Raw genomic sequence first — 61,572 nt, 5'->3', positions numbered from 1 at the left:
TCAATAACGGCGATTAATATTAAAACCTGCAGGAGGCGCCAGAGGACGCACAGAGGATAATCTGATGGCGCCTTTATAGTCATTTCACATCGAGAAACCAGGAGTCCATGCATGGGTGTTATGTCTTTACATATCGAGTCTCCGGTAGAATTAATATGATGCATACATGTGGCAGGTTATTCTCCTGTAAACACCCAAAACTACCATGCAGGTAATAAAGGTTTGGACTGGGAGGAAGAATTCAAACAGATAAGAGATTCTGTTAGAAATGTTAAATATAGAAATATGCGTTGTTAAATGTGAGTAATAGGTTTAAATTCAACATCAGAGGCAATCAAAACGAACAAAGAAAATGTGAAGGATTAACTGCAACGAAATGGAGTACAAAATATATAACTATTGTTAATTAAAAGATGAGTCCACCACAATATATATAAAAAAGATATTTCTACATGCATTATTAAATACAACCTATAAGCGTGTGCTGTTGTCGGTAAATGTGCACTAATGCAGGCATTATCACCACATCAAAATGTGCCTTTGACGAACTGTGTAGAACAAAAAGCCCCAAAATGAGGAAAAATATGAAATTCATTTATGAAAACATGGTTTTAAAAACTATAACACAATAGTCTTCATGTCTCATCACAAACTTGCAGTTTAATCCTGTAATGTACTTCACATCCTGATTAAAGTCGCAGAAATGGTTAAAAATAATAAAAAGAAATAAGGAGGATAAATAAAAAGAACAACGATTAGAGAGGGGGAGGGCGCACAGAGAGGAGGGGAAACAATAGAGAATCAAAGCATAATAATATTCCTAAATGAAGAGGGAAATGTTGCACCGCTCATTTTATTAATCAGACTGTCAATTTCACCCAAGAGGCCAAACCCCAGAGCAATCTAAAACAGACTCAGAGATCAACCCAGGGACAAGCACCTCGCTCCTCACTCCTCTCTTCCTCTCCACTTGGATATTATTCGTCTGACCGAAGGCCGCCTCCATCATCAAGTGACAGCCCTCTCCTATTTATTTGCTTATAAACCTGTTACAATAAATGATCATTGGAGCAACGTCAGCCGAGCATTTTAACAACGAACAGCAACCACTTTTGATGAATGACATTTTGCTGCTGCTGGGGAGGATGCACGGCTCATTTTGAGCAGTCGCTCGTCGATTGCATTCAGATTCTTTCTTTTTTTGCGTCTTGCTTATAAAAAGGTTTAGAGACAGTTATTTAGAGACAGTTGCTGAGTTGCATGCGGATTTAAGCTCCGACACAACTCATTGGTGCTCCAGCCCCCCTGGACAAGTGTTGTGTGGTGGTGGTGGTGGGTGTTGTGTTTTTTTTTCCTCCTTCTTCGTCTTGCACGGCTTAATGATGGAGAGGATAAGAAAAGAGATGATATTGATGGAGAGAGGTCTGCACAGTCCCGTCGCAGGGAAGAGGCTCGCAGACACGCCTGGAAATTCAGTGCTGGAGGCCCTGGAAAACTCTCAGCACAGCGGACGGCTAAGCCCGAGAATAACTTCGGCGTCTCTCCATGGAAATCTTGGGGACATCCCGACGAAAGGCAAATTTGAAATTGACAGTCTTTTCGGCACGCACCACAACAGTGAGAATACCTCGTCGGCGGAAATTTCCTCGTCAGAAAGCAGGAAGAAAATGAGCCTTTACTCCGAAGTTTCGCCAGAATCAGATATTAACAGTGATGTGGAGGTGGGATGCCCTGCGCATCGCTCCCCGAGCCAGCACAAGGAAAACAACAAGGGTAAGATTTTACTCCAAATTTATCCTCTTTATTTCTATTATATTTTGATGTGAATGTAGCTGGTATCACTGTTATCATTCTCTCTGTATCCAAGGAAACGAAATGAAGCTAAATTTAATAATTATTTGTATTATTATTTGTAATATTTCCTTATTATTATGATAATAATAATAATTATTATTATTACTACTACACAGTGGTTAAATGTTATAATGATACATTAAAAAGACACACATTTTAAATAAATATCAACATTATTTTTTATCCTTTTTCCCATTATGTTGCAAAAAATCAGGCCCACACACGCGTTTATTATTGCATTATTGTCATTATCAATAACAATTTGTTTCTCTCCCTCTTTTTATTTTATTTATTTCGTTTTGAAATTATTATTATTTTAGGTTTTTCAGACAGTAATTCTGGATCTTCCAACCTAAGCTCAAACTCCCTCCAGAATATGAACGGTAACTCATCGGGAGGATCAAACAATTCAAATAGCGACCAAGTGAGAAGATATCGGACTGCTTTCACCAGGGAACAAATCGGGAGGTTGGAAAAAGAGTTTTACAGGGAAAATTACGTGTCGAGACCGAGAAGATGTGAATTAGCCGCGGCGCTGAATCTGCCCGAGACTACCATTAAGGTAAGATTAATCTCTATTATTCTCGTGTGTGTGCAGAGAAAGCAATGCTGTGGAAATTAAAATAATAATAATACTCGGCAGTAGAAAATATAGCCATAATAATCAGTATTTCTGTGTGATATTTTGATTTTAACCTGTGCGCAAAATAGCTCTTTTATTTACTGCTCACCCCATGGGTGCTCATCAATTTCACCGTTATGTGCACAATTAATAAATAGCACGTGTGTAAAATAATTTAATGCAAAAAATACCATATTTTAAGTTACATTGTATATTTATTTTGGAGATTTTATCTGCTGCATGATGCGTAAATGCATCATTTTAATGTTCAATGACAAGAGCATTTATAGGACATTTTAGCATCAGTGTCTGCCCTGAGCACGCGCTGGAGCACACTGTCCAGGTCTAAATTTAGAGCTTGCAAACAACATGGCAGCTTCAATATGGGCCTTGTTTTGACTCTGTGTACAGGTGTGGTTCCAGAACAGGCGGATGAAGGATAAAAGGCAGCGTTTGGCGATGTCCTGGCCCCATCCAGCAGACCCCAGCTTCTACACTTACATGATGACGCACGCGGCAGCTACAGGAAGCCTACCTTACCCTTTCCACTCGCACATGCCTCTACACTACTACCCGCACGTTGGTGTCACGGCAGCAGCAGCGGCCGCCGCCGCCACCGGCGCCGCCTCGTCACCTTTCGCCACCTCCATCCGGCCCCTCGATACCTTCCGAGCCCTCTCCCACCCGTACTCGCGGCCGGAGCTCCTGTGCAGCTTCAGGCACCCGGGACTCTACCAGTCACCCGCAGGCCTGAACAGCTCGGCGGCGGCGTCAGCGGCAGCGGCGGCTGCGGCAGCGGCGGCGGCGGTGAGCGCGCCGTCAGCCACCGGGCCTTGTTCGTGTCTCAGCTGCCACAGCAGCCAGGCGGCGAGCGCGCTGAGCTCCAGGAGCACCAGCGCTGACTTTACCTGCACAGCTTCGGGGCAAAGATCCGAGAGTGGATTTCTGCCGTATTCTGCTGCTGTCCTCAGCAAAACCTCAGTCCCGTCACCAGACCAACGAGAAGAAACTTCACTTAACAGATAACTCATCATGCAGCCTACACGACCCTTGTTCCTATTTTGCTCTAGTCCTACTTTAGGGGATAGGCCTACTTTAAAAACCACACCTGGGTAAAGGATTCGTCTAACAGGCAGCATTGTAAACACACATATTTAGATTATTTCTAAAAAGTCCAGAAGACTCAAAACATGATTATCTAGCACCGAAAATTTTGCAACTCACACCCTTTTTTAAAAGCTTGTGCTCATGTGTTGCGCCAGTAGACAATTTCTAAACTGGATTAATTTACAGGCAAACATATTTGGAAAAATAAGACATTCAATCAATGTGCCATTTTAATTTTTTTTGCATTTATATCTGCAAACCCCACATCTGTAATTGAGTCACATCCCATATTTCCATATTTCTGCGGCTCCAATGTCCAACACCCAGCCACCCTGGCTACCTTGACTCCTCTGGTTTTTTAAAGATTCAAACGTGAGCTAATTATGCTACCTAAATTTAGATAGCAGAAGGTCCTGCTTCTCTGCCCCAGCAGCATATCTTTCTTCACTAGGCCTAATAGACTGAGATTTTTGGCAGGGACAGCTTCTCCAACACCCAGCCTCTGCTCTGTGGGGACCCCCCTAATCAGCTAGAAAGGGTGCATATAATTTTGCACCGCGTCTTTCGTGTCAATTTTTATGTTAATAATGAGAGGATCATGACAAAAATTGCCAATCATGTACCTAGATGGAGCTCCTTTGAATACATGACTGGAAGAAAGTTCCTCGTTTTGAGACCCGCTGTCAAGTGCTAACAACCCGCGGAGGGAAGTCATTAGACATACAAAAGACCTGGAACAAAAGCGACAGTCCTGGTACACAGATGCACTGCATAAGGATAATATATGACACGTGTAGGCTTTAGAAATATTACATACATAGCAGCCTGCAAAGAGAGCCTCAAATTTAGTTTGCTGATAATGGGAAATACCTCGACACACACACACACACACACACACACACAAACACACACAGTAGCATCTCTTTTATTTACATTGCTGCGCCTCATTATATCAAATCCAGTATTTTCATAGGTGTGTAATCCCTTTAGGACCTCTTCACTCAGCACACACAGTGACGGGACTGAGCAAAGGCGAAAGTTCAGACTAAATAAGCCTGGCTTTACAATCTGTCTGCGCCTGTAAAAATGGCTATGTGCTATTTTATTCGTTCCTGTTGGGACATCACCAATATGTTAATTATAAAACATGTGAACTGTAAATCGTGAAATATTTTGCAAATAGTCCTACTGATAGTTGACAACTGAATTATCGATCGCCCTGAAGAAAAAAAAAATGCTTCCTGAAATGTGGATGGTAGGCTGATTTTTTTTTTAAAACACATTTTTATTTTTATTTATTTTGTGTGACTTGCTGAATGTTTTTTTAATGTTTAAACACTGGATGTACACGCCAATAGGAGCATCACATTAGCCTACAAATTGGCCTCACTCAATAGTCCAAATTCATGATCTGGAATTTCGTGCAAAAATTTACTGACTGAATTATGGAGAATATTTCTTTACGGTCCACTCCAAAAAAAGAGGCTTTTTTTAAAGGAAAAAAAGGGCTGATAAACGAGCACTGAAATTAAAAATGATGAAAAATAGTATTGGCCTTTGTCCCTGGGGTCTGTTATAACTCTATATCTCTGTATTTAAAATATCAATGACTGTATGAATTTAAATATTTTAACTTGAAAAAAAAATTGTGCAATATGAAATGTAAATCATGTTATTTATTGATCGTGTTTGTTCTTGGAAAATAAATAAAAAAAATCTTTACACATTTTCGCCTCTTTTACATTAATGACAAATATTTCTACCAAAAAAATGGATTTCGTTGCAGGACGCTGACAAACTTTACTTAATTGCTTGGCTATATCTATATATATTAAAGACATATATGTTGTAGCACATATTTAAGAAGGTTCAGCTCCGACAATGAAGACATCTTGGGCTTATTCAGGTGCTGTGACACCATTTCTATTGCAAACACTGTAAAGCATTAATTAAAAATACGTGGAAAGCTACAGGGAATATGAGGCCTGCCATCACGGGTCATTCCGGCCCTATAATTTACCATTATTTTTACATTACCTCTAAATGATACAAGCTGATACTGTCGTTAATTGCACTTGGTTAAAATATAGCCTACACCAGAATGCCCCCGAGGGACTTTAAGATAAGTTGCTTTTTTGAACGTCCCCATTAAAGAAATAGGATTAGGGCAGCAAATATGGGCGTGATGTATCACCATGTTTCCTTGCTCTTTACTAAAGCGAGGGTTGCAACCCATACAACAAAAGCATTGAGATAGATGGAGGTGTGAAAAGGAAAAGACAAGAGGCCAGAAAAACACTGCCCACAATAACACGATTAGTTTTGTATCCAATGTGCAAGGCTGAAAAAAAGAATTCATCATAATGCAGAGGACTGTCTGTCACCTCCGCCGAATTGTTTTTGACAAGAAAATAAATCTTTGGGTTGTTTAATATATTTTATATTTTCTTTATTTCGGTGCTAATAGAAAAACCAAATTAAATGTCCACCAGCGAGATAGAAATGCAAAGATCGATGATCCTGCCCCTACTGTCCAATCACCCCTATTTAATTGACTGTATTTTCAGGGTAATTGAACTGCTTGTTGTAAATTGAGGATTTTATAGAAACGACATGAAAACTACATTTACTGACATTCATCGCATCTTTGACATTGATTATCTGATCAGCGCCGTGTCATGCTAACCTCCAATTCTTCATTACACACTGTTTATGAGCTGTTACAGAACAACTTGCTTGTTCCAGAGTGATTGATTGCCTTATTAACGCGTGTTCTTGTAAGTGTGACCGGACTGATTACGATGCATATGTTTAGAATAATGTTTCATTTAGCTGACTGCGAGTAATGCAGGGTGACAGCTGCTGCGGGAGGACAAAAAACCTAAACTACAGGGAGCAAGCGGGGCCAAAACGCATTTAAGGTGGAACTAGAAGACAGCAAAGACCCCTAATGGTCAAATGCAGTCACTCAACGCCAGATGAGGGACTGGCAGGCTCAGTAGGGTTTTCACTGAGCCAACCCAGGACTGAAATATAACATTATTCCAGCTAAAATCACACAGTGCAGTTCCTTTTGTTCCTATTAATGCTTTAAAATCCACAACTGTGAGATTACACTCCAACAAAGCTCAGTTTTTAAAACATATTGTGCCCACATTTGTATCTGATGCTGTGCAGAATTTACAACTGACATACCAGCTGTTACATCAAAACACTGAAATCAATCAGATCTCTAAAAGCAAACCAGCACTGCACACCTTCAAATCCTCCTCAGGTTTTTCTTACCAATGTATATTTCTCCAAAAACATACAACACGAGCTGCAGCCTGATGAGATTTATGCCACCATTATGCTTCTAAAGTAGTCTCTGCTCTGTTTGTCTCAAATCATTGCCTCTGTTCAAATGTTACTTTCATATATTACATGACATTAATTCAACTATAGCTCATTAAGACAGAATGAAATGGTTAAATTAACTTATCAACCCATAATGATGATGAATGAGGTATTAATTCAGATACAAGCTGGGCAATTTGCAATTTTGCGCGTTTTGATGGTTCTCAAATAACATTTAATATAACGGGTCATCCCCTCAATCAATTACATGAGCATGTGAGTCGGTCGTATGGAAAATCCTTTTTTCATGCATATGTATTGAAACATGTTCTCAATTATCTTTGGAAATTGGTTTTATTGGTTTAAAGACCAATTCTTGTAGTGGTCCTTAGCTCTGGATACGGTTAAGGTGGTGCAATAAATTGCTATTCTTATGTCTTGTTCTTGAAACAGCCTGGGACCCCAACATTATAACCAGTGGGGGCTGTTTCACATTATATTTATTATGTTTGAGATATTCAAAAGCTTTTGAAAAATACAGCTTTTAGAAAAATAGTTTTGAAATATATTGTTTAAGTATTTTTTTCTGTAGTAATTTGTGGTTATATCTGTTCACTTTTTTGTCAAGACTGAGGTTTAGGTGGGACAACGTTTAATCTATGGGATAACTGAATGTGCAAAGTGTCATTTACGAGAACCGTTACTTAAATATTTTAAAATAACTATGACCTGGTAACATCACATCATCAACTTATCAAGATTATACAGAGGCAGTTTATCAAATCTTGCGCATACAGGATTTGTGCTTATTATTTTTAAAACGACAATAAAATAGGATTTACCACTGTATTAATTCTTAGTCTCACTGAGATCTACCGTCATTGGAATGAGCGTAGATAAAGAGCTGCTTTATGGGGACTTCTGACAGGTTTTAAGCAAATCACACACAACCCAAACTCACTGAAAATTTCTACAATTTTTCAATGCCATTATTAGTCACTTTTGCAGGTATCAAAATCTCCTCAAGTCAGTTAATTGGACATTGATCTGAAATAAAAGCCAACACTTTAACTTTCAGTATACTTTTATTTTAAGACAGCATTTGCCAGTATGAATAATTTCAATAAATACATTTAATTTATTCTTTAATTAGTCACAGTGCCAAGAGTATCTTTAATACTTAAGAAAGGATCCTGAAGCTTGTGGCTGTAGAATTATGTTGAAGCCAGTGCTCTCAACAACATTTACAGAGGCTGATGGACTCAAACAAGTGTGCAGCTACTTTTTATTTATTTATTTTTTTTTTCCACAAGATGCTGTGAGAATGCTTCTCCCCAGTGACTACTTCACTGCTGGGACTTCACTGTTATCTGAATCTGATGTTAAAGTCAAAATGGAAAAAGAGCTTCCAAATTACTCAGCTCCTTCTGCAAGTATGCAGTGAATATTTCCTGTGTTTTGACCTGATTGTGGTTTTTCAAATTTACCCAATCTGTCTCTGAATATTTTCACAACAAATACAAAGTAGAAAAGCAATACAATTAACTGTAATAATTAAACATTATATTGGTGTTTTGAGATGGACGCATAAGGGCTTAGACCTTCAAGTTTGTATATTAAATGCAGAGTGTGTCTGATTTAAGGGCATCTGTTGGTAAAAATGGTGAATAATATTCAATGCTGTGTTTTTAATTACACAAATTGTGTTTCTGCTACCTTAGAATGAGCTGTTTATATCTACATACTGAACAGGTCCTCCTCCATGGAGTCCACCATGTTGTTCTACAGTAGCCCAGAATGGACAAGCCAAACGCTGGTTCTAGACAGGGCAATTTGCATTTTCACACTGGCCACTGTAGTTCTCCCACACGTTTGGCACATGAGGTTTCAGTTCTGTGACCTCACAGCTAGATGCCACTAAATCCTACACACCGGATCTTTAAATAATGAATACCCTACAAAAAATAAATTTGTATCAGCTTGGCTGTTTCCACATATTCAATCAATCAGATGTTTGCATTGCATTGTAAATATCTAAAAAAAAAAAAAAAACATTATTCAAGTCATTGGTCTGTTTCCTAAAGGCAGTCACACAGTAGTCACTCAGCTCTGTTAACCATAAAAGACTGATATGGGGAAGTAAAAAATATTTGACTAAGGCAGGGGTGGGCAATATGGCTAAAATTTTACATTACAGTATGTATAGTTTTATATTGTGGTAACTAAGAAACAATCTGTAGATGAATTGAATTAAATATCTGAATTAAATACCTGAAAAATGACTGATCACATTGGTGCAAAATATTGCCCAATAGAGGTCCCAGTCATAAGTTTGCAACATTGCTCATAGTGGCTTAATGCAACCACAAACACAATAAGATCATATTTATGAACTTCTCTTCCCCTCATAGGAGAGAATTTGGCCCCAGCTGGACCCAAACCAGGGTGATTGTGGCTAGATGGTATGCATCTTTACCAGACATTTTGCAAGTAGAGTTTGAGTAATACTCTACAATAACTCAGCACATTTCACATATTTACCAATGCTGCCAGCAAATACTGTTGTGAATAAATTCAAAGAACCATCTTTGGCTCTCCATCTTCTTGGTTCTTGATTTCCTTAATATGTTATCTGTCTTCAATAAGGACAAATTGCTCTGTATTTCACACACTTCCTCCAAAACCATTGGCCTACTTACCTTCAATGTCTCAGACCTCAAAAGTGGAGCCATCACATGCATAGCACTAAACATAGCACACAATCGTCAACTACTCCCACAAATAAGTAGAGGGATTTTGACTAGAGTCATGACTTTTCTGCTATAGCAACTTTAAAAACGGTATCACACTGATAAGAGATATCTACACTATATAAATGAAGTTCCGTAGTTCGTATGATCAACTTCAAACTAAACCACTCTTTGGTGTGGTCTACCATGGTCTGCAAACAATACGCCATGTGGGTCCTCCAAGAGAGAGACACCATTGTCTAACCATTATGACCCATCTCAAAATACATAGTTTGAAGGACTTACCTGAACTGGGATGCTGTCATTTCTTTGTGTGTACTTACCTTGTGTTGCCATTTCAGGAGTTTGATTCATTTGGTTCCACATCAGCACATCATCCTGTCCTGATGTCCACTCCTCAGTGAGACCCCAAGTGATGAACTTGATGAAAAAGTAGTGAGTGAACCCTCCTTGTCCTCAGCATGGAAACCAGGTGAAACCATTCTTTTCTAAAGTGAACACATAAAAAGTTCTTTAGAAAAAACTGATGGTGTAGTAAGCAGTAGAGGAACAGCTAACAGTATTTAGCTACAGCCACTTGTTGGGGTTGTTGCACCCTTTGCTGTGGCTAATTACGCCAGGCTGTGGGCCAGGCATAGAAACACCACTTGTTGCAGCTGTAGCTATGACTACTGCTATAGCTGTAGAATATGACTAAGTGGCTGGCTAGCTATTCAATACAACACCCAAGATAGCAGAAATGCAGACTTGAGTTTTTGTGACTTGGACTAAAGTTGATTTGAGTCACTGCTTTGATGACCTGTAACTTGACCTGACAAAATAAATGACTTGAGACTCAGCTTTGGAGTTTAAGACTTATTACTTGACTTGATTTCAGATGTGAATGAAAATGATGAATTGCTGAATGCAATACCTGCTGAAAGGTTTCTGACATCCAGACTACAACATCAAACTTTGTTCATCATTTGAAGACTCCTCAGGACCAGTACGCATCTGTGAAGGGCAGGCTGATGTTAGCGAACATTAGCCAGATACAATCTGTTCTCTCACAACTTTGTAGCTAGTTAGCCTGACAACAATTATTATTACTCATCAACGAAATCACCAGAATAAACTGTTGGGATTGTAATGCTACATTTTGGCAAACCATTGATCTGTGAATCTCAATCATTAGGTTGTTTCAATGTTGATTGCATTTTTAAAAAAATGTTACTCTTATTTCACTGAATATCAGTAATTATGATAAAATTTCAATTAATTGTCAAACCCTTTCTTGTCTTTTGTCTTTATAAAGACCAGACACTGCAGGCAAGACTGCAGTATCCTGTGGGGGAAAAAAGTGATGTGACTTAGGACTTGACTTGTTTCAACAAAGGACTTGACTCGACAGGACATGACCTGACACTTGACTTGCCATGCCCGAGACAAAATGAATAGTGACGTTCTTAAGACTCGGACAAATGACTTGTGTCTTATTTGAGACTTGGACCAAATAACTTCAGTCACAAGTCTGCGAGATAGTAACACTGGTCAAGTCTCACTGGTCAGCCAACACAACCATTACTAAAGTGCACTTGCATGATTTCTGCATGTACTTAAAAGGAGCTATATGTTACATTCAAAGATCATCTATGATTCGGACTCTGGAGCAGGTTTGCCTGCACACAGTTCTCAACATGGAGGTGGTCGAGCCAATGGTGCTAATAGTGTGAATAGTACTTACAGTATGAATAGTACTGACAAAGCTAATGGTGTTAATGTGGGGGAGAGACAGGGTGGGCATAATGCTTCCCTGACATCATTGTTCTACCACCAATTCTTGGGATAGCTTTATTTGCAGTAACCAACATATGAGCACAGTGCTGAGCAGTGATGTTTAGCTAGCCAGTGAAACACACACACAAGGACTGACAAACACTTACATGCACACATGCCCAGACGCCCAGACAAGCTACCACAACAAAAGAACAGAAGCTTGGACTAGGCCTACATCACACACAAAGGGAGAATGACTTCACTCTCTGCTCAGGACACCGTTACTCCATTATATCTTTACATAGCAAACAGCTAATGCTCTGAATGTTGCATGCCGCTCCTTTAATGATACCTCCCTTAAAAACATGTGGTAGCTTCCAGAATCACAACAGCCACAGGCATAGCCAGTCTCAGTATGTCAAAAGTTACAACTGCGGCCATAGTCACAGCCACAGACAAAGCTAGAACAATTGTAGACATAACCACAGAAATGCTTAACTAAAGCCCTAACCATGGTCACAGTGTAGGGAACTCAGCAGTCTACATTAGTTAGCTTAGCATTAGGCACTTCTGTGTTAGCTACCATGATATTAACTTTAGCTAGCTTCAGCTAAACAAACTAATGCTTAAGCATCTACATCATTATCATCAAGATACCAGTTTTATCTTTACACAGAATAAGCACAAAATACATTTAGGTTGACATATCTGCTTACAGCAGTCACAAAATGGTGGACACAGGAAGTGGCTGTAGCTACTGTTGGAACCTGGGCCTACTCAAACAAAGTCAGTAAAATTTAAGCATTAGACAGAAACATGATAAAAATGTATTTGTTTTTTGTTTTCAACACAACATATTCAGTGTGACACTCTCACGCACCCACAAAAAAGAAGTAACTTTACATGTTGTATTTAACCAGAAAATTACATTTGTAGCCAGGGTTGGTTGCCCACCTGAAGAATCGGGCCAGGGTGACATCACAGCACAGTGACAACATGTTGGTCTGCACCTCAGGATAAGTTAGGAGGCACAGGTGAGGTTTAGCTATTTTTTTGTGTGGAACTTTATTGCATTAGCATGTGCTTCGAGACAGCATAAAAAGAGCAGCAAACCCCTGCACCTGCACAACCACCCCTTATATACCCTGCCAGTACCTAGCTAGGACTGGATCGAACCAACAGTGGGGGGATCACTGGATGAATACACATAAACAGACAATTCAGTCAAATAGATTTAAAATTAATAACACTGTGTGCACAAATGGCAAAGTAATTACAGTATCAAACATATATGTAACCACTACCTGCAGAAATTTTTTTTTGTCAAAAATAGACATGTTTTAACCCCTGCTCTTCAAACATGGTAGAATCAGGAAGTATAAATAGACACTAGATCCACTGCAGAGCCTTTTGACTGAGGACTAGAAAGCTAAGAGGTGAGTTAAGAGGTAAGATAATACTTTGATGTTGCAACAATGTTAGCAGTGCTTAGCTTATCATCAGAGTCTTGATAACCTGCCTGTGGTGTTTTGCTTGTGTAGGACTAGCTAAAATGGCTGCCAAGAGCTACAATGACCTATCTTTCTGTGCTTCTCAACTCCATTTTAGCTTTTAACTTTCATGTGGTATTTAAGGGGTTCTTCCTTTGATTCAAAACAGCCAAAAGAACACGGAACACCCTCCATGCTAGCATGTAACTCCTGTCCACTGATGCCCTGCAAGTTTTACTGCTTTTGTGTGCCACCTGGCAGCAGTGCTTCACTGCATTTTACTTATTAGCCATGCATCATGCACAGTATCTGGACAACACTATTTCAGGTCATGTTGCCTTAACATGGATTCCTACTTTTCATTACAGCATGTTGCAGAGGCCATGTACAAGGCTACGTACGGTAGCTCACCCAAGGTACTGCCAGCGCTTACTTGCATTGCATCAAAAACACATCAAGGATACAGGTTATGTGGAGTCCTCAGGAACTTTAACTAGTGAACTGTTTTTTTTATTGTGATAGAAATTCAATTTTACTGTAGGCTATGTCCTAGACCAGAGGTTACAAGGCAACTTAGCTCTTGCCATTATATTTTAAGGGGTTCTGGGGGAGTGAATTGTGTAACAAGACATGTCAGAAAGATTCAGGTTTTGTGTTTACAATAGAAGAAATGGGAAGATTAATCGTTTGACAAAATGTTATGGGCGATACATATGCCTATAATTCTATAGTATCAGTGTTTAAAGACATGCGGATTGGGGCAACCTCTAGCTTGCCTGATGGACGGTATGCCCCATATAGTCTGAGGCCTTTGCAGTGGCCTGAGTTAAATTCTGGCCTGTGGCCCTTTGCTGCATGTCATCCCCCCCCTCACCTTTCCTGTCTATCTTCAGGTGTACTAGCATTAAAGGGATAATGCCCTTAAAAATAAAAGGGACCATTGGGACTTTCATTAAAAGAAATCTGTTTGCCGTTTTGCATTTGCTTTTCTTTGACTATGTTGTGTGATCTTTGTGCTGTAAGAATTTCCTGTCTGTCTCTCGCAAAATGATCTTTACCTCAATGAGATTACCTGATTAAAGGCTATATATAAATCGGGGCTTCCTGGTGGCTTACTGAGACTAATACGTGTCATTTTAATGTCTGCTTTGGTTCAGAAGTGGGCTCTTTAATGCATGTCATCCTGCTCCTCCATGTTTTGTCTGTTTAACAGTATAAAGGCCAAATGGTGATTCTTTTAAAACTTGGCAAGGTAACTACATTTTTCAAACCTGCAGAATATGCAAACATGGCCATGTACTAGCTGCTTGACCAAGACAGAATGAGGTCTAGAACTGCCCATTACTGACAGGCCCCAGCCTTTGATGGTGAGCATACAGGTGTTTACACAACTGTAGAACCAATGATTCACATGGCTATAACTTAAACTACAACAATATGAAGAGCTATAGTGCCATTAGAATTTCAGTTGTTTTGGAGCTCATTAAAATGCAGTGCCATCATCTTCCCCCAATCAAAGCACATTACGTTGTTCACAGATCAAAGTTGTGAAGAGGACAGCGGAATCTAATAAATGAGCAAACACCACAGCCCTGCCAACCAATGAGGCAACAGCAAAGAAGATAGTAAGGGGCCCTAAAACACAAGGCTGATGGTCAGCCTTCAAGCGCCATTTGGCCAATGTTGAGTCTCTGTAGTCGACCATTGGCCAGTGTTTTTGGGGTGTGTGTTCACACTAGTCGGCCCTTATGATGACTGAGGACGTTAAAACAGCGGTGGACGCAGTCAGTGATAGTGTGGTGTCTGACCGGCTGTTCAGCCAAGCAAATGTGTAAATTCAGTCTGTCTGGTGTGGGCTCTGCTTATTTTTATCTCCAGCTTTTCTCCCACAACCCCAAAACCATGGGCTGCCAACACCAATGTAAGGCAAAACTTCACAGCTCCAGTTTTAGCTTTTTAGCCATGTTAGCTGTGTGGCTAGAGATGTCAGTGTTGGTCTGTCAGCCTGTCCATCACTTTGGTCTATCACAAAAAAAAATCACTAATGGATTACCAGATATCCACAGTGCAGAGTTTGAATCCTCATGACTCTAATGATCCTCTAAACATCTCATCTGGTATATCTTCCAGAGAAGACGGTTTCTGTGTAATTCTGAAAAGTTTCAGTACTATTTCATGGTCCATCCCCAGTCATAAACTTCTTCTTTGAACCACATCAGTTGCTGTTTTTCTTTTAGGCAAATACCAAGTGTATGGCGTTTAAGTGTTGAAGCAAATAATTTTGATCACATTGATGTTTTTGTAATATGTTTTTTTTCAGTTTATATTGTTAAGTCTGTTTTTACTCCTATGATTTCACCAAATAATGGGCCTTTTGTGATCTGCTCCAGCCTTTATGAGCACCCTCAGGCCAAGGCTGTGCTCGCGTACTCACTAATGAATCCCACTGTTTAAGTTATATTTGTAATTTAATGTGCTAAACCTGCAAATCTAAACGTCATCGCATGAGAAATTATACCTACTGGCATTTTTCGATGTTACAAAAGCTTTTTTAAATCAAATGCAGGACTTGAATGGACAATTTATGATTGCATGTTTTTCCCATAATTTCCCAATCAGCTAACACCAACATTATTAATTCCCAACAAGTCAACACTTAATTCCCCAGATCTTATTTTTTTGAGTCATCTGACCATACTCTGCTCTTAAAATTGCATTGTTTGGTGAACAGCGCATTATGACTTGGACTCAATCACAGCTTAATAGCAAACTATGACTTGTTTAGGACTCGAAAGTCAAAGTTTAGGACTTAGGACTTGACTTGAGACTTGAAAGCAGGGGCTTAAACATAGGCAGTGCAGGTAGTGTGATTGCACTGGGCCCCCTGGGGTGGACAGGCTGGTAGAGAGAGCTGGCCCTTGCAAGTGATCCAGATTGCCATCTTGGAAATATACCTGTGTTCAAATGATTAAAATAAAATGAATGTGAATTTAAAAATGGTGCCATTTGCTATGTATGCCTTCAAAAAAGGCAAACCCCTTCATGTCATGTTTTTCTTTTTTTTTAGTCAGTAGCTATCTAAAAGAAAATGATACGCTTTTTCTATATAAGCTTTAAAATCTATAAATACACTATAAAAACTATTCGGTTAAATGATTAATATCTTAATTTATTTTATATTTTTGTCAGATATGCAATGATGATTGTTGAGTAATATGTATTTTGACATTGTCCAATGTCAAGTCACTTTTGCCCTGTTTCCACCAAGCACTGCAATATGGTACAGTTCAGTTCGGTACGCTTTATTTCCGTTTCCACTGTTAAAAGTTGTAGATGGTACCAATCAAACCATTCCCTACCATTCCCACCTACACACAGATCAGGTACTAAAAGGTGGAGCTGTGAACACTGCAGTCAGTTGATTGGTCAATAGTGAATGGTCACTCTGCTCAGGACTAAGTTGTGGCTGGTTTTGAGGCCTACATAAACACTGTTCATACCGTGGAGAACTTTATACATTAGTAAACTGTAACTGTAAAATGACAGGATGTTTTGCTGCCTCTTGCAGCAGCTGGAGTCAGAGAAAAAATAACATAATTCACCAGGCAGACTGCTGGCGACTTTTGAAATGGAATGTTACTCAATGCACAAGTGGCGTGAATCAATCAACACACATTACATTTCACTGTAACAACTTTGGCCATTCCATAAGTTTTATATGACATACACTTTTAGTAACATGTGGATCTTCAAGTGTTTATATATAAATATATCTTCATTTCAGATAGTTTATGTGAACTGTGTATATTCTAATCCTCACTCAGAAAAAAAGTGTTGCAGAGCACTGTTCCTGTGGGCTACGGCAACACAAACCCCCAAGCTTGCCCGAGAAGGACTAAATGCACAATTGTGTCAAGACAATACATGCACGAAGCCCTGCGATAGTCTGGCGACCTGTCCAGGGTGTACCCTGCCTCTTGCCCAGTGTCAGTTGGGATAGGCTCCAGCCCCCCCCATGACCCCTAACAGGATAAGCGGTTACAGAAAATGAATGAATGAATGAATAAATGATTACATGCACAATAGAGTGCACTCAAGCCCATCATAATGGTCCAAACTGGGGCCCATTGTAACTCCCTTATGCCACTGCTTGAGAGCAAAGACTTGAAACTTATTTGTGACTTGCAAACCAAAGACATGGTCCCTCCTCTGCCAACTGGACCTCTCAGTAGTAACTTTAAGACATCACTGTGGTAGATTATACTTATTTTAAAATCCACATTACAATTAAAATGAATGAATGAATGAATAAAAATGTATTTTAGTATATTGTCCAACTTTGACTAAAAGTCCTCATACATATGTACATTCACCACTCCTCATAATTCTGTACCACTAGTACCAATGCAACCATAGCTACAACTATAACTACTTATATTAATGGCCGGCTAAAGTTCATAATATTAGGTGTCAGATAAAGCAAAAAGTTAGCACGCTGACACTGAACGGACATTCACTGTTTTCCTACACCTAGATGTACATTAAATCACTTACCATTACTTTAAACATAGTGACATGAACAATAAGTTGGCCTCATCAGACTCAGACCAGATTCGCCTGGGGGCCGAGGAGAGCTCATGGCTCATGCTGCTCTTCTAACGGACACTCCCCCATCTTGCTTCCCTCACACACACAGCCTCCGTGTAAAGACAGGAGGAGTACAGTCCTGCCACAGGCTGTTGAAACCGGACAACTCTGCTAGTAAGGTAAATACGCGCCTTGTTGTTCAAAACACTCGGCTGTGATTCATCCGCTTCCCACCTGCATTATTTAGCGTAGCTTGTCTTTACAAATAACGTCAACTAACTTAGCAACGACTGCTAATACTTATTGTGATGAACGTTGGCTGCTTTAGTGTTAGCATCACCTGCTAGCGGTTAGCTTCCCATGTTTAGCTAGTGGTATGGCAATGCTAACGCTAACGGTTTACTCCATTGGTGTGTTAAGCAGGTTAAGAAGTAATTTAGCAAACAAAAAGCGATATAACAGTTTTGTTCTTCAAGGTTAACGATACCGTTAGGTTACCGTTGGCTTTAGGCTAGTTAACTTCCTCGTGAAATGTCAGTTGCCTTGGAAAACAAAGTGAAGTTAAGTTTGCTAACTTAGGTTAGCAAGGGTAACGTTATCTTAGGTGAGCCTGTCTCTCAAGTTTTTAAGGCAGTGTTTGAATGAGTTTCACACGTCATACAAAGACTAACTTTACAATAACTTTAAAGCGTTTCGTTTAAGTTGTGAACAGTCTTACTTTAGTGTATATATGTTCACGTTAGGTTGCATTCAGATATAAAATAATGCATTACAATACAGCAGCATTGCAATGCATGTTAAGGTTTGTTTTGTTGAAACAGAGTCTGCAGGGAGGATGCAACTTTAAAGTTATTTTGGAGGCAGCTATTTGTGGAGCTGTTGCATTGTGTTTCCAGGCACTGAAAGATGTTTCAGCTATTTTGTCCACTGCATTTAGTGATACATCAGTAATGGTAGACTACATGTTAGAAATGCTAGACTATTTCAGGAAGAAGCATATTAGTACAGCATGTTATAGTTCATCAGCCTCACAAATAACAGCCTCCAAAGTTAAAGCAACACTTCACCAAAGCAGCATTGCAATGTACACGTAAGCAGCTTTCACTGCAGGAATGTTGTATTAGCTGCATGCACCAGCTGAGGGTATACTGAACCCCATCACTGTTGTCAACAGGTGGAGAGAGCTTATCTGAGAGAGAAAATCAGAGGAGGGTCCCAGTAACAGAACACGCTACAATCCTTCATCAACATGGGGGCTGTCGTCTCACGGTGGAGGGTTTGTTTTCAAACTTTTAACTTAAGATTTGATACTTTGCAAGCTGATATTAGACCTGCATAATCCCACCACACCGTACTTTACGCACAAATAGTAGCAGCATGCTTAGAAAGATCTACATAAACTATCACAATTCAGATGTTTATGCAAATTCTCTTTTTGGCATCTCTATTTATTGGTATATTTGCATGCCTAGGCTTACTAAAATAACATTGCCAACAGTGGAAGAAAACACACATGACACACTCAAAAACTGTGCAGAAATGATGAAACAGGAAGTTTCCAGATCTTTTCAAGAAGTTGCTTATTGTTATTGCAAATGTCATCATTTCTTCTGTCTGACTTAAATTTCAAAATGTTTGTCTTACAGGCAAAACCTTCCACTGTGGAGATTTTGGAGGGTATCGATAAGGTATGCAGATGAGATAGATTGCCAAAAGTGCTGTTTTTAATTGTCTAAAACATATTTTATTTAAAACGTGTAGTTTGAGAAGTTTTTCTTTTTCATATTTGCATCAGATGTGTGAAAAAATGCAGTTTATTTGCTAAAGGACAACAAATCTATGCCTAACCTGTGCTGTGTCTAGGCTGACAAAGCGTACATGAACAAGAAACATTTTCACAAACATTACCAAAACAGCATTTGGCATATATACACTTAAGTCATTCAGTGAGAAGAGAGTCTATACTATATTTTACCATTGTGGTCCTTATTGAAGATTTAAAAAAAGAGGGAGAAAGTGCCTCATGCGAGAAATTCAGCATTGTTTTCTTTATTCTCTTATGCCCTGTTTACATTTGAGCAGTCTTTTCCAATGAGTCCCTTGAGGTTGGGTGCGTCCAAGCTTGCAGAAGGCACCCGCTGTCAATCAAATGAGTGAAACACAAATGAAGCATTATGAGTAAAACTGACCAAAGGCATCTGTTAGTGTAATTATGCCCAATGATGTTGATAAAGCCCACACAATCTAGAAACGACCACATGTTCTGTACAGACTGCACAGATTAGGGACTGTTTACACTGTGGCACCACAGTCAGTGGAACATATCAAGTGAAGGTTACGAGTAAACGACTTATTTGCATTTACAGTACTTGAAGGTAAGAACTTGGGTTTTATTTTTGTAGCTCTGGCCATCAGTTATATTGGTTATAATAACATACTCACCAAAGTAATTGCCGAGATCTGGGAACACTGTGGCATTGATTAAAAGATAGGCCGAAACAAGCTATAAAAATAGTCCGTCAGATAATCATGCAGGTTGTAAACAAACTTAAAGTTTGCGAGATTATCTAAACCAGTTAATTTGTAGGTGAAACTTAAAGTGAGTGCACCAGGAATGTCGTTAGTACTCCCCGTTGCACTGGAAAACCTTAATTGCAACACAACTACAGCAAATTGGTTGGTCTGTAAACTTTAATGGCACACAGAGGACAAATAGGGTAATAATTTTGCCATTCCCCTTTGCTTCCTTTGCCAAATAAGTTTGGTCGACCTGGGGGTTTGTTTACAACCTGTCTGATGCTTTGAAGATATTGTGTATTTATTTCACTGGTGCTCAGTGACCACTTAAGCCTGTTTTTGATATAGAAACAGTGCTGTGGAAGACATGTTCTATCAGCAAGCATCTTTTGACCATTAGCAAAACAGATGTGTCAACGAATGACAGATCAGCTTCTTATTTGCTGAGTGACGGGGCTTTAGTGCTCTTCTACAGTTAAGCTAGTGTTAGGCTATTTTCGGCACCTGTCCTTGGTGCAAGTGAGACTACACATATAGTGGAAAGGTCAGGTGGCATTGAAGTTTTGAAAAGATGGTTGTTCGTTTTCCTCTTGCAAAATCATGTCATCTGTTATGAAAAAATATGTTTGCAATAACGTTTCTTCATGTGCATGGTTGCACCACACGTACAGAAACACATGCATTGTATACTTTAAGGTTGAATGTGAGATCTGTTTTTCCAGTTCTTAGAGTGACAGACACACATGTTACAAGAGAACCATAGTGACCAGAGTGCATCCCATTCTGTCCGCCAGCTATTTATGGATGGGGGTAATCAGCACTTCAACTCAGTGGTATAACCTTTCCACATTAAAAAAAACAAAAAGTTGAATAAGACATTTGTTAATTGCAAATGATAATGAATTACATAAACTGTTGTTTTCTCTGCCAGAAGAGAAGTTTGATTGTGATTGGACCAAAACCTTTGTTTGGTGTGCTCTTACTTTCAATGCCAAGTACTTCTCTGATATGCTGCATGTTCACCTTTTGAATTTCCAGTCCTGCTAAAGACGCTCAATGGCTCATCCAAATAGAATTTGCCACCGTTTGCATGTACGTTAAGACATGATACCATCTACACTGCTGAGACACATAGCATGAAGGCATTTGTGAAAACGCTGGACTGGCAGTGTGACATACCATGCTGCAAGTTTGCACTTAAAGGAGAAAACTGTTAATTCTCAGTTCTGTTTCAAACTCATCTGAATGTACAGTATCAAAATGGCAAAACTAATACTTATTTCCCACAGAGGCTTATATTACATATAAATCAAATTCTATAAAGATATTTAGGGATAAATTATACAGGATATTGGCCCAGCCCTACTGGGAAAGCCTGATGTGAAACTTAACTTAAACATTAATGTCTCACTTACTTAAAGGTATACTATGCAGGAAATGTCAGTTACTGTCTGTAAACAGTATCGCCAGTGAAAGTGAAAACCAACCCCACTTATTCCTCTTGGCATTCGGCCCAATATATTTGCATTTTTTCGACACTGTGTCCACAATTCTCATCGCGTCCTCTTGAATGTGTGCTGCTTATGGTTTGGTCGCTACCCTTTTTAAAACTCCTGACCTCACCTGTACGCTGTACCCAGGAGCATTCTGAGCACACAAAAAATAAATAAATTCTTTAAAAAAAAAAAAAAGGAAATACAGGCAGTCTCTAGAGATAAATACATCACCACACACTTCTAATGGGTCCTAAGTGATGATTGTGTTTTAGGAAGATCCTGAAGAGTACACTATTGTAACAAGAGCTTCTTTGACTTACCTAGATGTTGTTTGTAGGTGCTTTCTCTCTTCATGTAATATTTGCACCATGAAAATATAAGGTGTGGAGGATCAGTCTCACTCGTTTGCCTATGGAAATTCCTTTTCTGTTTATATATAATATGTGTGTTAAAATATGCAAAATGTATGCAAAATTACTCATAAACAAATCAAACTGATGCTCAAAGCAATGAACAGTGTTTCACTGTTGTGCTTCACATGAGAGGAAACTCTAAATATGTGTAAAACAATAATGTTTATTCTTATGGCCAAAGATAACCACAGTCACTGTCTCACTAACAGAATTCCATTTGTTTCTTATGTAACACTGATTTCATTCTTCCCCACAGAATATACAGACTCTTGAAGAATACAGTGAGAAGAATCAGAGGCAGTTGAAGATATGGGTCGGGCGACTGCTTCTGAACTCGTCTCTCCTCTACCTGATCACGTGTATAGTTGTGTATTTCTGGTATCTACCTGAGCAGCTGATGGGGAGGCTCATATTGTCTCTTCCCTTCCTAATATTTCCATTGCTGTAAGTGTGCAAGATCATCGATCACATTTTCACTAAACTGTATCTGCAGTGTAACCTATTAACCTTTTTTCTTTTCCTTTAGAGTTTGGTTACTCCGAAAATTGCTTATAATTATTTTTTCACGAAGAACTGAAAAAAATAGTAAGATCATTTTTGCCATTTATACATAACTCACCACATAATGGTAATTTTTGCTTATGTTAAAACTGGTGATGAATTTTAAAGTGAAATGTCTGTCTTTTATTTTTCAGATGACAAATTAGAGGATCTTAAAGCACAAAAAAGGAAAATAGTACGTGACCTTTTTATATTGATCCAGTTTCACATATATTGTCGATTGAATTTTGATGTATAGTTGTTCGTAGCTTTTCACGGCAAAGACTTAAACAGCACTGTCACCTTGGATAAGTTTAAAATAGCCCAGCATCTTGCGGCTAACAAAAAAAAAGATTGCATTCAAGCATGGACAGAACTGCCCCAAAATGACAAATTGAAGATAAAACACATACAAGTAAAAACACTTTTTTATGACACAGAGCTGAAATGCGTATTAAGTATTTCACTGCTGGAAAGATGGTCTTTTTCGTAAAACTATCTGTGCTGTAGAAAGACACAAATGCTTTGATAATGGTGCTACTTGACCGGAGAAAACAGAGGAAAAGGGCTGTGGCGTTTTCTTTTGCTCAAAAGTGAGAAAACCTACGACTACTAAAATTCCCTGTGCTGCACCAGACGAATAAACGCTCCTGCTGGTGGGTGATGTAATGTTTGTCCAAAAACAATATGGCTGCTGGCTGGTAACAAATGATCACGTATTACAGTCAAGCAGTAAACTAAAATATGTTTCTGAAAACATTTGAGGCAAGAAATGGGCAATAGGTTTTTTCTGTGTTTTTTTTTTTTTTTCCCCATAATACAGAAAACAGTTTGGTATCCACGTCTCGTTCACAAACTCTCAAATTACAGCTAAACAGTTTGGCCAGAGTTTTAGTCTGCTTCTATACTCGTTGTGTTCGTGATGGCGGCAGTCAATCAAAAATGAAGAAGTACATCGGTAGTTCGAGCAACAGCCCTAGAACCAGCACAAATTTGCTGACCAAATGAGCAGATGGCAAATGGCAAGATGGAGGGAGGTTTACCATAGTTCATTTACACATACCACCCATATTGTTGTGACACAAAGCTTGTTGAAAATCAGCAAAGTACTCCTTTAAAGACTCGGGTTCCATGTTTCTTTTTTAGTAACTAAATTCCCAAAATCTTTTTAAAAAAAAAAAAAATTTTAAAACTTAAATATGAGGCTTACAGAGTCTGTTTATAAAGCAAACCATAGATTGGTATGTGCATAAATATGCCCCATTTAGTAGATATGTAATAGTTCAATGATTTTTGAAAACCAAAGTGTTTTGAGAGATGATGCATCATCAAAACACAAAGTTAGTAAGTGGTATGCTATACTCTTATATATGTTTTATTGTTCAGACTCACCACGTCACTCAGTGTAGCGGTAGTAGTTATAAAGCCATTACAAAAATTGCACCAGCAGCACCCTACAGATTTTCTCTCCAATGTCCCTGAAATTACCTCTGCAAGCTTGAGAGACCTGCAAAGTGACATTTCAAAAAACAATTGTCATGCATCTGTGGCTCGCACCGTGGATGGATAAGTGAGAGAAACTTATTATAAAACTCATAATCTCTGTAGAACGCATTGTAATTTTGATGTCTGGTGGTCTCCAGTGAAGTGAAGACTTGCACCTCATTCTGCAAGTTGTGTAAGAAGCCCTGTAGTATTGCTCTTATTGATCCTCTCAGCATTTTGCAGCAAGATACTTGCTAATCTGGGATCTGTACAGACAGTGTTTGATTGGTACAGTGACTTAACCCAGTAAACCTCTCCGCTAATGTCACTTTAATTAATAGCATTTAGTGCAGGAAAGAAATAAATCTGAGAAATTGCTTGTCATCCTCTGTCAAGTCTAATAACTTTCAATAATTAGGCCTGATGGATTTTCACACTCTCCATTATCGAAGTAGTGAATGTAATTATTCTTCATATTATATGTAAACATTTAGAAATGTATGGTACTTAAATGAAGATGTACAATTTAGTGAAGAACTTCCTGGTTCCCTTTCTCAGTCACATTTACTGGTAATGTTCTGGTAGGTGATTCTAAGATATTAATAAAACACCTATTAATTACATCAGATGATCATTAGATAAGTACTTGTCAATAGAGCTGCTGTTGTGGGAATAATTTCTTCTGCAGTGTATTGGAAAAATGATGTAACCATTTATCCTATAATACTTTGTCATGTCTTCATTTTAGCTTGAAGAAGTGATGGAGACAGAGACATATAAAAATGCAAAAATGATTCTGGAGAGATTTGATCCTGATTCCAAGAGGAAAATTGTGAGTTATTTTGGCTTACTTCATAACATTAATCAATTTATTTATTGTTTTCCATATTAAATCATGCTCATGTGCTCTTTTGTTTTCTCTTTAAAGGAGCTTGAATCCACTCCAGTTGGACCTCAGATGACTCCAAAACCAGGACAAGGTAGCAATAAGTTTTGAAGACAGTGCTATTTTCCCAACTTCTCCTCTGACATTTCCTACTATTGTTAAGCAACCTGCAATGTTTTCTGTGTTAGAGCTCCGCCAGCGCAATGTCATCCCAAAGACCCCCCCAGTCGTGGTGAATCCTGCAAGCGGAGCAGCCGCCCGCCCTCCTCTTGCCTCTGGGCCCACCTATCCTGGACGAGCTTCCCACTCTGCTCCAGGTGGACCCCCAGAGAGGAACCTGTCGGCTATAGCTGCTCAGCAGAGCTTGATGAGGAAGCCTGTGACCCCTGGAACACCTGTTCCAGGAGTCGGTGAGTTACCTGCACACAGGGGGACCACATCATAATGTGGTCGATTAAGGTGTGATTTACTCTTCCCTGGCTCTGTGTCCCCAGTTGCTCAAGGCTCTGTGGTGTGTGTTGTCAGCAAGGGTGGTATATATTATACAGTAGTTGTAATGGGTAATTGCATAAATGTAGTTTTCAAATATATTACTAAAAGGCACAACCTTTCTCAAACAAGTGTATAATTGTGAACTAAGATTAGAACTAGGTGCTAACTTTTGATACAGTCAGAATATTTACTCAAGAATGCGATGCTTGTGTTTTATGTTTTCGGTTGCTTCTAGAGATTTTAACAGCCAGCAGGCCAACACGTTAAAAAACTTTCCATAGAACAGTTGCTGTGTATGGAAGACATCTGTGGAGTGCAGAGTTATTGAATATTCAATATAAATTATTTCTGGACTATGAACACTTAATAGAAGATGCAAATAAGTGCAAACTGATAAGGAAATGTGTTCCTAGAGGAAGCTGCATGCTGTAATTGCCATGTGGAATGCCAACTGTGAGGTATGCACGAATCAGGATTACATTAACTATGATTAATTAGCCAGACCTGCGTTTGTTCTCTGGGCAATGGTGGTGGAATCTCACTAAATGTCTTTTAATGCTTGGTGAAATTGCCTTTGGCATTGGGAACACCTCGCAAATGGTTTACATGACTTGATGTTATCACCTGCTTCTGCTGAAAATTGAAAGTGAAAAGCAATTTGATACAAAGAGTCACCACAGAGTTTCCATATGTTGGTAAATTAATAACCAGCAGGATATTGAGACTCTGCCAAGTCTCACAGAAATGACCAGTCATCTTCCTATGATTGCTCTTGATGTTAGATTATATTAATTACTACTCACCAACACAGCAGGGATTCTGGACGTGCTTCGCAAGTGAGATCCAGTGTTAATTCATTAAGAAAAAGGGGGCAGGTTTTTGTAAAATTCATCATGGTTTGTGCAGTAAACTGTGAATCTCAGCCTCACTGTTTCACTTAGTTTTTACTGTCAGTAGCCTCCTTTTTTAATGCAGTTTGTATTCAAGACTACAGACTGTGTCTAACAGGCATTGATGTTGTGTTTTAACAGGGATGCACCCCCCAGGCCCGCCCCTGGCCAGACCTTTGGTCCCAAGGGAAAGAGGCGCTATGGACAGAGTCATTGAGTATCTTGTTGGAGATGGCCCTCAGAACAGGTGCACAACCTCTGCTTTTGAACACAGACTATCAATTATGGTTGGGCAATACTGGTACCGGTTCTGGTACCTGGAGTTCGGTACCTGTTCTTGGTCCCTGACTTTCTTTGTGATAACAAAAATATTATTTTTAAACAAGCTGCAGGGTGCTCAGTGCTGCAGTGATAGTTTTGCCTTGCTGGGAAGCTGATGGAGCAGCCTCAGAGCTCCGTGGCTGGCTTCCAGGCTTCGGGGCGCTTCATGGCTCTTTTGCCTCTTGTCCAAACCCAGATGTGCGCTCAGATACCGACATTTGGCACAGATTAATTTAACTTGAATCAGTACTCTGTAGTACCGATGTAATTTAGTAGATACCATTAAAAGTACTGAGTTTGCTACCCAGTCCTACTATCAATACACATATATATATTGTATATGCAGTTTTAGGGGCAAGTATTGTTACTGTATGAAGCAGGTTCTTATCCAACTTATAAAACTGCATCGCTAAGTTATCTTTTATGTAATATAATCCCTCCAATCTCCATGCACTGTATGCTGTTTTAACTGGACTGTCTTTCCTTCCCCATAGATACGCTCTTATCTGTCAGCAGTGTCTGTCCCATAACGGCATGGCATTAAAAGAGGAATTTGAATACATTGGTAAGACTTAGAGAAACACAACACTCTTTGTCAGTCTCCATCAAACACTGTGCCTTCATTTGCCCTCTAGCATTTGGCAGCGTAGTATATCATATGGCTCTTAAATGCCTCTGCCACTACCAACCCCTGTAAGCAAAAACGCAACAAGATTGAATATGCAAACCAGCGCGACACATCAATCTGAAGTGTTTATGCATCTCAGGCATTTTCTGTCATTGGTTCATATTCATGTATATTAATCTACGTCTGTTTTGAGAATGTATTAGGGAAGTGACATAAACTATATGGTGTTTTATTTGTGTTGTTTCAGCCTTCCGATGTGCGTATTGTTATTTCTTGAACCCTGCAAGAAAGACCAGGCCTCAGGCACCCAGACTCCCCGAGGTCTCTGGTGAACTGAAGATGTCATCTGAGGCACCGTCACCATCACCTGCTGCTGACTTAAGTGGTGACCAGTCTGTTTTAGGTGACAATGACACTCAAGCAGGTTTTATCCATATGAAGCATCTGCCTCTGAAGTAGGGATGGGCATTTTGAGTAATTTCCTTATTTAAGTTCTGGTTTTAAATATTACAGAGTACCCAAGGACTTGCAAAAAAACAAAAGCTTTCCTTTTTGCACTGCACAGATTGTACCGGCTGTTTAACATTACACAGCTTGCACTGCACATTCGTCATGTTTATTTTGTCAAAATACTTCCACACAACATTCCTATGCCTGGTCACTATTTTCCTTGTAACATTAGATCGACAGGGTTCCTTTGGATTCTTAAAAAGTCTTAAAAGGCATTGAAATAATTATGTAAAAGTAAGGCCGTAAGTGGTATTAATATGTCTTAAGTCAGTCTTTCAAAGTCCTAAAAATGCTGAGAGATAGTAAGAAGGATTTTTTGATTTTTTTTCTGATGTTTCATTTGAAAATCTCAAAATAATTAGCAACATCTTTTTTTTTTTTTTGGATAAATAATTTACAAGATGCCTTTTGCATTAAGGTCACATAAGCTAGCGAAACCAGAAATGATCATGTTTTGTTTCCAGCCGGGATGCTCAGAGTGTAGGATCCACTGTGTGCTAGCTGTCAGTTTACCCTGGGCAACATGAGGAAGAGCAAATTTAACGAATATTGGCTATTTAACCAAGATTTCGCAGCATCTGAGACTGGTATAAGGCTATACATTCGAGGCTCAGTGTGTTTTTCAAACTTAGCATGGTGGGAATCAAGGCAGTGGAATCTCATATGTAGCGCGAGAAACACAAAAATGCCAAGAAAATCTCCCAACAAATGCCAGTTCTGTTCTACCCCCCGTTTCAGCCAAGAAACCAGAAAAGCCACATTTAATGTTACAGTAAACATTTGGGCAAAATTGTCCTTAATCCTGAGTACCTGATGTTAGTTCATTTTTTTTCTTCAGTTTTAGTTATTGCAAATTTGGTCTCAAATTTTATTTGGAGTGGTATTTAGAAAGTCTTAAATCTAACCTGCCATAAGCTGTAGTGACCTTGGATAAAGTGATTTTTGACTGAAAACATTTTCTGCGGCTGTGCAGATCTCTCATTTTTGCTATATGGATCTGTGAAGATATTCATTGATGGCAGCTACATCTCTGTGCCCAATCCAAAATTGTCAACTTTTAATATAGATATGGTCAATTTATGTTAATTTATTTTATTTTTTACAAAGCAAATATAATAAATAATTAAATGAAAGTGATACATTGAAAGAATACTGAAGTCTAAATCAAGCACTCATTCACATCCCTACTCTGAAATGTAATGGTCATGCTTGTAATCAAATTATACCAATATTAGTACATTTAGAAATAAAATGTTAAATTCTAGACTCTGTTGTACACATACAATAGCGTCCATTGTTCTTATATGCTTATTTGAAATGCCTGCAAATCTAAACTAAACTAATCTCCATCAGGACAAACCAAGCTGGCTGATGTCTCAGCTGAAACAGACACCCAGGAGCCAGGCACACCAACAACCACAGAGCCCAGCTCTGCGTCAGACGGCCAGAGCACCCCAGAGTCACAAGATCTGCCCTCTGAGAAATCTGACGGAGAGCACGACGAGTCTGCCATGGAAGTGGAATAAAACAGTGGAGTGGTGATTTCAACACAAGTCAGGCTGGAACTTTATTTTTTCCTTAGAAGAAATGCGATATAACGGTTAATGTATAAGTAAATGCCGTGAGTTGGAGTAACACAACAGTAAGTCAGCAGTTGACGTGATTTTCAACTTACAGTACAGCTTGTCCTTTCTTTTGAGAATTGCTTTTATATTTCTAGCAATAGCAATGAATTAAATAGTAAATCTTTAGCTTTTAGTCGCCACCACCAGACATACCACCAGTATGATTACATGTGTAGCCCATTATCACGTTAATCAGAGCAATAAAGATTTTGCAGCATTAATTTTGTTTATGATGTATATGAAAAGTCTTGTCCCATCCTTTCCTTTTTCCATATTTTATTTGTTTTCACCTGAATGTCCAACAGTATTCTGTCAGAGGTAATTGGAAACTGCAGAAACAAAACAAGAAATATGTTGTGGGGGAAAATTTTATTTATGGGAAATTATTTATAAATATTTTTCTATAATGCTGTGCCTTTGGTGACAGTGTTGACCGGGGTACTCTGCAGCACGGTGGTGCTAACAACATGTTTACACAGCTACGGTACCGTACTAGGAATGCACATACAGTTTGTATTTATTGCTAAAATGGGAGGGAAGGAGATTTATGTCAGTACTGTGCAGCTACCTTAAGTGCCTTTTATATTTTAAATCTCTGCTCCAGAGTGTTGTCGATAAAACCTATTTACATATAGACAGTAAAGTCATTTAACTGTTTACACACTGTATATGTTTGCTGAATGTCAGAATTCCTGTTGTGTATAAATAATACTAAATAAACTTTTGAGAACATATATTTTGTGTGTATTTGTGCTCAGTATCACAACCCTCATATCCAGATAGATATGTTTTAAGTTTAAGTTTATAATGGGGATTTATTTGACTGAAAGCAATTGATTATTTCAGAATTTAAAAAGTGATTCTTCATTAACATTAAAATACGAACAGGAAAGGTCAACCTAACATGTAAAAAGCCATGATGACAAACACTCCCATGTATCCCCGCTACCTTCACTGTGTCATGCATTTTAAATTGCTGCCCCATTTCTCTTCCGGCCAGCCTCTCGCCAAGGAGCATGTTTAAACAGTCTGTTTTCATTAGCAGGCCAATTTTAGCTTGTGATCATTTTATTTTAGCTCATTGATCATTTCAGACAGCATAAGATAATGGCACTGACACCGACCACAACCAGTCTTGATTGCTTGACCCTCTTCATTTGCAACAAGAAAGTCATTGCAGCTCCCAAGTTGCTCTCTGCCATCACATGACCCTTTTCCCCTGAAGATAGACCGTAAACTATCGGTGAGGTCAACACCCTGCATCTTCTATGGGTTTTGATAATGTATGTTTACAGAGATGTGACCTCCTGGGCCTTGTAATGCATCAATGTGACATCAACAGTAACGCCTGATTCCACTGCATGCTGTTTGAGGTTGACCTCTGACAAGAGCCGAACAGGGGGGAAAAAATGGGACATCAATAGGACAATGTTTGGATGTTTTCACACCACTGGGAGGTTGTCCGGTATACATAGCCTGCACATATGTGTATCATCATAAGTAATATATGACAAAAGATCTCTGCGCTGTGTTCTTTGAAAATGTATGAGTAATACTTTTGATTCCCACAGCACTGAATCATTTCTTGACAGATTGTGCTTCATGGAATTATTATTTGTGTGCACAGTTTTCAACTCACTGTAACAACATTCAGTTCTTTGTTTAGGGTTTTTTTTTATCTATATAATGCTTGAAGAATTTCAGACAGATGAGAGATGACAGAGAGATCTGGCATTTTGCACAGATGCAGTTGTAACAGTAAAATCGTCTCCTGAGCTGTAGTTTAATATCTTTGCTTTTTAAAGTATTACAGTTAATCCTGTACTTGCATTTGTGTGGTGAGATGATTTTTATTGGGTGGCCTATTTAGGCACAGTCAATATTTGGGATGGCCCTTCAACTCTGCTATTAGGATGTTTATACTATAATTTGCACCTAACTGACGGTCGTCTCGACCTGTTACACAAACAATTCAAAGAAATGGTGTTTACATAATGTGAAAACAAAAGATACACTTAGGTTTTTGTGTCCAATTGTCCAAACACTCAAAGGATTACATCTGGGTTGCTATCATGGAGACACTAATTGATTTTCAAGGATGACAAATGACATACAAAGCCCCGGTGCCAGGGTAATTTTGAGCAAGCGATGAAAATGTACAGTGGGGCTGTCCCAAGGTTCATAGCTCTTTTCATACTCATCTCTCACATGTGCATCGGAGGCCACTTGACTCAAATTTATACTGATCTTTTATTTATACCCAGAAAAAATGGCAGATAAGAAACATAAGTGTTCTTGATATTGTGTTTTGTCATATCTAGCAGCCAAAGATTGAAATCCTGCGAAACAATTTTCTGTAGAAATGAAAGAGCGTGCCCTTCTGAACCCTGGAGGAAAATAACCCTGCGGTGCGAAGCAGAATATGAAACAGAGGCACAGAATAAGTAAAATAGACAAGTGCACCAGGCTTGTCACTTTTCCATTTGCTGCCCCCGAGTGTGAGCACTTCAAAATTCTCCTCATCTCAGCGAAGACCTTCATCGTTATGCTCTATCTACTGTACTGAATACAAAAAAAGTACCATATCAGACAAAGGTAATAAAGAAGGGAGTTTTAAAGATTTACCATGTTTCTGTCCGTCAGGAAGTAGAATGCAACAGGAAGAACAACAAAGTCATAAATATACAGCATAAGCCATTGTGCACTGGAGGCGATGTGGAAAATGCTGAGATGAGTGTCACAGAAGCAGTTTAACATGGCTGTGATATCAGACATCACCATTGGCTCTTGACAACAGCATCATTACACAGTAATAAGAGCACAATCTCCTTCAGAGAAGCATTAAAATCAAATTAGATTATACAAGAGCTTGGCTTGATGAGCTGCGAGGGGTGATGGTTCCCGAGCAGTGGATCCCTGGTTATTACTGTGGCTCTTTAGCTGCTGGGGCTTGAATTGCCACTTGACAAAGTTGAGCAGCTTTTCACAAAAGGTCATCAGCTTCCAAGAAATTAGTTTTTAAAATTCAAGTCATTTGAAATCTACACACCCAGATGGATGGCTCTCCATTTTTTTTTCCCACCCCTCCCCGCATTCAAGCTGTCAAATCGCGAATGCATGCCGCTGAATACATGATGCCAGCAATAAACCACTGTGCTGTAGTTTATACCAGAGTGACATTCAGGGATCAGAGAGCATTGTCATTCTCTGTCCTATCTTGAACTCATTACACCACTGAGCGATGACATCTGTTTGAGCACTCATACAGTTTGACAATTATTACTGCAAACAATCCGCTGTTGTACCTTAATTAAATAATAAACTAGTAGAGGACACACTTTTAGAAAGACAACATATGCATGGGAACATCTACCATATCATTGTTTGAAAAACTGCTTGGCTCAAAACTGAAGTGCAAGCAGTGGCGGATCTTGAGTTCAGCACATATTGTTTAGATAGGAGCAACTTTGGCCCCCCTGACCCCCAATTCAAAAAATAAAAAAATAAAAAAATGAACATAAGGCCAAAATGATCTAAAGATCTAATGCTAACGATTGGTTTGTAGTAGTAACAGCAAATAAAATAGTCACCCGAGGCGCACTACAAATAATTAAATGAATTTAAAAACAAAATCTGCAAATTTGTACCATATTCTTTTATTTTTTATTATTAATTATTATTGTTTGTATGCCAGATCTTTTTTTTATTTCTCATAAGCTCTTGTTCAAATAAATACAAAAAAATCAAAAATATAATAATAGTAACAATAAGAATGATAATAATAAATAAATGAAAAAAAGATGACAAAATTTGCACATTTGTACTGTATTCTTTTATTGATTGTTCTTAATGTTGAATTTCCCCTCAGGGGGATTAATAAGATAAATAAACTTAAATAAACTTAAACTTAATCATTATTATTTGTAAGCTAAGTCATTTTATTTTTATTTCTCAGTAGCTGTTGTTCGAAATAAATACAAAAGAATCTAAAATATAAATAATAATAATAATAGTAATAAATAAATGAAAAAAGACAACAAAATTTGCAAAATTTGTTTGTTATTAATAAATATTATTTGTAAGCTAAGTCTTTTTTATTTCTTATTAGCTCTTCGAAATAAATACCAAAAGAAATCTAAAATATACTACTACTACTACTACTACTAATAATAATAATAATAATAATGATAATAATGATAATAAATTGGGGGGTGGGGGGATCAGGGGAAGCTTACCCAGGGCCCCGAATCTGCAAGTTCCAGCACTGGGCGCTACCATAAACTAAGCTCCAACACAGTATTAAATTTTATTCAGGCAGTTTGTGCTTTTAATGTTCCTGTGCATATGTAATTTCTGTGCTTGACAATTGATCTATTGATTAATTTTATATAGCTTCAGGATAGAACATGTCCTCAGAATCGATAACATAAAAACAAGGTTAACCTAAATTTACATGTCCTGTTATATGAAGTATAATAATTCAATGATAGAGCTGAGTCAAAGCACGTAAATACTTTGTGTTTTCTTGCTGTTTTAATAAAGTGCTTCATATTCCTGTGCTCAGGAAACCACCAAAAAGCAGAATAGGGAAGAAATGGAAGGCCGAGACAACACACCCCTTCTACTACCTCATGTGGAAATCATACAAAGCATCCTGCAGGCAGCAGGTTCATTTTATAGCTTCATCTATTACCGCACTGTCATTGTTAATTGTCTTCTTTTTACCTCTGCAGGATTCTCCAAATTGGTCCTATCGAATGTGACAGGAGGAAGAGCATTAAGCATCTGACAAGATGATATCTAAGTTCAATTTCCTACTCCTCACCTGATTTATACCTGCAGCAGATCATTTTCCTTTCTGTCATAAAGACCTCTATAAATCAGTGGTGCTTATGGAAGCACTACAGAACAGGGTCTCTGGATTTGTATCCCCTGTGTTTGCTATTAGGAAGCCATTACAGCCACATTTTCCTCCTTCAAACAAAAATGATCAAATCTAATACTGGCAAGATTAGAGAGATAAAGAGAGAAAGCGCTGGCAGAGCTGTTCAGCACAGTCTCCTATCTAAACAATATGCTCTAAACTCAATAAAAACAGGGCTTTTTGCTGGTGACACCATTATCCATCTGTTTGGACAAAATTGCTGTATCATGGTATAAATCTGCGATACAAGTGACATATCCTCTAAAATAAAAGGGAACATTAACTGCTCTATCTTCTAGAGGCCATGGGACTAGCTGGCTATAAGCTCAGTCAAGTGTGATGGCAGTTATACTGTGTTTTACTAGACTGCAGACAATTATACTTTGCTCCTCTCCCCTAAGAAGACAAACTGCCATGGCTTCAGCTGAAATGATTTCAAATAGATTTTCCAAAATGTCTGTCGCCAGATTGCTTCCATACATTATTTCACTTAAATGGAGAGAAAAAAAGAGGGAGCAAATCCACAAATCAATCACAACAGCCCACTTTACCAGATGGAAAGACGAGAGCTTTCAGTGTGTGTGTATGTGTGTGTGTGTGTGTGTGTGTGTGTGTGTGTGTGTGTGCGTGTTGAAGACCTGCAGAAAAGGACAGTTATAGGATGTGCACAGTCCTGTCTCTGCTATGTGTCTCACTCATCTTGAAGGATGACATAGAGTTTCTACTTTCAGTGGTGAGCTGGCAGTGCTGTAACAGTGGAATAATGTATAATGAACTGACCCGCTGACTCCTGGCGAGTTCAACAACCAGTTCATTCAACCGATTATGTGTAATTCATTAAGAGGAAAAGGGAAATACAATTATTTCATACGTGGCAGGCAACACACGCTGCACTAAGGTAGGATTTAAAAATACTCAGTCTGTATCCAGAGTTGAATACTGTTGCTGGTGGTGTTGCATACCATATTGTTTTGTAACATATTAACATGCATATGATAAGAGAGGATAAGATAAGAAGATCCAGGTAGTGAAATAAAAACATGGCAGGTGGATAACTGAGCTAAAGTGCTTTAAAATATTCTATAATGCTAGATATATTAGATATATTTAACTGAATGAATTGCATATTCACTGATCCACTGACCTGAGTCTTTAACGGGGGACCTCAGGGTTACTACAGGGGCCCCTTACATTATTTTTTAGTTAGTAGTAGTAATTTAATTATTAAATTACTAGTTAGTAATTTAAATGTATTATTTTTTTGAAATTAAATCATCAAATCAAATCAAATCATGTGTGAATGTACACATTGAAATAAATCCAACAATATAAGTGAAAATAAATCGGCCCAATTGTCAAAAACAAACAAACAAAAAGCCATTTTATTTACAGTATCATTGATGATATGCTAACTGTTACCCATGAATCTTTGTACAATCATGTTAGCTATTCATTCATTCATTGTCTGTAACTGCTTATCCTGTTAGGGGTCCCAGCTGACATTGGGTGAGAGGCAGGGTACACCCTGGACAGGTCACCATACTATTGCACACATAGAGACAGACAACCATTCACGCTAATTCACACCTATGGGCAATTTAGCGTCACCAACTGACCTGCATGTCTCTGAATTGCGGGAGGAAGCCGGAGTACTTGGATAAAACTCACGTTGAGATGGGGAGAACATGCAAACTCCACACAGAATGGCTCCCCCACCCCAGAGTTCGAAACCCCCCACCCCAGATTCAAACTGGGAACTAGGAACCCTCTTGCTGTGGGGCGACAATGCTAACTACTGCACCAACGTGCCGTCAAGTTAGCCAGCTAGTTAGCTAACAGTTAGGTACCACTGAAACATATTGGCCATTTAGCTGTATTATGATTTGAAGTGTACGGACATTTTTGTGTACCAAACATGATGTACATCAAGCAAACATAATGTATAAATATATCAATCTGCCAAAAATTATTAAGGTATTTTAATAGCTTAGTATTGTATGTGCCATAAAAGGCCACAGTGGCACGGGCACCTGTAAGCCTGTATGCACTGTGTGTACATTTTTTCAATGATTTATCATCCTATCTTGAAAATAAAATTGGGACAAAAGCAGCAGATCGTATCTTTGGGTTTGTTTTTACTGATGAATGTGCCTGAGATGCATTTTTTGGCTGTGTCCACTCACAATGACAAAAATAGATGTGGATGCCGATAACTGGTGTGCACCAATTACACGTCACGGGCCAGAGGTCAGTGTATGAGAAACATTCCTGGCGCTCAATTGTGATGCTCGCAATATTCTGTTAGTTTTCTTGTGTGTTAGCAAGGACAAGTAGTTAGAGATGAGCTACTGAAAACAACTGAGGTTTTTGAAATGAGGAAGTGAAAAAGCCTCAGCAGCGAAGAGTATGCAGAGAGCAGAGCAGCAGTACAAGCTAATGTTACTGCTGCTAGCATAAACGTTACAACAACAGAGGCTAGCAGCTAGCTACATGTCCAGGATCCAACCGGAGAAATAGGTTGGAGCACTACTTAATTTTCTCATCTGGCCTTTTTATTGTTTATTGTAGCAGCTTGGTTTGGGCTTCGAGTTATATATTGTCGCTGTATATTTTTTATAACGTTACAGAACTGTTGATGTTGCTGTGTGATGCTGCTACAAAATGAGTATGAGTATAAGTATGTATGTTTCTCTGGGCTATATTCAGTGTCAGGTCTGTTGGCTTGTCTTGCACATGGTAGGCTAATCAGAGTTTCATGGTGGTGTTGTGTCGATAACGTTGATGTTATTCTCTTGGTCGTTCACTGAGTAGACTGCCTATGTCCATGTGTGGGAACCTACACCTTAAATGTACCCTACAAGTGGGTCGGCAGTTGCTGTGCGCACTATGAAATATAATCCTGCCAGCGCCACTGAAAGGCCCTACACGTCATTGTAGGCCCAGTTTAATATGCAACTCAATTTTATACAATATATGTAGATATGTAGATGCTGGATTTGGGACAGAGCTACATCCATACTGTCTAGCATTGTCTTTATCACACAGTGGAGGAGTTAGCTAATGTTAGCTATATATAGTGCTATATAAGTTAGTTATGGCGGCACGGTGGAGCAGTGGTTAGCCCTCACAGCAAGAGGGTTCCTGGTTTGAACCCAGAGTGGGGGGGTTAGGGTAAGGGGAAACAGATTGGGATTTAGTAATCCCCATATAAATAGATGATTTATTCCTGACTAGACAATGTAAATACTATTGTGAGCAGGAACATTTTCCCTTGGGTAAATACATTTTTGAGATACTTGTAGCCTACTTAACTTGAGTATTTCCATTTTATGCTAATGTTAATTTATACTTTGACTTCACCACATTTCAAAGAGGAATAGAGCTATTATTATTATTATTACTATTACTAGTTACTTTGTAAATTACACCAATAATTACACCAATAATAATGATCCAGTAATATCATAGCATGACACTAACCACTCTGCAGTATGTATGAGTACTTCTACTTTTGTTGCTAATACATCTGAAGTTTTACTTTACATTTTGAATGAGAAATGTAACTTGTCATGGAGTATTTTTATACTGTGGTGTTGCCACTTTTATTTAAGTAAATTATTTGAATTCTTCTCACACCACTGCATAGCACCCATAGGAGCCAGTCCAGGGGACCAACTCCAGCTCTGAGACCAGTGCGTCCATCAAGGGCAATGGCAGATGTATGTAAGTTATCGACATGGGTTTATGATGTCTATGCAGAAGTGTCTTAGCTTGTGCAAATGTAGCCAGTGATCCTGTAAACAGAGCTTATGAGGCAGAAGAGACACCTGACTGACTGTGTTCAGGCTGTAGACTGTATATTGTTCAGGCAGATATTAGTACAGTGTGAAAAAAATTATGCCCGTCACCTTTATTGCAGGAAGGTCACTGGGTTGATGCTGCAGATATGCTAAAAACACAAGGCGTCATCTGGCAAGGGTCTGCATTGGTAAGTCAAATGTGTCCAAGCACGCAGTCCTAAAAGATTACTTTGTAACATGGACAGTACTTTTTCTGTTTATCATGAAAATTGTTGAGATGAGATAACATTCCAGAGTTGTAGAAACCTACTCACTAGGATTACAAAACATACAATAGGCTTTAAGTTGTGTAGCATTTTTGTGAGTGATTAACCTTTCAACTCATGGATTTATTACATCACTGAGATTTCCTGGATTGTATTTCATCCTCTTACCAGTACCTAAAGCAACATGGCAACCATATTTTACAATGTTTATAGCTGGAGTGTCTCCCTTTTCTGGCAGTGAGAGTAATTACACAAACATCGCCGATGCACGCTTATAGCGTATGCCTTCAGGTAAACTTGCTGTAACTCCCCCACCCCCATTTGTGCTCTGCTACTCTTCTTTTGACTTGAATTCTTCCTCTAAACGCTGAGTTTCTTTTGTATCTGGAGCATCCACTCCAGAAACTTTTCTTGGACACTTTTTGGATTTTCTGCCATAGCTTCTGGTGTACTCCTAGCTCTGCTCTGTCACTATGGTGTCTCCCCCTTCCTGCCCCTTTAGCTCTGGCTGGTTGACGTAAAATGCATCACTTTTGTCGCCACAGACACCACACACAGCAACCACAGTACTGCAAACAGAGCTTTCCCTGGCAGCGATAGGCTTAATCAGAATTGTGTGTGCTCATTTGGCAAGGGCTTAAATGTAACGGACGTTCATTTATATGTAAAAGTCTCACTCTTAAGCTTTAATGCAGTGTTGAGATCGGTCTGAACGCTCACCTAAACTGCGTGGCCTAAAGAGTAGAAGTGCCTCATGGGTTCATTTAAATAAGAGTAGTCAATCATTTTGCAGAGCACCCACTGTTCCTGAGAACTGCAGCAGCACATGGAGCGAGTCCCCTCAATATCAAACATGCTTGGTATTTGACTGTATCACTCTATACAAAACAAATTTAGCAGTGTACAGCAGGGTAAATCTAATTGTGCCTGCTAACTTGACTGTTGCTGCTAGTGTTATCTATGTTTTTTTTAAGGTTGCTCATTTCTGCAGTTTTGCTTGTGCACTCTCTGGTGTGTTACATTCAGTTCCCATTCGAGTTCAATTCAAATACTTTGTCCGTCCCCTGGGTGGCAATTTGAGGCAAGCTGGTTTGCAGACACAAAAACAAGACCAAACAATTCATTCACATACATAATGTAAAATACAAAATATATTCATGTAACGATAACAGTATAATAAAAGCAAAGTTTAGAGACAGAAAAGTCAGAAGCAGTGGCCAACCCACAGCTGAAAAACAGTGTGCTATATACTGCAGAGACCCATGTCAGAACTGCATTAATCAGCAGAGGAAACTTACCCACTGTTTTGGCTGTTCATATGTCTTATGGTATTTGAATAGAACCAGACTTTCATTAGCTTCACATACAGTCAACATAAGACCTCATTTTTACGGTATTTGACACACATAATTTTTGAACAGAAATGTGCAAACAAATTGCATCTCTGATGGACTTCACTGTGTCTTAAAGTTATCTTTCAGTGATTTCAGAGCACAGGTGATGCTCTGCAAGTCGGCTTTGGTTTCTGACAAAGCATTGTTAAAGCTGTAATTGGTAACCTTTATAAAAAAAACCCACCTTTTTTCGTATTTGAAACTGTCACTATATTCAGTCAGCATAAAATGAGACACATAATCTGTGAAAAAAATCACACTCCTCCGCCTATGGCCTTGCTAATGCTAATGCTTCTAATGGCCTGACTGCACCTGAACAAAAACAACCAGTCAGAGCCCAGGAGTTTCTAATGGAGCTGTCAATCATGTCAATCACTGCTGGTGAGCTGCGGTCAAACTAGGGAGCGCTGATTAAATATGAATCAAGATTCTGTTACTGCATTGCCTATTTTCAGAGTCATATCTTAGTGTAGTGTTTAGCTGTGAAATGACCAAGCCGGTCTGGCTGGTGCTTGGTACTTCAGTGGACTGTTTACAACATGGCAGCCAGGTCACAAACTTTCTCATTTTACATGATTGACAGCTGTGTTGGAGACTCCTTGGTTCTGATTGGTTGTTTTTGGTGCATGATTTTTTTTACAGACTGTCTCATGTACATCTTTTAGTTAGAGCAAATAGAAGTTATTGTCATAAAATTTACCAACTGTAGCTTTAAATGGACTTTGGCTTAATTAACTTTGACAAATATTGACTTTGGCAAAATGTCCATTTGCAAATTGCACCAGGATAACCTAACACACTGTGAACACATTAGCAGCATGTTGATAGGAAGACTTAGGCCTCTGGTGTAACACTGGTAAACTGGCAGACAGCTATTGGGGTGTGTTCACCCTGGTCTTGCCGGTATCTCCTGTTTGAGGTGTTTCACATAATGGCACTGAGTGTCTAAATCCTTTTGTGGGTGTGTTCGCCTCATCTTCTTTGTTATCTGCACAAACATGCAGTCCCTTTAATATCATCCTGAACAAAACAAAGTCATTGCTGAGTAGTTGAAACAGAACATATAGTCAATAATTTAATATATTTTAATGCGAAAATAAGTTCTGAGTGCAGAAAAAAAGTATCTCCTCACAGCAGGAAAATTGCAAAAGAATAGTGGATGTGACTTCACAGTTCTGTAGACAGTTAACAAAATTAAGAAATTACATAATTTATTTGACTAGATTCATGCAATTATTTCTATTTCCAAGTAGGCTGTATTTTTTGTGTGTCAGTTTGATTGACATCCACTGTTGCACACTTACTATTTCATGTTAGTACAAAGTAGTACAGTAAATAATTTAGTATGTAATGTGTGTGCTTCTTAGTATCATAGTCTGGACTTGGGACAAAGGACCTGACCAGGCCACCTGGCATAAACTCCAGCTCCCTGAGACCCTGGAACAAAAAGTATGCTTTAAGAAATCAACAATTTATTTTTTTTTTTTTTTTTAGATCCAGGACATGTTGCCAATTCAGTTTTTATTTGCCACTTTCCTATACAAAACTGAAAGAGAAGAGAAACAATAGTTCTGAATGAATCACTCTGCACACACTAAATTGTCTTAAATCTGAATAGGAACAGTTCAAATATGTCTCAATCTCAATGACATGTGACCTGTCAGAAGTCATATAACACATGTGCACATGCCATGTTCTCACAACCAGTGACTATGTACTTAATTAAAAGACCTGCAACAAATCCTGTATTGTTTTTCAACCCATAAGGAAGCAGTCACACACATTAAGACACTGCTGCAATTCAGCATTATAGTCATGCACATTTATTACGTTTACTCTGGATGGCAAACACCCATGCATGACTCTATCCATCTCTGTTTTGTGCAGATAGAGTTGGGTGTGAGATGAATATATGCGAGAGAAAAAAACAAAAAACTGCCACAAATGTGCAAAAATTTGTGCTGGATTGAAACAACAGATAAATTAAAGAGCTGCTTCACTGATTTCCATTTTCTAAATGGAAGAATTACGGCCTCTCATGGTTCTTTATCATCATTTTGACTTCCTTTGTGTCTCTTCCATAATGTGTCTGTTTTATTGTAACGTCTGGATGTAGATGTGAAATAATCTACCTTCATTTGAACCAATCTGTGTTTGACCCACGCTTATTGAAAAGATGCTGCGACTGAATAGAAGCTTGGAAAGAAGTAGGTTAACACAGCACAATTACAGTGATGTGAAGATTTAAGGCTGTGCCTTTACATCTGTATATAAATTAGGAAAAATTGCAGAGATGGAGAAAATGTTAAATGCTTTCGTTATGGGATTTAAATGGCTGCGGGAAATGTGATTATATGCATTAAAATATCTCCAAAAGAGTCGTCAGTAACTTGAAAAATGACAGTGTTTATTTTCTGTGTACAATACAATACAAAAGGAAGCACATGTGTATTTCCATGATGGAATTAATTTTAGTGTGTGAACTTTTTTTTCTTAACCAAGAGTCTGTCAGATTACAAAGCGAGGTCAGGCCAGCAGACCTAGCTTTGTAATCTCTTCTTTGGACCTACAGTAACTCTACAGACATGTTCATGTGTAATTCTCTCATGTTTCAGTGTCTCCTTCTCTTGTGTGACCCTACTCTGAAACACTGCTAAAAACAAAAATGATAAATTAATGATAGGTTTAGCTACAGCAAAACATCACAAAAATTTGACTTGAGATTTTGTGAGTGTGGAATGACATAGTTTTAGATGCAGTGATAATACATTTAGATATTTAGCAAGAAAAACGGTTACGTACCGTCTATTATTTTAACTATTTGACACCCAAACTTTTTCAGCAAGTAATAAGCAGCCATTGATTAACAGAAAACAAACCTCAGCCTTAGGTTTCGTTGCACTTTGTCAAAATGTTATACTTGACTTCACAATACTTAAAAAAAACAGACAAAATGTAAAGACTATTGCATCAGTTATGAACTGGTAATAGTGAATGTATAGTATTTGCATTAAAATATAACAGGTATGATGTCAAGTCTGCCATTTTCTTCATACCAATGGCAAAATAAAAATAGTTTAACTTCCTAAATGTTCATGGACTGGCTAGATATAGATTTGTTAAATAAGTCTGCTAAAGATTAGCAAAAAACAAAAACAAAAAACAAAACAAAAAAAGAACCCTGCAGAAATACAGATCAAATAAAACAATGTAAACCAGTGAATAGGAAAATGTTCGAGCAGTACTTGTTGATAATCAACAAGCCATTACAGTATACATAATAATGCTTGCACATGTGCCAACCATGCAAACAGCCTGTTGCAGTTGTTCATGCTAGATATCTTACCACAATTTTCCCCCTGAGTATAATAAAGTATTTCTGATTCTATGTACAGTAGGTCTAACTGTACATATTGTATATTAACCTGAAATGAGACTGTACATACTTTAATTAATTTATGAATCAATGTAATTCCTACTCAAATTTGTATAATTTATGAGTCTCACTATGACGTTGAATTAATCATTAAGCCTGGATTGTGTCTTTATGACAGGACTGCAACTCTGAACACGCACAGCGGCAGCCAATACACCGTTTGCACTTTTTAAATCTTCAAGGAGAAATATCTTCAGAAACCATAGAAGTGGCAATCGCTATTGCGCCCTTGATGTTTTAAAGTGTGATGTTCACCATAAAAACAGTCTGTACATTAGAGTATCTTGCCTAAAATTGCACTCTGGATCCTCTTGCAGTGTGTGGGGGGGGGGATCAAAAAACAAAAACAAAACATCAGTGAGGACGGAGCGTGGCAGCACGGAGTGTAGAAGACGGCAGTTCAAAACAGCATTTAACAAAATTTAAATACAGTTTTTCAGTGTTTATTACATCGCCACCGGTATGACAGCCCCCAGACAACATTCATGGAAGTAATTATCTCAATAAAGCCTAGGTACAAAAACAATCCAGGGCCTCTTCTTTGTGGACATTAGCCTGTTGGCACCGCTGTGCTGTGACTGTGCGCCAGATAGTCCTTTACATGGATATTCCCTGTTGCCAGCCATAATTAATTGCTTTACAGTCTTCGAGGCCATAATGCTCATCAGTTATTAATTAGAAATTCATTTCACTGAATAAATAATGCTCATGATTGATGATGAAACTTGTAATTAGGTTCTTGGAGTAATGCACAGGGGAGAAAGCCTTTACACTTGAAACCAGGCTATTAAATACTGCTCATTTAAGGGAGCGCTATACCTCTTGTCATAAACCCGGGCTGCCACAGTAGCATCTGGATTCAGGGAGCAGGAGCATAAGTTGTTATTCACATAGACTACCTGCTTCAACAACAGCTCATGATCCTTTATGCTACTGAGCTCTTTTGTGCTAGAAAACTAAACCATTCATTCCCAAAGCGTCCGGTCGGAGCAGCAATGACCTGCTATCAAGTTCAAAACAACACTTCTTTCACCAAAGACAGAACAGATTAGGTTATTACTAATCTGTGTCTTTTCAAACATACAGTGTGGTTGCTATGTTACAGAAATCTCATGGGTCCTTCAAGGCATCATATAGCCTACAGTCTTTTTAAATGACGAGAGAGAACTGTGAAAACTCAAGCCATCTATGGCTCACTATTGATTTTACACAGAAGACCCAACCATTGTTGATAGCCTTTTTGATATATTTTCTTGCAACCACCGGTCCCTTTGGACTTCTGTGGAAAATAAACCAGTCAATATACACCTATTAGGATTTCTTGATCTGAGCCCATAAACCTATGGTGTGCAGTGTTTCCGATACTCATTGCATCATAACAGCACAGAGACCAAAAGCTGTTACTTTTGGAGGATGAACCATCAACAATTTAATGGCTTTCTGTAATATTCTACTTTTCGGCCAATTAACATGATTGACCAGCAGCAGAGAGGAAGGTGCGCCATGATGCCCCTCAACAAAAAAACAGCAGCTGATGATGGTGTAGCCTCATCAAGCAAGAATACTACTACTGGTCCTTTTCACCTGTCATGACGGGTGGGAGTGAGCAATGGCGACCCCCCACTCCTCCTCCCTCTTCGCTAACCAGTATCTGCCCTATTAGCAATTTATAATGGAGATCAAGAAGTAGTCAGTGGAGAATGAAGACAACTGTCTGCACCCGTTCCTAATTGGCTTTACGTTCTCTTTCTGATAAATGGTTTGCAACTACTATAGAGTCCCGTGGATTTTATTGCCCTAATAGGACTCAGTAGCTGGATTTACTAACAGATAGCAGGTCAAAAAGGACATAGAGAGCAAAAATGTTAATTAATATCAATAATGGCCAATTATTAGTTTGACAGAGGGATCCAAGCTAGCTGTGTGCTCTAATGACTCCGAGCTAACTTGAAGGGAAACACTGGCGAATTAGCATAACTGTGTATGCGCACTCCATGGAGGTGCCCAGCAAACATCTGTTATGTTAGAAATTCAAATAGAATTCCTATTAGTAACCCTAGCTGTGGTTGCATAATCAGTCATTCTTCTCTGGCCATTTTTGAGGCACTAACAATGCCCCTGTGACTGGTGGAACTCCTCCCTATGGGCTTTCCAATCAAATTTGGCCCCATGTGGACCAGGTCCTAACAACAGACGAGGCAGTGTGGACTTCTGAGGGGAGCTTTGTGCTCTGACAGGAGCTCAATCTATCCACCCATGACACATGACTGAAGAAAGGAAAACTGTTATTTATTTGAATACAGCACATACCAGTTAAGGAATTAATGTTGAAATATAGCTTTTTGACCCGCTGGGATGAAGCTACTTATTTTCCTGCTCCCTTTGTGTGTGTGTTTGCAAAATGCAAAATATATTTAGAGGCACTGACTTGTTTGCAAGTTGTATTTATGCCATGAACTCTGCTTAAATACAGAATAAATACATTACTGTAGTATGAGAGAAGATGGCGAACAGGGATTTATTAATCCACACTGAGGTCATCTGAAGACAGCAGCTTCTGGATATTGAAAACAGAAAATATTCTGCTTAGTAATTGATTTTCTATTTGGAACAAATAATGTTAGTTCTCTGTATCTTATGGGAATTACTGCACACTAGTGTATGGATGCTACCAGGCATCTTGCTCTTTCTTTGTAATCAATGGCTGCTGTGATACAGAATAAATGCACCCAAAGACAAAAATCATCAACAACCAAGATCCATCCTTTATATCTGTGTTCCAGTGGTTTTCAAACTTTTTGTGCCCAAAGTACACTGAAGGGCAAGACATAAATGTTTGTTTTTATTTACTAATAAAAATAACAATGGATAACTCATGAAATATTTAATAAAATGATTCAAGACTTCATTATAAACTTTTAAAAATGACTTCAAAGTACCAGTAACACATCCATTTAAACAGGAAATGATGTAAGAGGATATACTGATACAGTCAATAAAAAAATCATTCATAACTTTTTGTATAGGCCCAGTTGAATATTGCAATAATAATGTGTGGTAATCACAAAATTCCACCTGGACTTGCATCATGGCACATCAGTGTGCCACAGCACACCATCTGAGAACCACTGCTGTATACAATGACATAAAATAAAAACTAAATCCAGTTCTCTTGCAGACATTTTTGAGTTGAATTATGTGGCTGCTGGAGTTCTGGTGTGCAGGAAAATTATGGAATAACAAGGGATGGACATTTTCACTTGCCTTATTCTTCTGTTTATCACCTCAGAAATACAATTCAATAGCACTGTTGAGTTTTTGAACATTATTATCAAAAACTGGGAATGCTTTTGAATTGTTGGATCTCTGTAAACGTGAGTATGGTCTAGACCTGCTCGATATGACAAGTGTACTGGGATATCTTTCGTCATGATGTGGTGCTATATGAATTAAAATTAACTCAGGGGATTACAGTGTGAACACTGTTAACTGCAACATTTATCACTGGAAAATATCACTTACTCAGTTTTCCTTTTCCTCCCCAATTTATTACAATGAATCAAAAACACCATGGCTAGTTCTGGATGTGTTTTTACTAGTGACTTTAGTGCAAGATAATTCACTTGATTTAGCTACTTTGTAGTTTGTCTGTTTCTTATTACTTAGGTCCCTTGTGGCATTCAGTATGAGCAGTGGAGGAATGTAACAAAGTATATTTACTCAAGTACTTAACTTAAGTACAGATTTGAGATACTTTTACTTTACACAAGTATTTTAATCTCATGCCACTTTCTTCTTCTTCTTCACTGCACTTCAGAGGATAATTTTGTACTTTTTACTCCACTATAATTAGTTACTAGTTACTTTCCAAATTAAGATTCTGCACACAAACCTCATTAAAATATATGATTGCATCTTAAATAACTGATCGGAAAATTATTGGACAGCTATTTTGATAATTGTTTAAGTAATTTTTCATGTAAAAACATTTCATGGTTCCAGCTACAGACTTTCTAACTTTCCTTAAATGATTTTTATTATTTTGCTTTCAATAAATTGCTCTAATATTCCTGCATAGCATACTTTGACTTTTAATAACAAAATACATTTACTTGATTGTACGTACAACTTTTCCTAAATTAACATTACAATGCAGTACTTTTTATAGTAACAGAGTATGTTTACATTGTGGTATTAGTATTTTACATAAGTAAAGGATCTGGATATTTCCTCCACCACTGAGTATGAGCTTACTCCACCCTGAAGTATGTATTCTATCATTTTCTGTTTTTGTCATCCACTGTGGCAGCTGCATTTGTAATAAAAATTACTAATAATTGCATACTTCCCATACATACTAGGGCTATTTCCATCTAACCTTAAATTCTCAGCGTGCCTGATGCAGGTTGGAAACTTGTATTGTGCTCATTTTAATGTCACTGCATTAATACTTAAAGTAATATTACCCCTCGGTATCTGCGGAATAGTGTGAGACTGCTGTCATGACTTACAACTCGGTGTGACCTTCTCTGTTATAATCTGAGCATGTAATTCCCTCTAGTGTAATGTCATGTTTGATCAGAGGAGCTACCAGTGTCCTGATCTCAGCAGCGCACAGCAGGAGTTGTGGCGAGTCAAATGGACAACCAGAGGTTCCTCTTAAGGGCAAAATCGACGCTGCTGTGCATTCTCCCCACAGAATTTAATATTTAAATTCTGAAGTCGTCAGCAGAGTGGGGTTTGGGAGCAAATCAGTGTCATGATGGGGATCTTTAATTTACAAAAGAAGAAATCAAAATTTAGGTTAGATCTTATAGGAAAATAAAATTTAAACTGCCTTAAAATCATCTGCCATTTTTCTGTAAATATTTATTCATATTTGGTTGTAAACTTTTTGCTCAAAACATTTCTTTCTTATTTGAATTAATATCTGCATCGTGAATTAATATCCGTTTGTTAATAAAAAAAACAACATATGTTTGGTGCACAGTGCTGACTCCAACAGATTTGGCTACAGTATACATGACTGGGCGACTCCATGGTTGTATATATGAAATAGCTTCAGCTTTACGCTCCTCTCCATTCCACGGCCTCCGGTGTATAAATTTAGTTGATGGTTTTCGTTTCTCTTTCTTAATTCATTGCAGTCGGATTCCTCTTTGATGCAGTTCTGTTGTCCCCCAAACAATTGAAGTGGAGACAATGGAGGCATAATGATAGATCCGTGTACCCACCATCTGTAAGAGCAGCTGCTCCCTTGCATCTGTACAATATGCTGGAGCGGGGAGCCTCAGTAATCTGCATAATAAGGAGAGGGCTTATCTCAGTCTAGTTAATAATCACAAGCAATCGATGCACTTCATTCCCTCACTCTTGACTGATGAGAAAAAGCAGCAAAGTTTTGGTATGTTTGCTGCATCCTCGCGATAGGCAGGGGTCACGGTGTAATGCCAAGCTGTTGATTTTGCCTGGAGCTACAGATTTAGTCTGCACTCTATTTCATCTTTTCATGAATACCATAATTACAGCAGGACGCTCTGAGTTATCATACTGCTTCTCCCCTCCTCACTCCCTTATAGGGTTTACAGCCTCTGTAGCAATGCTGGACCTCATATCAGAATTGGGAGTATGACTCAAAGTCTGTGATAAACACATAGCTCGGGTAGTGTTGATAAGAGTCACACCTTATAAGCAATACTCTCAGACTGGCTGGAAGATTGGCGCCGTAAAACGCTAAAAAATTCATTGGAAATGTAACCTCCTGTCTGAAATGCCTTGTGAGACACCACTGCCTCGGTGCATGTGGCCATAACGTAACTGTAGTAAGCTGGTTTCTGCAGGACGTCACACCTCAGCTCAAAGAGACATAAATCTCTGAAATTCAGAGCAGTGTTTGCTGATCACAAACTTATTCATTTGTTTGACTCAACACTTATCAAGAAATGATCATTTTAATTATCAGCCCCCTGCTTTGGTTAGAAAATGCAGAAATATGTCCAAGAAATTCAACATTTTCTAATTGGAATTGTGCTTTATAAAGACCTGATTTGATAATAAACATTCAGCATGCTTGATCATACATAGCTAAACAGTCCTTTAAAGTCCAGCTGGAGGATTTGAAAGTCAATGTTTGGCTTGAATACTTGTTGACAGTCTGGGAGTACACAATCTATCCATTGAATAGCCTTTTTGTGTGGTGTCCATATATGACATCGAGCATTTCTTTATGCAATTTAATAAATGCCTCCGGGGTTTGCGAATCAGTATATTATTATTTTCTTAAACAAACCCCCTATTTATTACACTTGGTAATGGCTCCTAAGCAGACACTAAATTGATTGGATAGAAAGTATGCAATAATATTGATCAGCAAACTCTCCCCTTGGTGTTCTCTTGTTAAATATGCTCATTAAATCAAGTCTATTTAATACTCCGCGGTGTGAAAGTAGAATAAGCTTTAATTTTTCTTGCTCTTTGTTTAAAATACTGTAGGAGCAATTTCCATCTCAGAGCAGAGTCACTGCTGTTTTATATTTTTTAATAGAGGCATTTTAATTTATGGTTGAGGTGATCACTTACAATGTTTCAGCCATTAAATCCTCTTTGTTTATATTTAAGTAACATAAATGAAATCACTTTTTTTTTACCTACTGATGCTATATGAATCAAGGAATATATATGTTGTGCATTAAATATTTCCAACCACTTCCCATGGTTCCTGAACCTCCTAATTAAGCATGCATGATGTTTCTCTCCCAGCTGCTAGGCTTCTGAAATGCACTTGGCAGGTGTATTGAGCCCCCCAGTGAGGCCCCGAGAACGAGAGTGGTGTACATAGAAGTGCAGGTGTGACATGTTAGGAGGAGTCCAGGTGCTTATTGAGTTATCAGAGGCAGCCACTGCACGTTTGATTTATCATCTGGGGTTTAGCTTCGCCATATCTGAGCGGCAATATATCAGACAACAAAATAAAATGTTCAGAAAATTACCCGCCAGAGCGCTGCAGTCGTGATAACTTACATAGAGCACGCTGTCGGATGTAGTGCGGCACAGACTGACACGCGGCGTGAAAAATTGACAATGCTTATTGAACGTGTGTAGTGACAACACACACTAAATCATGAATGCAAAGCCTTTAGCCAAGCCAAAGATTCACCTTGAATTCACCCTTTAAGCGTTATGATTTGTCACTGATTTGTGGTTTATGGTTTGTTTGTCTGCACTTGAGTCAAATAGCGATGGTGGTGCTACGCCGGGACAAAGGTCTCATTGAGAGTGCATTAAGACCAATTATAATACGTTTGAACGTCTCATAAACCACATCCATTAGAAGGAGTCTTCAGGTACTCATCGTACAATGTGTGCTCTTTGACATAAATGCCATGCTTACCTCTGCATTCTTGAGAGCCTTTAACTCCAAATGAGCCAGCCAGTCTCCATGAGCACATAAAAGGTACCCAGATTTATGGGGAGTTTTTTATCCTAGACTCAGTCACCATCTGATAAACAAGCCCTCTTTGCTTGGGGCTAAATAATACTCTTTGAGGTCCTGATTTACAATGCTGTGAAGGATCCATTTGTGGTTCAGCTCTGAGGCACGCACCTCTGTGATTGGTCATCCGTAAGCTCAAAATTTGGGCTCAGATCTACAGCTCACGAGCTTGAGGATTTCTAAATGGACAAATGCATAAATGATGGTGGGTTTTTATACAGAGTTAATAGATGAAGAGAAATGGACTTTTCAGAGATGTAAAAGGCTGTTAGATTTAACAAAATCCTCCCCAATTCCCTCTGATTGAAGCTCAAACTGAGGCAGCGTGCAGCCAATCTAATATTCCCGGCTTTTTAAAAGGGAACTCTTTGGGGTATTGGTCCACTACATGGACTCCTAAGAGATCTGATTAAAGGGAAATCCCTCTATGTTTTACCCTCACCTTCTTCCTAATAAATCAGATGCACATTGCAAATGCCTAAATTCATCTTACCTCGCCTTGGTTGACATAGGAAAGAGCAGAGCAAGTTCCCTGTGAAGGGGGATAGATGCTCAAAATACTAATTGTACTTTTTTGTTCCAGATATCTCATGCAACTATTTTCTATATAAGTTGAAATATAGTGGGCTTTACTTCGGCATACAGAGAAGCACTTTAATCACACCTGACGTTTGTTCAGCTCGTATTTTATGCTGTCTGCAGCCCTTGGTCTGAATATAGCAGTTGTCTGGATGCATGTAAAAGCACCTTGTTTAAACGAACACTAAATTATGTTTTTTATGGAAGACAATTAAATAGTTTATTAATAACCTACCAGTTTTTGGACCCAGGGTTACGACACAAGCAGCGAACTACTGCTGAATAAATTCAACTTCAGTTGTGAGCAGAACTGAAAAGAAGAACAAGCAAATTCTCCTCTGCTGACATGCGCAATATCATGTGTTTACAAGCTCTTGGTGCATGAAAGGAAATTCTGTAGCTTGGATATTAACTAGTGAATTAACTGCTAATGATAGCATCAAGTTTCGTTAATGAGAAAAAATCACACATCATTTACCTCGTGTGGATTGCCTATAAAGAAAGACCGAAGAGGATCAGATATTAAAAAGATTCCATTCGTGATAATTTACGTTTCATTGTTCTGACGTTAAACATATCCTCTCTGAAGACTCTGTTAGAAATGTTCTGTGCATTGTGAGCCTTGTAGTGAATGGTACGAGACCTATATTTATCACAATCATCTCATGTTGCAACCTATACATCAGACCTTAACTTTAAAACCTCGCAGCTCTCTGGGATATATTTATCCTCATATCAGATGTTGCTACCATAGCTTCCCCTCTTTAACCTGCAGTTGTTAAATGAAGTTCAACACCTGAGAGGAAACAACTAAGTGGGCAGTTTTGTTGGTGGTTTATAGAAATTAAAGCTGTCATTGTGGTTAAAATACATCTATTTTAAGCCTTGTCTGGTGTTTGATGTTTATGGGGTTGTGAGAAGGCCATGACATTGTTGGGTCATATTTTGACACATTAATTGGACTAAAGGTTTTTCATCACAGCTGCTGGGAAATTAAGAGGAGATTGAAAGCCCCTGATGTCTTGTAATTACTGTTTCATGTTGTGTAGCCTCACTTACGAACAGCAGCGTTCTCTGATAAATGGGCAGTAAAAGCAATAATAGAGCAACTAGCGTGCAAAAAGAGTTGAGAGGGAAACGGCTCCTTTTACGCCAAAAGTTGAGATCGGGACAAAGCAATTTGTGTCTTTTACAAATTAATACAAAGTAATGTTTTTATACTCCATCCAATCTGGTTATAGTGAAGTCAGAATAGAATTACACGGTTAACTCTGCCGTGACCACAATGAAGCACCAGCACAATTGACTACACAATTTTTGGCAGAGTAGCAGCATGCTTATCAAAGGAAATGTTCCGCCCAGTGTGTTTCAGGCCATGCTCCAAAAAGAGGGGGGCGGCCGCATTCAAAACAAACCGCTGTCCCTGATATCAGCTGGTTAATCCTCTCCTTTTAGTGGCTTTATTGGTTCATTCAAGAGGGTCTGTTGACATTCCCCCTGCCCTGTTAAAAGGCGACTGCATCTCAAGTGAAATCTGGAGTGTTCTTTACACAGGCGGGGAGCCCCATGTGGCTCCTGCCTCCCAGTGGGCCTGTGATTTTCCTGCTTTAAGTGTCTACTGTCAACACTAATTTGTCCCACTCCTCCTCCGCCCCCCTCCAGAGGGGGGAGGCTCTCCTAAAGTTTTAATAAAAGATCAGCTATAACTCCCTGTTTTCTGGGGGTGAGACAAGAGCTTTAAAAGCCACAGAGGCAATAAGATGCCAGGTAATGATTACAAGGCTTGAACAGAAGCAGTTACCAATACCACATGCTGTTTTTACACAGCACACTGAGAGTGTGTGCTGCAGCTAAAGGCTGTCTCCTTCACGGGAGTCATCTACAAATCAGAGGCGTAGTCACTTTCGGTTTGTGGAAATGAAACCCAAAGTTGTAGTTTTTCTGTCTTTTAAGTTTGTGGGACTACAGTGTGATTTTAACGACATGAAAAATGAAGTTGATGAATGAATGTTGCATGATAGCTGCTCTGTTTAGTCCTCCAAAAGAAATCCACACTCTCAATCTCCTGCCTGTTAAATGGAGGAATTATTTATTGTATAGTGTGCCGAAATATATATTGGATACAACTCATTGTTTGAATCACTTTTAATCATCACAGAAACCAATTCTCAAATGACGTTAGTGTAAAAACTTTGTTTAAAAGTTACACTTAAATGTTTCATTTGGCTCACTCCGTGTGAGTGCCCGTGTCTCCTGCCTCCGTTTGTGGCCTAATACAAACGGAAAATGTGCTGCAGCCCACTAAATCCCTTTGTGCGTTTTCATTTATCCGTTTTTCCTCAGGATTAATAAGAGCAACATGATTGCAAATAATAGTTTCTGACATGTTTTGCTTGAATACCATTTCGGAGCTCGACAAAGCAAATTGGTCCATTTCATTTGTCTGCCTTTGATGTCTAAAGGAAAATCAATGGAAAAAGTAATTTCTCTCCTGCCATTTAACCAAATTCCCATCTACCTGAATGATAGCTCCCTGGGAAAGCAGTCAGGAGACTTTCTTTTCAATTATCCCTGACTTGTTTACATAGTGTTTTGTTCACTGGACTAGATGTGAACATACAAATCTCATATGGGCTCCCGTGTTATCGAGGAGGCTTAATACAATTTCACTTCTAAGGTAGGCAAGAACCATGTAGGAAATTGTTCAATATCTCAGTCCAAGCCCAATTTTCACTGCATTGTTTTGTCGCACAGTGTATTGTAAGGTTATGGTAATGTAATATGCATAATTCATACACCTAGGGCCCCCTCCTCATTTTTGATTCTGCTGTCCTGCCTGTTCATCTGAAGCTGAATTAATGCTACATTGTCCATTAGGCGGCCATAACACAGGGCAATACTGTCACACACTGTGGTTGAACCGAAATTCCCTTGAGGCAAATAGTATTCTTCATTTTTCCATTTTTGTATACTCGTCTACACAGGAATTGCTTTGCAAACACTATATTTCTCATTTTGGGTCAAGACTCGTGTTTTCGACAGATAGCGAGATAATAATTCTGCACGGTAATTGGAAACAGCGTTTTCATGAGGAACTGAATGTATGTTTTTCGTACCATCTGGAGGTGGAATTTTGCTTTGTGCTAACTGTGCTTTAGCTTGTACTATTCTCAGGTGGATCTGTGGCTGTGAGAGCACAAAGAAAGAGCGTTAGATGTGGCTTGTTATCCTCTCCAGGGTTCACTTAAAGAGCCCCAGACTGCTGCAGTTGTGACCTTCATAAGGCACTGTCTCCCTGCTGGGAACCGCACACACACACACACACCAAGCACATCCACTCCACAGCCGGCACTCATTGGGTCATGATGGGGCTAAGCAGCCCCATTACAGCATGCTCATCTAGGCTGGAATCACGTGCACAAAGCGTAGAGATGGACTCTAGCCAAGAGGTCTTGGGCCTGTGGTTTCTTGCTCCGCAGCCCAAATGTACTGTACTTAAAGCTGCTGTGTTACACTCACACGACACAGTAAATTAATATCCCCCTTTTTTTGTATGCTATATCTGTGTCATCTTTTCCTCATGATACCATTCTTGTGATGTTTGTGGCTGAGCTCAGTGTATTATAAATCCATTTTTTGGACATGCTGTGGTCAGTTTAATGATCATTATGTGGCTCAGATGGAAAAACAAGGGAATAAGGTGAATCAATGATCGATTTTACAACGTGACTTGATTCATGGGTAGCGCTATGATAAATGGCCGTCTTATCGAGCTCGAGGGTAACTGTTGTGAAATAAATTTGTATGTTGTGAGAGGGAGCTCATAAAGAGAGGTCTTTTGGCTTTGCTTTCGCTGTTTCATTAGCTGATTAGTCGTAATAATGTACTCCTCTGTTTAAGAGAACATGTTGTGTTAGCTAATAGCTACAGATTATACAGCGGCACACAGTGTAAAGGTAACTGAAATATTTTGGATATTCATGATGGAACTGCTGCTGCAGCTGTGCCCTCCAAAAATCTTCTGAGATCCAGATTTGAAATCCCCAAGCTCCACATCACCCAATGTTTTCTCCCCTTTTTATTTAATTAGTCAAATGAGATACAGAATTGCCTTTCTCATTGTGGTATGCAGCTTCTGTGCCAGCTCTGTACGAACACAGGCATGTTTAATATCAAGCAGAGGATCTGTCTTTGATTCTGGCTGATGGGAGGGCGAGCTTCACCTAAAGGTACTGAAGCAAAGAAATAATGGTATACTACACTGCTTGTGAAAAGCAATAGGAGAACGGAGGGGGGGCTCACATTAAAAGTGTCTCTCTAGGTAGCTGACATGACGCGACTAGTCAGACGTAAATAATGACAGACGGAAACTATCATGAGGTCTGTGAAGCATCCGTGTGCTGCCATCATTTTCTGTCTAACCTTGCATTGCCAGCAGCTCACCAGCTCTGGAGATCATTTAAAAAGCAGACTAACGATGCTGCCAGCCCTAACACCAGTCGCAAGGATTTGCATGGGTTTAGATCAGCTAAATACATTTTTATTTCAGCCATAGGTGATGATTCCCGCATAGTGGCTCCTGCATTGATTTGCCATCGTTTAAATTTGTGTATCATTTTCAATAATTCATGTAAAATCTAGTTTTTAATCACATAATTTTAAAAGGGTTTTCCTACGCTGTTTTAAAGAGGAGTGTGTGTGCTGCTCTTCTATTACATGCATGTTTGCAGGACTACTGCTGATGAGGAAAATAGGGTTCATTTTTCTCTTTAAGTGGATATGTCACTTTTTGAGTGAGGGTAAAATGATGATACAAGAGGACTAAAAGTTAATATCAATTCATTGAATGACCCGGTGCTTCCATGGGTTGGCTTTTTAATTATATTCTGCTCATATGACATACAGTTGTGTTACTACCTGTAAATCAAATTTAAATCAGGTACCACGAAGGGCACAATTGAGAAAGATGGGCCTAATTCTAAAATGTTTATTTTTGCATCGCATTGCAAGAGATGAGCAAAGTCATTTAGTGTGGGCAGAAGGCTCTTCTTCACACTGATGCGCCGACCCACGACATGTCTAAAATAACATTCCTATAATTGCTCTGTGGCTGTAATACCTTTATAGTGTTTTTATATTTCTGATTAGGTCGTTCATTTTTAGCTTCAAACAGGAACAACATGACCGTATATCATGCAGAGAATATGTAGGAGATATGTTGCATTTAAGTGATGTGAAAAATAATTTGAATATCTGCACAGACTCTCATTTATTGTCTCAGCTCACCGGTTCCTTACTAGAGGACAATAACAATGCAAAACAAGAGCCCATTCTGCTATATAATTAAAATCATCTTTGGGGACATGTTTTGCTCTGCACACAGAATTTGAAACTTAAAAAATGGCATGGCAATGCATTTGCATAATATAACAATGAGTCCCACTCAACAAATTTATTAGTCTAGATTCTGAAAAAGCCATGGCAAAGCAACTTGCATACTATAATTGGCATCTTGTGGTTTGCTTTCCTGAGGAGAAAGTGAATTTTATATGCTTTTATAATAAATAGCATATTTAAGCACCCAGGAAATCACTGCAAGACATCCATCCTACATCGTTTCATTTATTCTAGTGTGTTTAATTAAAGCTCGGAAACTACATGCAATTTGTGTCTGAACAGTGTCTAATGTCTGAGACTGGTTATTAGATATTAAATTGATGCATAATTCAGGCAATTAAGAAAGTAATCACACAAAGTAATGTAATGGAAGTTAATTATTACTGCATAAGCAAACAGTTCATCAATGCTAGTTAACGCTGTGACTGCATCCCTAATATGCTCACCAAGCACGGAAATTCCTCTCCCTCAATGTTTTGATGTGCTGATTAAACATTGTAGAGGCAGATTAGGGAAGAAAAGAAGCAGGGCCCTCTCACCTCTGCTGTTCCTGAGCGACAGGGTTCAGTGTGTTGTCGCAGCAGGGGTGGGGGGGTGAGGTGGGGGGGGGCTTCTTGCCCGGAGCCTCTCCATGTGCCAAAAATGACGAGGAAGGTTGTTTCAGTGCAGTCATGTCCATTTTACACTCATGTCACAGGTAGCGTGACGGACTGCCACGTCCCCTTTTTTTGCCCCCACCTCCCATTTTCAACATTTTTACAGAGTTTTTATGTTTTTCTTTCTTTCTTTCTTTCTTTCTTTTTATCTTTCTTACATTCTTATTTTGCACACTAAATATTATATGTATCTATAGGATCAGATGACATACCTTGCATAGGAACCAGATGAGCTCATGTTTTATTGGCTCTGGCTGATGCCTCATGTCCACTTCCTATTCAGAAAGATTTCCAAGCCTGGGCGGGCCAGTCACAACTCTTACTCTAATATAAGGCATGATTGACACGATGACTGACAACTTGCGAAATCTTTGCACTTTACGCAACATATGTGTTAGCCATGACATAATATTTGGTTTGCATGTCAGAGTATAAACCTAGCTTAGTAAGGAGGAGCGCCATTGAGGCATTTTCGACAACCAAGATGGCTACAGCTGATGTGAAACTTCCTGCTGAAGTTCTTTATTCAAACTTTGAAAGCAAAAACGTCAACTCCCATTTTGAGATATGCTGATACTTCACCATTAAGGGCAGGGTGATAAATGATAATTATCTAAATACAGTTTTTGTCGATAGATAGTATAATAAATCTTAAACAGATGTTAAATATAATTCAATAACTCGTACACTGGGGGGCGCTAATACACATAAAATGGTAGGTTGCCACCCACCTTTAAACAAGAGAAGAACAGGATGACGAGACCAGCCACCAAGCTAATGCGCACAGTAACATTATAACATTACAACATTTAACGCGCTCATTTAACTATTTTTAGTATGTTTTTTTTTACCAAGGCTAACAGCGTCAGACTACCCCATGACTGATTTGCCACATAATGTTAGCCACAGTAGCTAGCTGTATGGTTAGCCGACTCATCTAAAGCGTATAGTAGGTTAGCAAGGTAACGTTATGTTCGCTGTGGCTTTTTCATTAAAATGAACTGACATAATGCAACTAAACGTAACATGAATAAAATGTTCATACATTTCTTCTTCTGTGACCGTTATTTCTGCTTGAGTCATGCTAAAGTTTCATCGGCAATAGTGTTTTTTAAACGTTGAATGATTCCACAATACATCACGACTTCAGCAAAGTCCGTCTTTTGTTACTGTTTTGATCGAGACATGGCAGAAATTACATGCTCTATGTTTAAAACCTGTACAGAAAATAATGACCACAGATGAGATTCTTCTATTTCCTATTTATTTTGTTTACATTATTAGCTAAAACACAAATGTTTTAAACCATCTGCACAAAGTTTTTGACATGCTCCTGACCAGAATTAAGATTTTTGTCTATTTATTGTTTTATTTATTGACATTATCATTTTGGTTATAACTGTTCTGAATCTTGTGAATTGTTTCGCTGTTTGGCTAATAGTTGTCATGTTCTGACAATAAATAATAGCCTAGTTTAAACCACAGCTAACCATCTGGTTTATTCAACTTTCACTCAGAGGTAAACAACAGCCTTTAAACCTGACTGAAATAATGATTCAACATTTATTGTGATTATTATAAATATCGACTGATATGAACATTATTGTGATATCGCTCTAACACCATCTCAGCTCTACTCTGCACACAATAGTCTGTTTACATTTGTCCAGCGCTCAGTGCTACATCACGCTTTGTTGCTCTGATTCATTGTAGGTCTATCTAATTGCATCCAGAGGCATTTTGGTCTATGGCTGCTGTTATTGCTCTTTGACATTTCAGACTACCTCACATTTACAATTTGGTCTGGCAATGTAAGGCTACAAAATAACAGCAACACTTCACAAAATGATGCCACACCAACACCTCAAACACTACAGGAGTGTTAGATTAAGTGTCTCGTTTTATCTTAAAGAAATTTTGATTCATTATTGAAGCCATTTTTCAAACAAAAATGCATTCCCAAGTTCCAGCTCCTTAAGGGTGAGGATTTTATGATTTTCTTTGTCTTATTCAATAGTACACTGAATATTTACAGTGCTGATTGGAGGAAAGTTTTGATTGCCATTTTCTGATATTGACTAAACAATCAGGTCCTTGCGAAAATAATCTGCTGCCTACCTACCTTTCTATCTAAATACCTACATACCTACCTGCCTACCTATTGTTCCTCGGCTTGAGAAATACACAGTGTAACCTTGTGTATTTGTCATTTTCCTTGTGCAGAAAAAATCTCAGTGACAACACAGAGCTTTCCTGTGTGGGTTCAAAGACCCAAAATCACGTAAAACCAACAACTGAGCAGCCAGACACTCTCTCTCTCTTTTGAAGACATCCGATAAAACAAGACCTTCCAGCCTCGGGTTGTTTTCCCGAGTAAACATGCGTGTCACAGTTGACCTTTCCCGGGGTCAGGCTGCTTTTATATTGGCTGACATGTTTCCAACTTAATAGAACTGTTTAGCAGAGATCCCCTGGGCCCCTATATTTATTAAGCTGCAATGAGTTGCATCTGTCTGGTTAAATCAAGAGGACCAATCAGCTGAGGTCAGACACATAGTAACAGAGAAATATAGACATGCAGTTACACACAAACACATGTCTAATATTGGCACACGTACACACAGAGGCGCAGACTTGTGCAGGTTTGCAGCGTGCACACACGCAGAAACTGTTGTGCCCAGATCCTCCAATTTGCAGCTAATTATATTAGCTAATTTTTCCTCTGAAATGATTATTATGTTCATTTCATCTCCTTGCAGTGTCAGTATATGTGCAGCATCGAGAGGTTTATGTAGCAGTATACTGTGTGTGAGGGATTGCTCAGGGCAGAACAGTATGTGGTTTAGTGTGACACTCTTTTGTCTTGTTTTCTAAGCAGTTTTCTGAGGTGTATTGATTTATCTTTGTTCAGCCATTGTACAACATCCCATAATGCCGGTCATTTTCTTAGACTGATTTTAAGCCCCTGTCTGGTAATCAGGGATAATTGTCAATTATCACAAGGAACCATCAGATCAATTACTGCAAGATCAATGCAGCCACTTGGCTCGTACTGCTTCCTTTCTTCCAGCAGAACTACCACCTGGAATGGTTTAAAAAAAGCTTGTAAATCTAAAGATGCATATAAAACATCTAAAATATTAAGTTTTTTAGGGCTGTTTTGTGTTGCTGGAGAATCATTGCAGGGTTGTGCTTTACAGCCATGTTTCTGAAATAGCGAGGCACCAGATGCACATCTCGTCGCTGTTGTTTTATAACACCTAATGGAGACAAAACTATTGTTACCTCTTAAACTGAAGGTTGTGTATCATATCTTTTCCTTTTTATGAGCAAGCTGGAGAGAGCCTCTATTCCTGGTGGGTGAGATGACTTTTGTGATGAAAGTTAATGTCAGGGAGTCCTGATGTCCTTATTTTCCTCTCAGAGGCAAGATTCCACTTTCACCTCATGAAGGAAAGACGCCATCCGCTGAATGGCTTCCTCCGTGTATGGAAACAAATGTGCTGCTGTAATGGAATAGCCCGGTCAGCAGCCTAATGTATTATCTCCTCCTCAACGTATTTATTTACACTCAACTACTCCACAAATTGTCTTGTCATCTTAATGGGTGAGGATTAATCTGTTGCCATGCAGCCTTAGGTGCATGAAAGAGATTGACTTTTTACAAACTTTGTTTGTGGCCCCAAAGGGCAAGCGAACACTTTAAAGTCCACGCTTTGAGATGCTGCACACTTGGATTTGTTCTGCTGTTTTTTGTCTGTCTCATTCAAATATAAAGTAAATCTCACTGAGATGATCATAAATAGGCTATTTATGTATTCAGTTATAATTAACACATAATAACAAGTGGATGGCTTGCACCATATGGACTTTATAGTTTGCCTTTTTCATTATAACCAGAGAGTGTCTCGTTCAAGGACATACCTTACGTATCACCACCACGGAAGGACAAGCTATATCAAGACAAATGGTAAGGTCATCATTAAATCTATCGCAGTATCTGTAATGTTTAATACACAGTATATTGTGTCTACATATTAGATATTGAATCCTTGTTTAAGACGGGCGGCAGAATCATGTTGTCCATTTCGATATATGTCAATTGTGCTATAATCATTTTCAGTGAATCTTGCAGAGATTGTCATTTACCCAGTGTCCAAACTGCTCATATTTCATCCCCACCTGAAAGAGACTGCCATTGAATATAATCACATACACACCTACTGCATCAGACCAAGAGAAAACAGAGTGTGCACTTTGTGCGCAGCTATTTATATCAATAAGTCCCGTGCTGAGAGGCACAAAATGAGCGTTTAAGCTGCAG

At 38.8% G+C, this 61,572-nt stretch overlaps 2 protein-coding genes across 2 annotated transcripts; both read left to right on the top strand.

The window, feature by feature from the left end:
* The first annotated feature begins 848 nt into the window (after nucleotides 1-848).
* evx2 (even-skipped homeobox 2) lies at nucleotides 849-5,309 on the top strand. Its single transcript, XM_033617831.2, has 3 exons — nucleotides 849-1,773; nucleotides 2,175-2,416; nucleotides 2,888-5,309. The coding sequence occupies exons 1-3, from the start codon at nucleotides 1,380-1,382 to the stop codon at nucleotides 3,500-3,502; spliced, it is 1,251 nt and encodes a 416-aa protein (XP_033473722.1). The 5' UTR covers nucleotides 849-1,379; the 3' UTR covers nucleotides 3,503-5,309.
* Nucleotides 5,310-17,543: 12,234 nt separating this feature from the next.
* lnpa (limb and neural patterns a) lies at nucleotides 17,544-30,040 on the top strand. Its single transcript, XM_033618253.2, has 13 exons — nucleotides 17,544-17,680; nucleotides 18,676-18,777; nucleotides 19,148-19,189; nucleotides 22,184-22,371; nucleotides 22,454-22,512; nucleotides 22,623-22,663; nucleotides 24,701-24,784; nucleotides 24,881-24,932; nucleotides 25,027-25,248; nucleotides 26,362-26,467; nucleotides 27,036-27,106; nucleotides 27,417-27,572; nucleotides 29,033-30,040. Exons 2-13 carry the CDS (start codon nucleotides 18,751-18,753, stop codon nucleotides 29,203-29,205), a joined length of 1,221 nt encoding a protein of 406 aa, XP_033474144.1. The 5' UTR covers nucleotides 17,544-17,680; nucleotides 18,676-18,750; the 3' UTR covers nucleotides 29,206-30,040.
* Nucleotides 30,041-61,572: the final 31,532 nt, after the last annotated feature.

Source organism: Epinephelus lanceolatus, chromosome 14 (assembly GCF_041903045.1).
Source record: "Epinephelus lanceolatus isolate andai-2023 chromosome 14, ASM4190304v1, whole genome shotgun sequence".
Lineage (NCBI taxonomy): Eukaryota > Metazoa > Chordata > Actinopteri > Perciformes > Serranidae > Epinephelus > Epinephelus lanceolatus.
The sequence above is the reverse complement of the archived record's forward strand: the minus strand, read 5'-3'. Positions and strand labels throughout refer to the sequence as shown.

Excerpts from the sequence above, each read along its gene's own strand:
- evx2 (XM_033617831.2), top strand. The coding sequence starts at position 1,380 with ATGATGGAGAGGATAAGAAAAGAGATGATATTGATGGAGAGAGGTCTG. Across the intron at positions 1,774-2,174 it reads GCACAAGGAAAACAACAAGG|GTTTTTCAGACAGTAATTCT; the intron begins GTAAGATTTTAC and ends TTATTATTTTAG. Across the intron at positions 2,417-2,887 it reads TGCCCGAGACTACCATTAAG|GTGTGGTTCCAGAACAGGCG; the intron begins GTAAGATTAATC and ends CTCTGTGTACAG.
- lnpa (XM_033618253.2), top strand. The coding sequence starts at position 18,751 with ATGGGGGCTGTCGTCTCACGGTGGAGG. Across the intron at positions 22,513-22,622 it reads ACGAAGAACTGAAAAAAATA|ATGACAAATTAGAGGATCTT; the intron begins GTAAGATCATTT and ends TTTATTTTTCAG. Across the intron at positions 22,664-24,700 it reads AAGCACAAAAAAGGAAAATA|CTTGAAGAAGTGATGGAGAC; the intron begins GTACGTGACCTT and ends TCTTCATTTTAG.